The sequence below is a fragment of the Thalia democratica genome, chromosome 6 (genome assembly GCF_965202585.1).
Source record: "Thalia democratica chromosome 6, ktThaDemo2.hap1.1, whole genome shotgun sequence".
NCBI classification, from domain to species: Eukaryota; Metazoa; Chordata; class Thaliacea; order Salpida; family Salpidae; genus Thalia; species Thalia democratica.
In genome coordinates, this window is record NC_139170.1 from 43753010 (window position 1) to 43825098 (window position 72089).

Here is a 72089-nt window from a genome sequence, read left to right on the forward strand (position 1 = left end):
TAACATTAGATTGCTAATATTAAGACAGGGTTTCCCAGCAGGTTCTGTATTGTCCATTTTTGAATAAGAAATATTGATTCATAACCAAGTTCTCAAACAAAATCAATTGGTTTTTTAAAGAATAAAATTGCTCTTTACAATCTACAGGAATAGAATTTGTCAGTGTTTTTAAAAAATCTTGAATCTTTGAAAAACCTGGAATTTGTTAAGGTTGAATAAAAAAAAAACCTAAAGTTTTAAACAAATCTGAAATTTTGAACAAAAATCACTAAAAATTTTAGAATTCAAAACAAATTTTACTAAAACATCTGAAATTCAAAACAAGCATTACTTTTAAACTAATTAAATTTCAATTTGACACAAAAATCTGTCATAAGATAAACTTTTTTTGTTATAATTAAAAGATTTAATTTAAAAAACACATTTAAATTAGTTTTAAAATATCTTTTTAGTGTTTTTAAACTATTTAAAGCAGTTTTTTTAGCTTTAACTTAGTTTTTATAATAAAATACCTTTTTAATTGACCAACATGTAAATTAGTTCTGGCTGAAGTTTGCAACAAGAAAAAATGGAAACAACCTGCTGTGATAATAGTTTCAGCTTACTATTTTACTTTATTTATGAAAAGGATGCAAGTTTTTGCCACTTAAACTTGCAGGGTTGCCACATGGTCAGGAAAAACTAAAAAAATGACAAAAGTCAGGAAAAATGGGGGTTTTTGAAAAAAGTCAGGAAATTTGACAAAATATTAAAAATAGGTCATATTTTGTCAGATTAATTTACGAAATTCCTTATTTTCCAAAGCCTTCAAATAGTAAATTAATTAAAAATCTTTTTAAGTTGGACTAAAATTGCAAAATTTTCCTAGAATTTACAAAATTGTTTAATTTCTAATGCTTTCATCTGGTATAAATTAATAAAATATCATTTGTAAAACTGCAAAATTTTTCTATTAACATATTGATTAACTACCATACTTGAACAAGCAGTTTTTTTATGCTTTTTATTATTGATGATCTGTGGCAAGGACACTTCCATAGTGAAACAGTGATATATACACAAAAATTTTCTTGCATTACTTTAGTTATATGATATCTATTATGCAGCCTTTTTTGACATTGTACCAGAGTACCCAGCCTTTTGTTGCCTTTATGCATGAGGACATTTTGTGCTTGGTAATTAAATTTCTGTGCATCATTATGAAAGACGTGATAGTTATGAACCTCAGCTTAACCAGTTATTTAAGGTTGGATTAAATGATCGAGTTTCCCTAAAACCTGCCCTCGATCTCGGTTGTTCTGCAACCAATTTGCTTGCAAATTTGAGGAAAAAAGACCTAGTTGAGGAACAAAGGGTCTTAAATTTCAACAAAAAATGTAGATTATTTGTTATAAAAGCGGTTGAAAATCTCCGGAGCACAACAGCTATTGGAAATACATTTTTAAAAAATATGTCATGCCTAAATTCGCATAGCCTTGAAATATTAGGAGTCACAATTGTTGTTTAGCGTTTTGCCAACATTTTGCACTCCTTAATGTAGTAAAAAATGTGCTCCAACTCTGAAGGTGATACTAGCATTGAACAATTTAGAACTGTAGTAAATTGTCCAATGAATGCATTAAAGTTCAAAAGCTTGAAGCAAAAGGAAGATTGCTTGGATCAGTTCTATTTTGAAACGTTAAAATTTCTAAAATCTTCTCTCCAAAAGTTGTTGCAACTGTTGTTTGTGTTGCACAATGATCAGGCTGAGGTCAAACTAGATTAAATATTAACAAAACTCTGCTTGAAAACATTGTGAAATGAGAAACTATTACATCCAGAAGAAGAGTTATATGTATGCATACAAACTAGAACTGTATCAAGTTAGTAAATACAAGTATTTTGCTGAAAGAGCTGTTTGTTGCAAATACATCTATCATACACAGTGTTTCAAGTGATGTAATGAAAGTTAGATGATTGAATTCATCAAAAAACTGTTGTTTTAACCTGTATAAAAATAAGATTGGAAGATTTATATAGTTTAAAGTGTTTGGTTATGTATTTTAGAATAAGTTTAACTTAAGAGTTTAGATTTAGAAAAGTCAGGAAAATTAAAATTAAAAGTCAGGAAATTTTTCTCAGCTTGATCTGTGGCAGCTCTGAAATTGGTTGTAAATGAAATATTTATTTTGCACATCTTTATTTGAAAAAAAAAACAAAAATTATACTTAAAAACTTATAACAACCCTGGTCTGTACACATAGAGAACATTATAGCTGTTTGCATTATTTTCATAGCTTTCATTTTGATGTCCTACAAGTATATAGTTTGTATGATTATAAGTTTTTTTCTAACAAAATTTCTATAAACTAAACATAATATTGTAGCTAACTCCTTTGATAACTCTTATTGTATTCAGATTTTAAAGAAATAATATATTTATAGTATATAGTATCATAAAATTTTCTTAAATAGTCATTATTGGTATATCTGTTTTTTTTTTATTTATTCATTAAACAATTTTAATTTGTTAAATTTATTATGTCTTTAAAGTTAAAGTAAACTGTGCTTTCAACATTTTAATTAAATATTTCAAGTTCAGTAGTTGTAAAAGATATGTAACAAAAAGCATAACAAGTTAAAAAAGTTTCACACCTACAGACAGAGTTTATTTCCTTGTTTATAGTAGTCAGGACAGTTTTTGGTCACTCAGGGTAGTTTTTTTAAACTAAATGTTAAAAATTTAACTTAAAATCTTAAAAACTGTTTAAAGCAACCAATAAAGATGTAAACAAAAATAAGAATTTAAAAATGTTTTCAAACTCCCCCTAGGGCCTTAATAATGTTGTAAGCTACTTACTATAGGATTCTGTATATATTTACTATGGATCAATTTTTTTTTGTTTTTTAGAATTAAAAGCTAAATGAAAAGAGCAGCTGAGATGGCAGAAACAAACATAATGAAAATTTTTAAGGAAATAGAATCAAAGAATGACTGGGGGAAACTTTTCCTCAAAATAAACCGAACATCTTTCAGTTACCCATACAAGTGCATAGATGCAAATGAAAATTTGGGGAGGAATAGGTACAGTGATGTGAAACCTTACGACTACTGTAGAGTGAAGCTGAAAAACTGCAGTAATGGTACCTTTATATTTGTCTTTGTTTATTTTCCAACAAAGTTGTAAAAAGGATAAAATTTCTAATTTGCATAAGTTATAACTATATTTTTTTGAAAATCAGCACCTAATCAGACTTTTCAATTTCCTGGATAGTTGCAGTTTTACAAAATAAGTACTTAATATTTTTGTTCCTACTCACCATTTTTTAATTAATATACAATTGTTTGTGATATATATTATTTTTTTAGTGGCTAAAAATTAGCTTAAGCTGTTTAGAAGCAAAGAAGGTATTAGTATCTTATTCTATAATATTGGTGGTTACTTTAATGTTACTATTGCAAATGCTTTTTATTGAGATATCATCATACATTCTGTTAACTATGTACAGTGCTCATTTGAACTGTTTAAAAGGAAACTTTTATCTATAAGTAATAAAAGTATTTGATTAAAAAATACAAAAACAAGAATTGATAATCTGCTTAAAAAATTAAAATTAGTAAGAAGAGCAGTGTTTATCTCATTTTTAAAAAAATTTTGAGCAGTAGATAAGTTAAGCATAGTTTTGCGCACACCAGACAAATTTTTAAGTTAAAATTTTATTATATATCAAAAATAAATAATGAAAATAAATTCAAGTAATAAATTTATTCTAAAGAATACAGAGTCTCCTAGCCTATGAAATTTGATTCAAAAAATAATCCTGGGATTTCAATTACTTACCCTTCTTTTATTTGTTGTAACTTGGTGTAAACCCTGGAGAATAGTAATAGTTTGAGTTTAAGTTAAAATTGCTCAATTAAATAGAATTTATACAGGGTTACCACACACTTAGAGTAACCCAGGGTAGTTTAAAATTTATAAAAAACTTAGTTTACTCATCCCAACTGAGGCTAGTTTAAAGTTTTTTGAAAAACTCAGGCTTTTTTGGTTTTTATTTTTGCAAATCACAGGGTAATTTTTATATTTTTCTAAAATCTCAGTCTAGTTTTTATGACCATAAAGCATTCTCTGTCTAAAATTTTTCTTTTTATTTAATCTGTTTTATATTATTTTGATATTATTAGGTATTTAAGTCTTTACTTTTTCTTCAATTTTTGGCTTATACTGCTTTTTTTATTTATTAATGAACTCAGTCTAGTTAAAGGTTTACCATACTTATTTTCATAATCTCCCCTTTTTCATAAAATTAAAAAAATGATTGGCCACACTAACTCCAAACCGCAGAATGTTTAATTTAAGTTTCAAACTACTAGTAAATTGTACCTAAGACCTTTTTGTTGTTTTACACTTAAATATAAACCCTAAAACATCTAGCTTATGTTTTAATTCTTCTGTAAACTGTAGTAAATGCATTTTCTCTCTTCACTTCAAACTTTAAAAAATCCAGTGTAAGCTAGTTGATACCCCCTAATTGCCCAAAATTTAATAGTTGTCCACTTACGTTTTGCTCTTTCTAGATATTGCATCCAATAAATTGACTTCTGTGGAAAAGCCTGGTCCAGTTTGAAGTAATTCAGGCTGAGTTTTTTTTGCCTTGAACCAGTTTATAATGTTTACAAATTATTTTTTTTTTTTTTTCAATTAAACACAAGTTCCCTTGCTCCTTCTGTTTTTGTTGGTTCATAGTTACTTTAAACCATATGACCTTCTAAAGAATATTTCTAAAACAAGAGCGGTCAACATTCAGCAACTAATGTTTTTTGTTTGTCATAAAAACCACTTGATTAACTTCACAGACTACATCAACAGCAGCTTGCTGACTTCGGACAAGGCGGGCAGGAAGTACATTCTGACGCAGGGGCCGCTGGAGGAGACGTGCGGCCACTTCTGGCAGATGGTGTGGCAGCAGAAGTGCAAGGGAGTGGTCATGCTGAACAGGGTGGTGGAGAAGGGAAGGGTGAAGTGCAGTCACTACTGGCCCGAAAGCGTTGGTGAGGTGAACAGTTCACATTTATTTAAAGCACTAGTTTAACATTCAGCTACAAAGCTAAACATTTCTTCAACTTGAGGCTATAAGACAATGGTAAATCATATTTTTTAGTCAGTATTTTTTACACAAAAAAACTAAGCTACCAGTTTTTCTGTATTTTTTAAATGTTCAAATTAGTTTTTGAGGTATAAGCGATCAGAGTTAGATAACTTATTAGGTTCTTTATGAGAGGTACAAACTAAAAAGGCAAATAAAAACTCTTAAGTTAAAAATATACCTCATTTATGAATTTTTGAATTATTTTTTTAAGACTTTTTCAATCAAATCTTGAAAAATTTTGAACAAATTCCAAAAAAATGAATTTAATATTTTTGTAATTTTTTTATTTAATAAGTCCTTAAAAAGATTTTCTTAGTTGTAATTGTAATTTATTTCTCATAAATCTGCCTACTATAAATAAGTTATTGGTAGTACTAAAAAGTTAAAGTGAATTGCTTAAAAAATAAAGAGTTATTAGGGGCATAGGGGGTTAAACACTTTTTTTAAATATGTTCTTGTTTTTTTACATAATTAAATAAACTACCAGTTATTTTTCACCACTTGTTAAAACTAAAAATTACTTTTGAGATACAAGCTATCAAAGTTAGGGGGTACAATAGGTTCTTTATGGCGCAAACTAAAAAGGCGAAATTAGACTACTCACTAAAAATCTGCTTCTTCAGTTTTTGAGCAATTGTTTAAAAACTTTTTAATAATAATCTTTAATAAATTTTGAAAAACTTCTGAAAAACAGGTTTTTAAATTTTTTATTAACTTTTTTTTAACTTAAAAAAAACGGTTTTTTAGGATGTTTTTGTTTTGTTTTTTTTACTTAAAAATGCACTTCCTAGAATTTGTTTGTAATATTTATAAGTACTTTTCCTAAAAATTTGAAGTGAATCACTTTAAAATGAAGGATATAGATTTTTAGTTAATTTTTCAAAATTCTGAGAAAATTGGTCTTAAAAAATTTTTGATTCCATACAGTTATATCAGATTTTTTTTTTACCAAATAGGTTATATATTAAAAGTCATTTGATATGTTTTTTCTTTAAAAAGTATCTTATAGTTTATACTCTAGCTTTCAAATAGAAGCCTATGTTAATTTTAGTAAAGTAAAGTGTTGGACCTCCCTCCCCTATGCCCTTAAAAACTTTTATTACAAACATTTGTATCAAAATAATTTCACAAAACTGACTATGCCTTAGAAGTTAAGTGTATTTTTTTATTAAAAAAAACATTTTTTAAAATATACTCTAAGCTTTCAAAATAGTACCAATAATAATATTTGTAAAAGAAAATTACTTTTCTCTATGATCTTAATATTGTAAATGGTTTGAAATTATAATTATTATCAGGTCATACTTTTTTGTTTTTAGTTTTTAATAGTTTATAATACTACTGGTTAACAGTTGAGACAATTTTGTTTAATAAGTTATGTTGTCAAAATTGTTCCACATAATAACTAGCTGCTAGTAAAATTGATTAGTTAAAGAGGTATGCATGTTTCTTTTAGTTGTTATAGTTTTTGTTGATTCTACAATTTTGTTTAATTTTATGGATTGCTTTTTAATGGCCATCTGGGATCTTACTTATTTTCTACTTGTTGATAAAATTTTATAGGTTTTTTTTTCAACTCCCAAATACACTCTATGCCTATGGCAAACAAAATTCAAAATTACTTAAAGTATTAAGTATAAACGTTAGTGAGTACAATATGTTCTGTATGAAGGTATAACTTTTAAAGGTGAAATATATGTATCAATAAAAAATGTTTTTATTCTAGAATTTTGAACCAATCTTTTTAAAATTTATAAAGTTTATTCTTTATTATTTAAAAAAAAAAAAAAAGAACTTTTAATTTAAATTTTTAATTTCAAAACCAATCATGCAGCAGTTCTAAAATGTTTAAAAAATATTCTTTGAAGATTTAGATCCCTAACTCAAAAAAGTAGATTTACTCTTTTACACTTTGAAATTTTAAAGCAAGCTGAAAGTTAAAAAAATTCTGTCTCTTTATCTTTAAAAAAGGCAAGACACTTTTTGAAAGTTCGACTATAAAGTTAAACATTCTTCAACGTTCTGTGTTTAGCAACTTTCAGTTTGTACATAAAGCAATCATTTTAAAGAATGCCATGACCCCTTATGAGATCACTTTAATTTTTATCATTTCAATAAAAACTTGTAGTTATATTGAATTTTATTTTAAAGGACTTCGAGTTTCTTGATGTTGGCTTGTCGGTTTGCTTGAAAAAACAAGAAGAGCACTCAAACTTTGTAATCAGGTATTTGAATATGTTTTTTCATTCATTATTTTTTTTTTCCATAGATTTAGGCTTGAAAGTCTTCTGTAATGTATTACCCTAAAATAAAAAAGTTTTAGATAAAATAAATAACTTTCATAATAAATAATCCATTTCAAAAGTCAACTACCCTTTAAGAACGGGTCAAATATGCACAAACGGTCATTTTTGCACAAAGTTGAAAAAAATAAAAATAAGTACCGACCGAGGGTAAGGGTTATGGGTAACAGTGATAGTAAAAATACTGATAAACAAATAAAAACTATTATTATAAAAAAAAAACAAGAAAAATAAGTAAATCAATTAAAAAAAAAAGCTACCGACTGAGGGTTAGGGTAACAGTGGTAGTAAAAATAAACAAAAAATTAAATTTAATAATATTTTTTTTCAATTTATAATTAAACTCAATCCGTGCAAAAGTGACCCTTCGCGCATGTTTGACTCCTAACCCAAAAAACGGCCACTGCTTTCCAAACGTTGCTAATCCCAAGTTGTTCTGCAGGGAGCTCGTGGTGAAGCGGACGGACGACAAGCAGGCGGCGAGGACGGTGCACCAGTTCCACTACACCTCGTGGCCGGACCACGGCGTGCCGAAGAGCCCCGACTCCTTCATCAGGTTCATGGTGTGCGTGCAGGAGAGCGGCGTGCTCGATTTGAGCTTCGGTCCCGCCGTCGTGCACTGCTCGGCAGGTGAGAACATAAGCTGATAATAGGTGTGCTCTAGTTGTAGAAAAAGTTCTTAACTTGACTGCTCGGAAATAAATACAAATATGGAATAGTTGTTTAAATGTGAGTATTCTATTTGATCAAGGATTAGATTGCAACTGAAGGTATCTGTTATAGCTAAAACATTGTTTTATAACATAATTTATGGAAACTTCATGATTACGTCTGTATGTAAAATTTCCCAAGTGTGAAATGAACTTATTTATCTCGCAGGCATCGGAAGAACGGGCACGTTCTCCCTGGTGGAGCTCTGCAGCCAGTACTTGAAGAGAAATCTGGATTTCGACGTTTGCGAGGAGCTGCTCGAAATGAGAAAGTACCGGATGGGGCTGATTCAGACTCCGGACCAGCTGAGGTTCAGCTACTTCGCCATTGCGAGGTACCAGGAGCTTATCAAGCAAGAGAGGTGCGTGCTGGTATTATAATTAAACTTTTTTGTGTAAGTGTGAATTTATTAAATGTAGCTTCTTATCTTTTAATTTAATCTTTTTAAGGTTTCAGTTACCTAATTTTTTACTGTGACGTTTATTTTATTTTCATAAATTACCTTGCTTCGTGTCTTTACGAACGAACATTAGATAATGTAATTAAAATGATACTTATGTAACTGAACTTTATTGGCTGGTTACTGAAGCTGATTTTCTATAAAAAAAACTATGTCTTAAATCACACGAGAAGTTGTGCGTTTCAGGAAAAAATCAGAAGGTCAAAGCTCGCCCGGTGCTCACCAGCAGCCGAGTCCGGAAAACGACCATCAGACCAAAAAACAAAAGTTGTCCAAGCTGCTTCCTGGCACCTCCAAAGGTCCGCAAAGTGACGGTGACCCGACAGAAACCAACGGAAAGTTAGTTTGTTGATGTAGTTTTTTAATTGGGTTTTTTTTCTATTGTTGAAAGTTTGTTTTTACGGAGAAAAGCCTGAGCTTAACACTTAGATAGTTTCAAATATATATAAGTCTCTTTAATTTTCTTTGTTACATCCATGATTTATGTATATATATATATATATATTAAAGGTTTTATACAAAGTTCTGATCGATAGTGCTCGACAAATCAAATTGGAGCTTAATATTTCGAAAAGTCATAATTACCATAAAAAATTCTAAAATCGAAATTTCTGTTTACTATTATAATAAACTACAACTCACTGAAGATCACATGAAATTTTACATTTCAATGTGTGAAACAGCTGTTTGAATTATAGTTTTTATATAATTAAATAAATAAATATATATATATATATATATATATCAATAAAACACTTAGTTTTCAATTACAATTGTTTCACTATTCTAGTAAACAGAACAGATATTCAGTTTGTTTATTGTGATGATATCTTGAAACATAAGTCAAAGTGTACATCAAATTAAGCAAAAACTTAAAGGATTGTTATGTCACTAAGTAAATCAGTAAAAGATATAAGAGACATTAAGTTTGCATAGATGTTCAAAATTATTTAAAGCCATATTTGAGTTTAGTTTTGAGATCGAGTGTTTTTCCATATTGCAGAGAGTGTAGCCATGTTTTAAATTGAGTTTGTTTTTTGTTCGTGCTAAAACTTCCCAATTAATGCTAAAATGTTTATTTCTATCCTTTAAATCCCAGATATATTTCGAAAGCGTAGTTTTTAGCCTGTATTTACTGTTGTTTTGAGAACATTTATGCCGTGTGTACCTACTTTTAAAGGATAAACCTGATGAGCCAACATACTGCTTACTTTTTCAGCATCAACTTTCTAGCATTTAATTTTTGTTTAATATTTATTTTTAGGTTTATTTAGCATGCTGTCCACAAGCACAACATTTTTATTAACTTCGTAGTTTTTGAAAGGTGAGTGGTTATTAGTACAAAAATTATTTATTTAAGTTTATACATTTTGTAATTTAACAACGGTCCTGTAAGTATCTAATTTCATCTTTAATTTTTATAGAATTTGTTTAACCTTAATAAATAACATTTTGAGAGTACAAAATATAACTTTATTGTATTAAAATGTACTCTTACTCTAATATTTATTACTTTGAATTATGTTCATTAGCTTGTTTAAATAATTTACTATTGTATGGTTCAAAGCATCAAATCCATAATGCAAAATGACCTTGAGAAAATTTATAAAAACACATGTAACTTGTATTGCTGTTAGATGTGTCATATAATCATGCTCATCATGTTCTCCTATATTTTAAATGAAGAATAATATCATACTTTTGAAAGGTGTTTTAAGCTGTTTTACAAATTTATGTGAACGTATTTTCCAGTATGATAAGTAATCAAAAAAAAATTTTGAAAAAGTGACCAAGAAAAATTATGTGAGTTTTCTCAAGTATTTAATTAGTTCACATTTTTCCGTTGTTGTGCTTGATAATAAGGAAGCTCTGATTTGCTAGCTTCAATTACACATCAATTAAGTTTGATTTTTGAAGTATTGAAATTATCTGCTTGCTAAAATTTTATGACTGAAGTGATACAGAGGTTGTTACAAAATTTTTAAGATGTTATTACAATGCCTTCTTGTATTTGAAGGTCTAATTTTTTCCCACGAAACCATGAATAGATAGTTAGTTTGCAGATTTTTAAATATTCATAAATGCAATCACAAAGCTTAGCATGCAATGCTACATTCTTACAAAGCTTTATCAATTTTCAGCAGCGAAGAAGTGGAAGCGGCGTGCAGTTTGAAGGAAAGGTTCCTGTCAAACGACGAAATGTTGAGTTTGCGGGTGACTCACATCAGGAAGGACGTCAACATGTACAAGAAGAAGCAGCTAGAGAGCGCCGACGGAGAAAAGTTTGTTTTTAATCGTGTTGTTTTCATGAAAGTATGAATTGCAAGTGTTGAAGTTGGTCAAATTGAAACCTAGCTTATAGTTTTCATCGAAGTTTAGATTGTGTAATGTTTGAAACTTATCATCTTTAATCTAATTTGTTTTACAACTTTAATTAGTATTGAGCATAAAATTATTATTTGAATTAAATTTATACCAGTTGATAAAATTTATTAAAGATCTTTAAAAAAAATACCTTAAAGCTAAGCCTCTTGTAGTTCAATTATAAAGTTCTCAAAAAGTATATTTGTCTACGAAGACTCCTTAACGTTTATAAATACTTAAGCAGTGATAATTTGATTTATTTCTGGCATGGTTTAACATATGTATACTTTATTGGTGACATTTTTGCACTGCGACCTTTGAAGTTAACAACGTTGTAAAAAGCTAGAGGTTAACAGTAAAGTCTTAACACCAAAACAAATAATCAATATCTCTTTTTTATTGAATATCTATTGATTTTCGCCACCCGAGTTATCTAAATTGTTTTTGATAAATTTAATAAGACAACATGTTCTTGTCCTAACAATTTTAAACATATGGCGCATTAGTGAAAAATTTCGTTTATTTTGTAGAATAATTTATCTTAAAAGTGTTTTTATTCTTGTTTTATTGCTACTCAGTTAGTTTTATAGTGTTAGATAATGACAACGCTTTAAAGATGCTGAAACTTTTACCGAACTAAAACTTATCTGACAACTTTAAATAGAGCTTGTTTTACTTTTTTATATATGTAGTGTCACAACAACTAAAAGTGTTTTTTTTAAGTGCAATCTCTAATAATATTTATGTGTTGACTTACCTTAAAAGAAAAGTTTACTTGAACAATATAGTTCAAGTTTTGTGCGTTAATATTTATTACAATTAATACAGCTTTTACAATTTTTAAGCACATTTAAAAAAAAAAAAAAAAAGTAACTTTCAAACTAAATACACACTAATAAACAGTAAAACTACGACGAACTAACCATCAAGTAACGAGAAATGTTTTCTCCGCGAACGCAGCGTCTGGCGGTCAAAGTGACGTAATAATAGTAAATACCTGAGAACCGACTGACCTGATGCTATAAGGTTGGCGTTGATCGCTTGCCCATCGCTTAGTTATGAAAAGTTATAATTCTGTAAAGTTAATTTTGCAAGCTGCCTGAGGTGGCTGACATTCGAAAACAATTTAGTCTTTAATTGTTTGAAATATATATATATATATGTATAATGAAACAAATATTAACTCGTTATGTTTTTTACAGTGTATTTTTAGTAATTTTTTTTGATTGAAGTTTAAATTTAGAAAGCTTGGAATTATTATTTTTATTAAAATTTTCATAGCTTACATTTCAGTTCAAATTTGTTTCAAGTGTTTCTCAAACAAAATTCCCACTGACTTTTTCCCCGAATTCTCTTCAGCGAGCATCTGAAAGCTGTAATGACGTAACAGTTGAAAATTCCTGAAAATATCCTAAACTATTTAGTTTAATTAATTTGGTTTTACTACATGTAACAACACAGTGTAAATCAAATACCAGTTTTTTCTATGTTAAATTTTGCAAGTCACTAATGGTGGCTGTAAAGTGTATTTTTTTCATAAAGGTTTGTTAAATTCTGAGATATGTAGCTTAATTTTTAGCCTTAAGAGACAAATTTAAACAATATTCAATAATTTACTGCTAGATTTTATTTCAGACCAGATTTTCAAGTTTAAAAAAGATATTTCTTAAAAAAAAACCTCTACCAATAAAATTATAGTTATTTTGTTATATTTTGGTTTACTAGTTTACTAATGCAAACTATAAACTGTATTACAATAACATAAAAATAGTTGAAAAATGAGTTTTAAATGCTAATGTTTGAGTTGCTGTTCATTTAAGATGTTTAATAAAAAGTAATAATATAAATTTCAAACAGTACTCTTTCTTTATTACACTGTTTAAATTAAGAGTACTGTATAAATTTTTTATAATTATATATTCCACTAAACTTCTTTCGCTAGAATCTTTATTAGCAAACACTTAAATTTATATTTTGAATAGTTTTTTAATAACAAGTAGTTCTATATGTTAATAAAAAAAACTACGCAGAGAAACAAAGAAAAGTTCAAAAAGGCCATCTTCGAAAATGAGCTAATCTAAAGCAACTTGTCAACTATAGTGAAATCCATTCTATTTACATTTAACAATTCATCCTCACACAAAATAGTTCCTCTGCTACACATATCTACTGGGTGCTTACAAAAGTTTTGTTCAACTTGAAAATTGCTCAGAAAACAGGTTTTGCCAAAGTAATTGATTAGTTGTAATTCGTCTAGATGTTATTTTGTTTACTGCTGTATTTTTTACAACATTCTACGTTATACGTTCTAAGTGGAATACTAAAATGTTGCTGTATTTTCAAATAAAAGCATTTTAGCCTTTAAAAAGTGAACTTAAATAATATCTAATTTTGAAAATAATCTTGTATTGAGTTTTATTATAGGTAAAAAGTTGATTATTTATATAAGCTTGGTTTAAATTTTAAAAGTATATGAAACCTTAAGATGAGTTTTATTCTAACTGAAAGTTCTGCTAAAATTAAGTAAACTGTTGCCTACACTATAACATAGCTGATTGCGCTTATTTACATAGCTTGAATATATTTATCCAGTTACGTTGTAAAATGCTATAAATATAAAAATTTATTTTAAAAATTAAACATAAATGGTATACTTGTTATTCCATATGTTTAAACTTTTATGTAATTTAGCAACTTTAAGAAAAGGTTTTTGAGCACATTTCAGGTTTTAGGCGGGCTTTTTAAATAGTGTTCTTAAAAATTTTGTTAGTATCAGCTTTTATAAACATAAATATTATTCTAATTCTAAAAATTTTCTAACCAAATGGATGTATTTTATCTGATTTTTAAAGAAATTTTATGTACTAGATATAATTGAAAACATGTTAGTTGTAGTTTAATATACTTGATATTTTTTTCCTATTTTTTCATTTCAATAGTTTGATAAGTTGATAAAATCTCTGTCATATACGTATTCCTAAATACTGGTTTATTTAGGGTTTTATCAGTGAAACAATAAAAGTTTTTACAATATATTTTAAAATTAACACGTTTGGTTTGATACTAAATTAAAAATTTTATTACCAGTTTTATAAAACATTTAGATATCAAGCTTTTTTTTTCTGTTGATAAAGTTGTTGAACAACTTATAAAACCTGATGTTTTGAATTAAATAATTTAATTTTTAGAATTTTTAATAAAATGAAAGCTATTTTTTAAGTTAATTTTGTTTAAGAATACTAGTGTAAATCTGGTAAGGTTTTTATAAAATGTATTTTTTTGTAATTTTTTTTCTGTGAATTGTTTTTATTTACTGCTTACATTCCATGTTTAGTGTTTCGTATGTTTTAATTTTATTGTTTTTTATATTAAAAACATATATAGTGTTGATTTTCAAGAATACTATTTTGCTGTTGCATTTAATTTTATATATAGTAAACAAAGTTTAAAATTTATAATTTTTTTTAAATACGTCTCTATACTGCATAACTAAAATATTTTGAAGTTAAAAATTTAATTTAACTGAGCAGGTCTTAAATTTTAGCAGTGTATTTTTTAATTATTGCTTAAAAAGTATTCTAAGACTAGTTAATTTTTTTATTCTTGTTCGATCAAGTTTAATTTACTTAAACTAAAACAGGTAAGCAGTGTTCGAGTGTTTATTAGCTTATAGTTTTGTAATTAAAATTTATAAGGTATTGAAATACTTTATTAAGCAGAATTTTTAATGAGTTTTCTTAACATTTTCAATTTAACCTAGAGTTGAAAATTTTAAGTTGATCGATTTAAAACAAAGACATTTATTTCTTAATTAATTGAATAACAATTGTTTTTGTATTTAAGTTTCACTTTAGAATTTTTATTAAAAATCTACCAAACATTTTTTAATCTAACACTAAAAAGTTGTAAAGCTTTATTAGTTTAGTTTATTATACTTAAAAATTAGTCAAACTAAAAAACAATCATTACGTAATAAACAATTGCAAAAACTCTATGTACATCACATAATTTACTTCAAATTTTTGCTAAAACAAAATTTCACATAATTTCGCTTTTAAGGGAAATTTTTTGATGAATAATTTATCAGCAGACATCATTGAGTAATTAGTTCAATTTTACAGTAAGGAGGTAAAAAAATATTTGTTTTTCTGTAAAAATATTAATTAGTTTACTATGATAAACACATAATGATAAATTATATGTTTCTAAAAAGGTTTTTTACGTGGCTTAAAAGTTAAATTATTTTAACTAAAACAAGTTTTAAAGAATAAATTACCTTATTAAAAACATCATTTAAACCTATATAAAGTCTTTAACAGTTTTTAGATAATTTTTTTTAGTTTCTCATAGAAATTCAGTGATAATTCATTTATAAAAATTTATTTTGAAATTAACATAATTATATTTTGTCTTATGACTTCAATGTAAGCTTATATGTGCTAATAACTTTGATTATTATATTAATAATACTAAAAAAAATAGAACAGTATTTAACTTAATCGTTTTAAAATTTATTTTTAAACGAAGTTATTTACTTAAAGGATTAGTTTTGCGCAAATTAAAAAAAAAAAAGGTTTCTACGTTTGTTTTGTATAAATACTTTTCTCGAACTACATGAGAATAACTTAGACAGTTCAGCAGTAAACAGTTTATTTTTAATATTTATTTTCGTTCTTACTGACAGTTTTACCTAAAAGAAACTAATTCTCTGTTTTGAAATAAATGTCTTCAACCGACAACGTGTAATAAAGTTTTTTTACCATGTGACAACACATCATACCAAAAGTTTTTCTGATAACTGATACCAATAAAATTTGTCGAACAATACGATTATTATTATTTTTCTTTAAAAATAAAATACCAAACCACAGTTTGACTATCCTTAAGAAAGAATAACAAAGTTTTTAAAAGAAACAACTTGAATAGTTGTGTTAAGTTCTCATGACGTTCTTTTCACCACTAGTATTGGATTGTAACAGCAGTGTTACAATCCATGTATGCCATAATATGGTTCCAAGAATCGAGTAAAATATTATTTGTTACTATTATACTTAAAAACGTTTCTTAAACTTTGCCATACAATATTAGAATTTTTTAACTAACTATTTTGTAAATGTTTTAAGAGTGTCTGCTACAAAATAACTTGTCATCATCCAAAAGTACTACTTGCATTAAAGTGTGGTTACCATATTTTTTATCAATAAAATTATTTTGTTTTCACTAAAACTAAGTAAATTTTAACCACTAAAGTTTTTTTTAACGAGAAAAACTTTATCACAAATTAGCTCCGTTATGCTCCGACAGAATCCGAGTCTTCTGAAGAAGATGAGGTTGTTGAGTCGGCGGGAGAAACTGCCGATGAAGAATGTTGCGACGCGGAGGGAGAAATTTTGAACATTGTTGTCAATGGCAACCACCATAAGACAGCTGGCGATGATGAAAACTGATACATGTAAACTCTACATGAATAGGTGTTTCTCTACACCGGGTCATTTGACCATAATCTTAAGCCTTGATTTCTTCATCGTGTTTAAAACTCTTTATAAATAGCATGTTTAAAAAACTAGAAAATTTGAACCTTTAATGAAACAATCATACTAATTACAAATACAAAACTGTACAAGATAAGTATCACCTACTAAAAAAGGAAGTACTTATAAACTGGTCGTTAAAAGTATTTTTTATTTGTGTATGTGCGGTGCATTTAAGCTGGACCTAACACTAAAGTTTTGTCCCTCTAACAAAATGCTATTAAAAAAGCAAATCAAAAAAAAAATTTACACGTTTAATAGGAAAACAACAGACGTTGTACGCAAGTACTTAATCAATTTACGGCTTTTCGCTGCTCATAAAACATAAACAGCTCTACGGAGTTGTAAAAGATAAATATACTTTAAAAAGATTGCAAAGTTATCTTCTTATTTCTTATATATATCATTATTAGCATATATTTGAAAGATGAAACAAGCTAAGAGATTTCAAATAAAATAAAATAAAAATATTTTTATATGTAATCTTTGAAACATCCCTAATAAATCACGTCAAGAAATACTGGCTAAACTTTACTTAAAATATCTAAGATACAAAGTTTGGTATTTAATTTGATAACTTTTTCCAAACTTATAAATAAAGTACTCTAAGTCATTTTGATCAAAATGATAAATATTGCTAAAAAAAATAAATGTTAAAAGAAAACAAAAAAGTACAAACATGATTTGGAAAACAGCTCTTTTACCAAATAGCAACAATTTTTTGGAGTAAATTTCTCAAATGAACAGTTTAGTGTTGGAGAGTAGAGCATCTTGTTCAAAACCTGAAAAGTTTTAATTTAGAATTGGTAGTAGTTGTAAGTAAAACTTCATATGTCACAAAACAAAAGTAAATTTAGAAATATTATAAACAATTTAATCTAATTCTAACTATTTTTTTCTTATACTTCACTTATTATCAATAATAATATACATATACTGTTCATTGAACAATAAAAAAAAACGCTCAAAAAGTTTGGTCTAAGGACCTGGTGTACAAAGGAATCTTTCGGTTATCGAATCCGTACACTACAACATAATACTTTCAATATAATTTTTAATCTTGAAAATAACTAGCTTGTATTTATTTACTGATTTTGTAGTTTTCAAGTTAACGTTAAATATTCCTTAACTGGGTATAAAATTTAAATTACTTTTACTTCTTATGAGTACTATTAGCTTTAGAATCATATGCTTTTCTACATGCTAAGTTTTAGTTTATAAAATCCTGTAACTCTCCTATTTTAATAAAAAACATATATTTTTTCATAAATAATCCATTTATGTGTTTATTATCTTATTATTAAACTTTCAACATTTTTCATTTTTATTGTGTCTACTGTGAAAAAGATTAGATTTAAATGATGCTTAATAAACTATACAATGATAAAAATAAACAAAAAATATAAAGACTTAAAATACTGTCAACTTGTTTTTAAAATGTATTGTTTATTGAACGACAAAAAAAAGTTCAAGATATTTTGTCCTAAGAGCTGGTGTACGAAAATCATTTCGGTTGGCGAGTTGTTATATAAGTTATAAATGTTGTTATCGAAACTAGCACTTAACTTTTTTTTTTTTTAATTTAAAATTTATTTTAACTAATACTCATACAGAACACAAACTTTAATCACAAAAAACAAAAACTGCCATTTAAAAGTTTCTAACAGTGTAAATTATTAAAAAAAGTTATCTTAATTAAGGAGACAAGTTATTTTACTTAAATTGAGAAATAAAAAAACAGTAAAGTTAAAATGAATTTTTAATAAAATAAGTTATTTCTCAACAAACAAAGTTAAAAACGTTTACTCGAGTCTTTAAAAAGTCATAAGTAGACTGCGAAAATATTAAATAAATATATATATATATATATTAAAAAAAATTAATAAAATTTTTTAGCTTGACGTTTAAAAATACGTTTAACACCGAAAATATATGTATAGAAATTTCAAGCACAAAAATGAATTAAGTTTATAAAAACTAAAGTTTGTAAGTATAAAAATTAAGTAGTAATCTTAATCATGATAATTCATGTAAAAAGTATATGAAGATTCTTTTTTAACAACTTTGATTAAATTAATTTTCAGAACTTAACAAACAGTTAACACCTCATTATATACAATTTTATTAAACAATATGCAACCAACTAATCTAAAAGTATGTTTTGACGATGTTTCAAAAAAATATAATTTGTTTCATCTTGAAAAACTTTAAACCAAAAATGTCCTATATTTACTATATAAAATATATTAAGTACTTTAATTTCTGTACTTTAAGCCCTTTTTTTTAAATAATATTAAATTTTGGGTTTTAAGTTTTAACTAACAGCTAGTAATTAATGACTCAATTAACAATTTAACCTCCATGACTTTTATTTTGCTATTTTTTTTCTTATTCACTAACGAGATTTTCGATATAAACTTAATTTTGAGAAAATAAAATTATATGTTTTTAAAATACAATCCAAAAAATACCGCTGAGAGTTTATCACATCGAAATAGGTTGTTTATGACTATTATATGCCGTGAGCAATCTCTGGTTAACATAAAGTTGAGACCATATCAATCATCAAAACACAAGCTTTCGGTAGAACGAGACCCGGGTCCAAGTAGTCAAAGCGGTATGATCTAAATTTTATGTTAAAAAATGAAATAACTGTTAATATTATATTACAGCTAGTTCTTGGTTACAGTACGATAATTTTATGTTTAACACGTTTAAATTCTTTACTTTAAAGTAACTGATTTTTTTCTATGGTTTTCTGTTTCACTGCAGTATAATATATTTATCCATAAGTTTAAGTGCACAACCATAAAAGTTTTGACAATTCAAATTTCAAAATTTGGAGTTCTGATTACTCCGGGTTAGTATGAATTGTCTTTATATATTAGTTTTTTGTTTTTTTTTTGTTACCGTCATGTTCTTATTTAGTAGACCTTCGTGTAAATTTTACATAAAATTTTTGATTAAATTATTTTTTGAAATATAACTAAAATATAACTTAAAAACTTATTTAACATTGCTATTATTAAATACTACCAGTATAGGTTTGTACTATCATAATCTTATTTATTTGATCTTTAAGTATTTTTTGTGATTAGTACTTTGAGATATGGATAAATGTTAAGAAGAGTTTGAATATCCATGTACTCTATCGCTAACATTAATTTTAGATGTCAAATATACTTTAGTAAAAGTCTTTTAATATTTAGTGAACTTTTAAAAGTCTCTAAATGTTTATAAAACCAATTCATATAATGCTAAGTTAAAATTAATTTCTTTTTTTTTGAAGGTTGCTCATTTCACATAGACATTTAAAATTTACTATATTTTTTTATCACTTAACCTCTTTTTATCAAAGCCTAAAGTTATAAATAAGATGTTTAAAGAAAAACTAAAAATAATATGTGTCATTAGACCAATTAAAGAAGTATAACAGCCTAGTTTTAAATGTGGTTTACAGTTTTTGTGGTAAGTAAAAATGTAAAATTTGTGAAAGTAATAGGCGAAAGATAATAAAAAACGGTTTGTGGTGTGTTTTAATGTTTAGCCATCATTAATTATGGTTTGCAAATAAAAATATAGTTAATATCTTTAAAAACTTTCCATTTACAATTAACTTTTGTTTTAAAACTAAGCTACTTTTTTAAACTTTAAAACTCTTTTTTGTTTTTATAATTTAAAATTAACTTAATGTTTTCAACTTTAGTATAGACATTAAATGTTTCTTTATGTTAAAATGAGTTTTACAAACAGGAACATGTTTAAAACATTTGACAAATTTAAGCATAAGAAAGTAGCTCTACTTATGTTTCATTACAAAACTTTTATATTTACGAACTTCTTACACTTTTTTGCTTGCTACTTAAGGAGACGATAAATTATTACAAAAACAAATTAAACTTATAGTGTTATTGTATTTTAATCTAAAATTTTAATTGAATTTAATAGAACTCGTATTTGTATATAGTAAAATAAAGTCATTTAATTTGTCATTGAACAACCTTCACTTATAAAACCAACTAACATCGCTAATAAACATCCTTCACACTTGGCTTTATGTTTTGTATTGGTTAATATTTAAATTACCATTTGCCTCACATTTCAGGTTTTACAATCGATCTTTTTGTTTCAGCGACACTTTTTATTGTGCGCTTCAGAAAAAGTTGAAATAGCCGTTGAAGCCTAGAGGGCATAATATTAACAAACGTTTAAACTCATTGCGAAAGCTTATGTTGGTGTTCAAGCATCAGCTGTAGTAAAATTTGTTTTTGTGAATTAAAAGGTTTGTTAAGCTTAGAAAGGTTCAGTTTTGTAGTATTCAAATATAAAACTTTACTACATACGACAGTTAAAATGACTTTGAATATGTGTTTGTTTTAAGTAGTGAAAAATCTGTTTTAAGCTTTTTGAGTACTCAATTCAAATAACTTTTGATTCAAAACTTACTTAAGCCTTAAAGTAATACAACTATAATTTTATTTTTAAATTAACTTAAATTAAGAGAGTGGTTTTTTAATTAATACTTAAACGTGATTAAATTAATGTTTACAGAAAATATATATACAGTGCAACCAACTTTCTTTTATTTTTTGTTATAGATTTTATAATAAAACTTTCATATAGTTTTAGATTAATAAAAAAATAATTCTATCAATTTTGATAAATAACCTATGAAATTTTGATCACACATCACTTTTAGTTTAATTCATTATACTCAGTTTGTTTGTATACAATGAAAAACATAAAACTTGAAAACTTATCTAAAGACGAACTTTTATATAAAAAGAATTTACAAATGACAAATACGTTTTAAAATTTATTCCAAAAGTAATACGTTTAAGAGTTATTTATTTCTTAAAATTTTTTTTTTAGTTTTTTCAGAAACTTTTTCTTCTTTTAAATCGTTAAACTAAATGTTTGGATTGAGTTTTTTTATAATTTAACATTCATTTTCTATATTATAAACTCTTTTATCCTTAATTTTCATTACAAAAAAGTTGTAAAAGTTTACCAGAAAGTCCAATCATCAACTTCGTAGAGAAGTTTAATTGATTTTGAGAACTATATTAGTAATTTTGATAACAAGTTTTTAAAAATAATATTTATTTTAAGTATCAAGTTATTTGTATAGCTCAAGTAAAATATTTCAGTAAAAAATTGATTATTCTAAATAAAAAAAATTATTTTAATTTAACAAAAATAGATAAAATTAAACATATTTATTTATTTTTTTTCACAGTTAATTAGTTTCATGCTAAGCTAACATGGGCTGGAGGCGGAAAAAGAAGTCGAAGAAGAGTGATGACGTCAGCGAGAAAACCGATGACGTCAGCGAGATCACGGTGGTGGAAGTAAATGATGACGTAACAAAGCACCCGATAGTGAACAGTTGTTGCGGATGCTGTAGCCTCGGTGCTGGCAGCTTGCTCATAGCCGTCATATACATGGTAAGTTGCATACATGGTAAATAAATCGTTTGTTTCAAGTTATAGTACTTTGGTATACAATTTTTTTTTTAAGTTTTTTAACATTGAAAAAAACATTAGTGAAACGTATAACAGCCTTTTGAAAATTTCTGTAAGATTCGGGGTATTATAAAAAGGTATACCTTCATAGTATATAGATTTCATTCTGAATAAGTTTTACATACTGTACCAAAACTACTTTTATAGCTGTTATAACTAGTGTTTTATATTGTTTTATTTTTAATTTATAGATTATAATTTTTTTATTTGATTATTTTTATTGTTCATAACTTGTTTTAACTCAATGTAAACTAAAATAAACTAATTAAAAAAATTTCAGAATCCGCAGTTAATTTTTACAAAAAATATTTCTTGAAGTTTTTTAAAGATTACCTCATTTTAAAGAAAGATATTTGGCATTACAGTAAAAGTTATTATATCGGCAATTTAATGATCATTCTGTTATTTAAATACTTAATTACCTTTAATGACTCACAAGCTTAAAATTGGCGATTAGTGCTGATATTATAACTTTCTTAAAGTTCAAATCTTATGACAAGAGGGTTTTTATTAATTATATTTAATAACAACTAAGCTATGAAGAGAGGAAAACATCAGCAAACCATTATCCACAGTACTTAAAGTCTGTTTATATTTTGATTGTTTGCTTTATTCTTTGTACGTTTAAGTTTTATTCAGACGTTTAGTAAACTTTGAAAAAAAATCATTAAAGTTTCTAACATGATTAATTTGGTTACACTTCAGGGGTTAGGCATAGCGTTCGTGGTGACGCGTGTGAACGAGCTCAACTCGTTCCTCGGAAGCAAGAACAAGGTTTGGGACACTGAAGCCAAGTGGCAGCTCAATTGTTACAGGCTACTGCTCATCGGCGCCATCTTGTGTTCGGTTTGCTCGCTACTGGCTTGCGTTTTCCTGGCAGCAGCATCTTGCATGTGGGGACACAAGGTGCGTGGTTTGCACATAAAATTTACAAATTGATTTACAAACAAAAAATATGATAAATGTTTCTTTTTGGTAAGTTACTGTTTTTTTTATACATCTTATTGTTGTAATTTTTCTAGTTTCTTCAATTATAAAGGTTTTTTGTCAGCACCCTTACAGAAACTAAACAAAACATCACCAACTAACTAAAATGTTAATTTACATTTGTTTTAAAATATTATTCTTAACTTTTGGACATTTTTTTCGAAAAAAATAAACTATAGTTTTTGATTTAAAAAACCAAGATTAGCTTAAAACCTGCTGAATATTTTGTGACGTCACAAACACAGGAAAGCTACCTGAAGATCCGCAAGTCGATTGTGACGTGGTGCGCGGTGACGTCATCGCTCATCGTGGTGAACGTGGGCGAGATAGTCTACGTCACGGTGGTCGACGACAACATGATGCGGGTGGTGGGCAAGCTCGCCATGGTAACGAAGGCGGCGCAGACCCCAATTGACAACCTGATAAAAATGATCGCCATCGCTGCTGTGCACGCCGTCTTCTTTGTCAGTTTCAGTTTGATTTTTAACTCTAACTAGTCTTATAAAAAAATATACCTAGATTGTTACTACTACCTAATTATTAAATTAAATGGTATTAATGACTAAAATAGTTTTAATCTCTAATTTAAGAACTTTTTTCAGTTTAACTGAGTTTTATATAAATGTAAAAATGTTTACATTTTTTGATTAATCGTGATTGACAGTGTTTGACTGGGTGACAGATAAAACTGAGATTGCATATTTTAAGGTTTTAGGTATTTGTTTAGACAAGTTTAATATGTGAAACGTATATATTCTCACAGTTAGAATGAATAAAAAAACATTTCAGATATATTTTACAATTGTGCTGGTTTCTTACTTGAGATTGCTGAAGTATAAGAAAATAACGAAACTTGGTGGTAGTGATTACCAGGATAAGAAGAAAACATCTGCTGCCGTCATTGAAGAAAAATGTATGTTTGAGTAAAGTTATTTTTTACTTATTAGTTAGTTAAATCTTATGTAGTTTTACTTTTACAATTACTTAGTAGCTATAAATCAAAAAATTCGTTTGAAATGTTTTTTTAAGTTTAGTCGATTTTTTTAATGTTTTAAATTACAAGTTTTAAATTTCTATCTTTTAGCTTTATGTTTAATGTTGATAACATAGAGACCTTTTATTAAAAAAAAACAATATTTAAAGTTTTATTTAATTTTCAGTTTTAAACTAGTTTGTCTTACCATAACTGTTGTCTGTAGTTTTCATTTTGCACTTGTATTATAATTTAGTTTTAAAAGCTTTTTTTAAGTTCAGTATTAACAAACTTAATTAGGTCTGGCAAACGAACTAACAAGAACAAAATCAACTTTAACAATAAAATCGACAAACACAAGTCCCGTGACAGAACAAAGTTATGTTTCTGAAAACGACAACGCGTGAGTTTCATAAAAATATCATTAAAAATCTATTATACTGCAAAAAACGGTCATGACGATTAGCTAATTTATAACCTTTTTTGAAGTTATATTTCAATGTACTTAAATTCAAATAAAACATTTTAATAGTCTTTAAAGTTCGTTTTTTTAAGCAATTTCAGAAAACACTTTGAATTTTTATTAGAACTTTTATTGAATTTGTATTAAAACGTTACTATGTTGCAATACAGTTTTTTGTGACCCGAATGGTATGCCGAGATAATTATAATTATTACAGTAAATTTTTGATGAGTAAACATTGATAAATTCGATACCTGGTTTGATGCATTGTAATGATTACACAATGTTTGCACCGCTAACAGGTTTAATGGCATTGTAATGTCAAAATAAAAATTCAATAAAGCATGAAGAAAGTACGTTTGTAATAAACGTAAACTAAGTTTAAATTAATTTTGTATGGCCTAACCCTTTTTTTTGTGGTAAAAATTGAACTTTAGATTATTATACTTAAATGGATTTTTCGTAGTTAAACTAATTTGAAAACTTCTTTAATTGAAAATTTTATCGGTCTAATCAGCTTACAAACTACAGAACAAAGTGTTTTGGCTGATCCCAAAAGCTTTAAAACAATTCTAAGATGCTCAAAACTTAACTAGTTTAGTTTTATTTTATTTAAGTTTTATTTTGATGTATTTATTAAAGCCGTTAAGCTATTGACCAATTAGAAACCTATTAAGTTTAAATTTAATTAGTATAACTTTTAATATGCTTTTTTTTTTTTACTTTTAGATCTAGCAACGAAACGATAAGTTCAGTAAACAAAACGAAAACAAAAGCGACCATTGAAACCGGCAGCAGCAGCAGCAACAAAGATCTGAAAGATGCCGAAGATGAGAAGAAGATGTCCGACAGATCTCAGATGTTCTTGTCTCTCATATACGATCTTCCACCCACGGACGACGAAGACGACAACAGTAAGCTGTTTTGTTTGAAATAAAAATCAAGAAAGCAAGTTTTTATTCGTGCCACCCGTAGACTTTTATTATGTTTTTATTAAAAGTTAGCCGAAAATGCGAAACTTAATGAAAAGTATTTGCAATTTGTTTTGTGGATATTTTTTTACATTTTGTTTAAAATTTTCACTAAAACCTTTGAAGAGATATAGGTTAAAAAAAATCATACTTAGAAAATTATTTAAGACCTTAGAGTTAAAAATATTTTAAACTTGTTTTTAAGTTTTCACTTAAAAAAATATACTTGCTATTTTTTTACTTTAATACGTATTATGTTTTCGTTTGGTAAGATTTTAAAGCATTTTCCTTCAGAAAAAAGTCAAAAGCATGTGAAATAGTTTAACTTGTTTTGTTAGTAAACAACCATGTATTTATTTTACTTAAGATTATCGGTTTTCCTTGTTTATGAAAATATCAAAATTTGTAAACCAACTTATGAACAGTGTGTAAAAACAAACTCTTTTTTGGAAAAAATAGTTTTGGTTTAGTTATGTACCTCATTTTTTAATTTCACTACTATATATACCTCTATTAAACTTTATTAAATGTTTTTTTGATGACATGCTGTTTTAATATTCAATGTAATTGCAACTTAATATTTTAAAGCTTTGTAGAATGTTAAGAAAACAAAATTTAATTATATTTTAATTGTACATTTTTTCAAAAATTTACTTTATCAAAGCTTAAAAAGTAAAAAAAAAACATGATTAAACTAGTTAATTATTCATAAATTTAAATCACCGCTTGTGTCAAAACAATTATAACAGCAATAAACTTTTTTGTACAGATGAAGCTGAAGTTAAAGACTTAGAAAAAGTAATAAGTCTGTCAAAAAAACCTGATGTCATTCCGCTAACACCTGAAAATGAAAAGATACAAGTAAAAACAAAAGAAAACAAATCAGTTGAGGTTTAAAACGTTTGTAGTAAACTACCATTTAATTAATCAAATAGTTTTATTTTCTTACAAACTAGTTTAATTAAGTCAAACTATTTGATGTTAGAGGCTATCTCTTTTGATAATATTGAAAAATTCTCAATTAGACGCCATTAACTCGGGAAAAAGAAGAAAATATTGAAAAATTGTTGTCGTCGAAGTTCAACGAAACAGGTTTGGCACGTTTAATGTAATTTTGCAACACTTAACTTTATTTGAGTTTCTGGGTAAAAGTTTTTAACAATTTTATTGTTTAAGTGCACGTAAAAACTTTGAAATTGTTATTACATATTGAATTTCAATTTTAAATGTAACTGTATTTGAAATTATGTTATATTTTAAGCATTTTAAAATTTCTTTCATAAACAATTGTTCATTGTTTGGCTTTAAATGTATAAAGTATCTTAAATCACGTATATTTATTGAAATTAGTTTTGTTTTGCAGAAAAGACACAGTATTTAAAATGTTGTTTTTAGCCTACATTTAAAATTAAAAATCTTAAGAACTTCCTTACTTTAAATATTTTAACTTTACATTTTTTATGTTTATTTATCGGAGAAAAAAGTCAAGCTTATCATAAATAGTAGATAGTAGTCAGAAGTAGTTTAAAATGCTCGTATTTATAAAGCTATTACAGTTCTAAAGCTATAATCAGCTGTGATTGTACTTTAGACTCTTCAGTTTTGGACGAAACAACTTCGGTGCCTGAAACAGTTGAGGTGCCAACAAACTTTGAGGAACTTCCGAACAGACCTTTTAGAAGAGCTGCTTCGTCGAGGTTAATTTGTGCTTTAACGTGCAAAGTTTGTATGACTAATATGATCTGTATTGCTCGGAAAACTAAATTATTTTTGGTTTGACGACCGCTTTCACACATAATTAAAGTGATGTTAGGCAATTATTCCTGGGTTAATTTTTTTTGTGCAAACTGTTATAAGAAAACACAGTTTTTAAAATTTATAAGATTATTGTCGATTTTAAAGTATTCTACTTAAGATCTGGTGGTAAAGAGTAAGTTGAATAGTTTAGAACTAGATAACATGCTGTCATTTATCATAGTTCAGAATACTAAATTAAATTTCAATAGCGTAAACTAAACGTTTTGAAAACACATAAACTTTAAAACGACTTTCAAAGTTAAAGTTATTTTCAAAACTCACACAAAATAATTTTCACAGGAACCCGCCGCACCTCCCACCCGCATTACAAAACGACAACAGGAACGTGGAGGTGAGGAGGATGTCGGAGGAGGAGGTTGAGGCGAGGAACAGGGAAATCGAGGAGGAGGAGGAAGTGACTGCCGAGGAAATTCAGGAGTTCTTCCATCTCCTGTGCAGCCGGCCTCCCGATCTCAACGTTCACAGTGGTAAATGTTTGTGATTATTTCGCATTAGTTTTCGTATGTTTAACCGTTGATGATTCTTATTAGTTGAATTTAGTCCTTGAGAAATTATTTTATTGAATATTTGAACATGTTTTGTATAACACAATGAGCATAATGAATTTAGCTACTAAGTTATAGTAGTTTTTTTTTTAAGGTTTTTTTGCACGCGTGCTTTTTTTATAAAGCTGTTGCAATATAAATAACTAATTTTCTTTATAAACTCGAGCATCTACTGATTTAAAACTAGGTAAAAGTGAAAAAGAAGGAGCAATTGAAACAATGTTTAGAATGTTCGGAAAAGAACTCATACAAAAGAACCCACAAATGTGCAAGAAATACTTCAAGGCTTATAAAAATGCTGGTCAGTTGAGTTTGAAACTAAGTATTTAAAAATAATAATTCTGTAAAACTTAATGTCAATTTGTTGCAACTTTATTTTTTATATATGATAAAAAAAATTCTCAACAAAAAGTTATTCGTTAAGTTAATTAATATTATTTGACTATAAGTTCAGTTTCGGTTAATTCATGAAAACATAAGCAAACCTTCATATGATTAATAAGTTTTTAACCAAATATTTGCATACATTTTTTAATTGACTTATAGATAAAAACGTGTTTTGTGTTGTCAATATCAAACCAAGATTTATATTTTGCGTTCACGTCGTTACATGACTTTTTTTAGGTCAAGTTATAAAAATTAAGTCGAAGTTTACATTATAAACTAAAGAACATACAGTAAATTTCTGATATTTTGAAAGTTGATTATAAGGATAGTTTAACCCATTTAACAAACCTACTTTTAAGTTAATAAGTTAAATGACTTACACAACTTTAAAACCTCAAGTGTAAGATACACTAAGACTTAACAAAAAATCTTACTTAGTGAATAAAAGTCTTCTTAGATTATGTTAGTTAACTTTTTGTAACTAAATATGTAAAAAGTCTTTTTAAACTTAAAGTAAACTAATAAAGTATATCACTTTTATAAATAAATGTAAATATTGTTCAAACTAATATAGATTTGTATACTAAAGCTCTATGTTGTATTTTTTCAAAGGAGTTAATGTGCTGAATACAAAAAAAAATATTAACACCATTAAAAGGTGAAATAAGGAAAGAAATAGAAAGAATGCGATCAGCAAATGACAGAGAAAATAAAATAAATAGTGTCAATAAAATTGTAAAGTACGAACAAAATTACTACGGTATTGATTCGGAAAACATGTCAGAAAGTAGAGGTGTTTATTTTAATTACTTTGCTTAATATCAAAACATTTGTTAATTTGTTAGCATTTTAAAAGCATGAACTTTTACGTTTATTATCTGTATTAAATCTTACTATCGTAATATAAAAGAGAACAACTACTCAATTATATTGTCATTAGCAAGAAATTATATTTACGTTATGAACAGTTAACTTGCAATGCTTACTTACTAACTTTGTATTTAAAGTAAAGCAATAAAACCAATATATAGAAAACTTTAATAAAAGTTCTTCTGTATTTCATGCACCTTTTACTTGTTGTAAATTTATTAAATTAACTGTAACTTAATCTTATCTTATGTCAACCAATAGACGAAAAACCGCGGGAAATTTCATACGAAAACCTCCTGATGGACTCCAGCAAAATTCGTAGGGGCTACCAACAACCCCCAGGTAACCTTGACGACGACCCAACACACGGGTTCCACCCACCCAGCAGGGCTCCCTCAACTTTCTTTCAGCCCCCAATCTTCTACGACCCTTATGACGGGTCTTGTTCAACCTGCAGCGGACCTGGTTTCTATGACGACATCTACAGTGTTTACGGAGGGTTTTACGAAGGCGGGTTACCGGAAAGCTTTATTCCAAACACTAGATGGCAGCCCCAATACGAAAAAGGTTTAAATAAAAACTAAAAAATATTTGAGTTTCACGAAAATTAGCGCTAACTTTTTACTTAGGTATCATACTATTAACTGTTTATGTTTGCTTTATTTAAAAATAAAAGGTATTTATTTGTATCTCAAATTCAAAGTTATAAATTGACTTTAAACTTTTTATACTAAGAATATTTTAGTTTAAAAAAGTACAATTAAATCAACGTTGTTATCAACAGATCATCATAGACCAGCACCAAACATGGATTATCACCATAACAACCACCACGTCCGTAGAAACATGGATCCCCACGGTAACGTGAACCCCCACAATAGTGTGGATCACGAAGAAGTTTACGATCCGGGGATGCCCTCCCGCTACAACCCCCGCCTCCCGGGAACCCATCCCTCTGACGTAACAATGAAGAATGAGGAAGATCACAGCGGGATCCAACAAATCATGCTGCCGGAGTTTCACCACGAAGAAGTTCCTACTGAGTTCCGAAGCGAACACAGGTTCGTAATATATATGTAATTGGCAGTTTGTTTATATGCGTCTATAAATGATAAGTATCAGAAAAAATAAAGTTTGTTTTTAAGTGAAATTACATTAAATATGATATTTAAAGCTTTGAAGCTTTTTAATGTTTGGGATAGATTCTAGATTAGATGTTAAAATATGTTTTAAAGTTTCAAAATTGTACCGCTTTAAAAGAACAAAACGGTATTACCTTTTATAAAAATTTTATGACTTTTCAAAGGTGTTTTATAACGTTATGGTGTTTATAAAGTTGTACTTATGAAATAATGAGCTAAACCCAAAAGTCTGTATGTTTAGATTTTTTTTGCAAAAGATTTCATTTTAACTTATGTAAGAAAATTAAATAAAAACTGGATTTCTACAGATTTTAGCATGCTTTTAATCTATATTAATTTTTATTTATAATTTATTTTTTTTAGTTATATATTACTTACACTTTACAGTTTTAAAACCAAACCTAAATAGTTATAAAAAAACAAGTAAAATTTGTGTAACTTTTCGTTAATCAATTTTTACTTTGGATTAACCGCGGTTGTTATGTAACTCTCAAAAAGTTTTTTTTTTTTTAATTGCTAATTTACTTTAATATTTACTTTGTTTTAGTTTTATTATCTATCTTTAATTTTTCAATGCTTTATAGAACTTTTAAATCAAATAATATATTTTTCAATATTGTATATTTTACATAAATAATGGGCTTTTTTAGAGTTTTTTTTTTAAAGCATTTACAAGTTTTTTTACTGTTATGTTTTTAATTGTTTCTTATACAATTCAATTTTATTTCAAAAAATATTTGTCGAAAGCTTAAGAATTAGGTACAAAAGCAAAAACGTTTTTGTTATCAATAAACAAATTGTAATTTCTAGAAAGTATTTAAGCAATTTTAGCTTTCACTTTATTTTTCAAAAGTTTTTTTCAGCAAGCAAAAAAAAGCATTTTTTCAAATCAATTAGGATCACTCACAAGTCAAAGAAACTGTTGCACTATTTTTTTCAGTTTCTACCACGACAACTACCATGATGACCACGGAATGGGGTCATCGCGAAGAAACAGCCGCAGACCGTCACGTGATGACGTGTTTTCAACTACTTCATCAATGCATCCCGGTGACGTAATGAGACCGCGTCACGGTGGATACCACAGGTAAACTTGTTTTGTATGACGTGTTTGCTTAGCTTTGAAACGTCATGACTTGTAGGAGGAAAATTTATATTTGTTTTCAGTTTATAAAACTGTTTTGAGTGTTTTTTATTATTTAAATTTTCATAACACCTTTATTTGGAAAAAAACAATATACTTCGTACAATTAGTTTTAAGCTGTTAACTTTGTGACTTTAGTTTTTAATTGATAATATAAGCGGATCAATAATTGTTTTAAAATTAGTAGGGATGGAATATCAAATCGAAGTTTTACACTTGACGAAAGAAGCACCCACAGTTCAAGCAGACCTCATCAGGTTAAATTGACTAAACAAACTTTAACCCCATTTAAAAACAATAACACTTTGTTCTTTGTTGGTACTTAATTTCATCTATAAATATGTTATTTGTATTTTATCTACTTATGTGAGTAAAATGGTGCTTTAGTTTCAAAACTATTTTAGTAAATTTTTCTAATTTTTAAAATATTAACTTTCATCATAAAAGACTTGTGTAAAAATTAAATAAACACAATTTAAAACTATTTGTTTATACAAGCACGTTATTTTAAAACAAAGTGTTTAACAAAAGCAGTTAACAACTTATTTATTATATCTAAACTCTAAAATATCATATTTTTAGCCTTATGGAAGAGACTTTTCTTCTTCAAGAAGATCATCATTTCACGTCAATAGAAGAGTAAGATAACTTGTTGTATATTTGCTCTTAATGCAACGTAGAATATTTCATTTTTAATTAAAAGTTACACTGCTTTTAGACTTTTTTTTTTCATTATTTAAGTTATTATTACTACTTTGAAAACAAACATTTTTTAAATTTTTTAATACTTATGTTTATGAAGTTTTTTTCTAATTTAAGTATTTATACTTAAAATTGTTAATTTATTTCAGTGATAACAAACGAAGTACTTCAAAAAGAGTCGAAGCCGTCAAAATTGTTGTCAGAAAAGGATTTGTGATGAAAAACCCTACAAACTAACACTAACTCATTAATATGCTTTTCAAGGTTTAAAATCTGTCTAAGATAAAGCTTATTTAATAAATGCTTGTTCAGTAAAAAATGTTTAGAAACTATTGGCCGCAATTTATGTAAAACTTTTTTGAAATTCTCTAGAATAAAAAAATATTCTTTAATGCTTTAACTTGCCTTACTTCTAGATTTGTTAGTAAAATATGCAAAAATAACAATAAACAGTCTGTTTAAAGTTGTTAGTAAATTTTTTTTAGAGGTTTTTTTGTAATATAATTGTATTAAGTTTTTATTGTTATAACTTTGTCAGTATTATTATAAACTATAAATGAACTTTTTTTTAAAGTTTCTTAGACATTACGACTTAATCAGTCAAACAAATTTTAAACTAATACTATTATACACGTCTGACATTTTATGTTTTGAGTTTTATATTTTTAAATTACAATTTAGTTTTTTAAGTACGAGTAAACAAAAATTTCTACATTTCTAAGCGTTTGTTTTATTGTTCAGCTCCGTTAATGTTTTGTGATAAGATTGAAAAAATAATGAATAATTAACTTGTTTTAATTAACTAGATTTAGATCTTTTATTTGAATGTTACGATGAAAAAACCTTTAATTGTTGTAAAATACTATTTTAAAGTATAATATTTACTTTTTTAGCTATTTAGTTTAATTAAAAACAAGAAAACAAGAAACATAGCTGTAAAAAGCAAAGTTTAGTATAAAAGTACACGTTTTTGCTTATGAGCTGTTTATCCAATATGTTAAAGAATATTTTGTAGAAACACATTCTAATTTTGTAATTAAATTCAGCAGAATAAAAACTCTTAAAATTGTATATATAAACTAAATTTGTATTTAAAAGTCTGTATATAGTTAATAAAAATAGCTTACAAAAACAATTTTGCAAATTTTTTGTAATAATGAAACTATCTAAGTTGAATAAAAGTAAGTCAAAGAGAACAGCAACACGCATTTTTGTTCTTTCGCACTAATAATTTGCTAATATCTATAAAACTAATTTAAGTGGCAACAAAATTCACTATTGTAAGTTTTAGCAATACTTTTTTCAGCAGTTTTTGTTTAAGTAAAAAAAAATTGCTTATTCTAAAAAAAAAAACAATACTAGATTGTATAAAAAAAAATTCAAAGTAAGTCAAATACAGTTATAAATTTCAAAACAGAAAATATATTTAGGTTTTAAACTTAACATCAGTTATAAAATCTTTTATAGGTTTTTTTGTTACCTGTAAGAAATTAACTATATTTTAAATTAATAATAGAAACTTACTGTAAAGTATTTTTTAGTTTTGTTTAAATTTCTCTCATTATATGATACTTATTATGTTGATCTGTATTTTTTCTTTTTTACAAACACTTCTAACTTTACTTTTTAAATTGCCTAAAGACTGTAAAATTAATGCTAAGATTAGAACTTCAACCATTTAAAATGTTTGATATTTAACTTACACCTTATAGGTCTTTGTTTACTATTAAAGGTTGATGATAAACTTGTTTAACTTTTAAATAAAGTAAAACTATAAACAAAAATGTTTTTTTTTTCATTAACAAACTTTATGTTATAGCATTGCGTTTTATTTTTGAAAAAGTTTGTCTGTGTTAAGCAACTAATGTGGGAGAAAAACTGTTGGCACTTTTGACGACAAATCAATACAAACCTGTAAATTACGTTAATAAAAGTTATGTAAGTTGGAACAAGACAAACATAGCAGAATTAATTAATAATCTAAAATCAATAGTTAAATTTCATTATAATAATCAAAAATTTTCTAATTTTGACCAAGGAGAGTACAAAATTAATAACTCTTTCTCATATAATTAATTCCAGGCATTTAGTGAACAAGTTAAAAAAAATATTTCAAACATTTAATTAACAATTCATTAATATACGGTTTATCAGACATTGGCAAAATAAAACTCCTAAAAACCTACAAAGTACTGCTAAAATACCTGGTAGCAGGAAAAGAATTAGGGCAACACGCATTTTTTTCAAAAACATAACTTTTTTGTTATGCATTAGTTCAAAAAAATTATAAGGTGCAGTTAGTTAAACTCATATAATAAATACGCCAGTAAGCTACATTTTATAAAATTAGTTGATAGATAACCTATTATATTAGTGTCATTTTTTTTTTGTAAAAGAAAAATGTGTGCTTAAGGTCATTGTTTTTATTAGATTGAATTACAGTAACCTCTCGCTTATTTACGCACATTGTGTCAACAGAAAAAGTGCGTAAAGATACGAGAGATCGTAAAGATACGAGAGGTATCAAATACAGTAACCTCTCACATCTTTACGCACTCGTGACGTTACGCACTCTCGTTTAGTTACGCATTTTAGAATTCTAAAAATTCAAACAATGAAAATTTTAGTTTTCTATAATATTGCACAAATAAGGTTTATTGTATATTTTAGATGTAAAATATGTTATTAAATACAAACTCGCCTCTCTATATCTTTATACTTTGTATATTTATATTCCTTGACTAATTTATAAACATTTAATTATACCTCAGTATATCAGAAATTTTTTAAGCAATAAGAGATTAGATTAAAGTTTTGAAATAAAAATGACTATGTTAAATAATGAAAGTATAATGACATAATGAGAGTTTGTAACACAAATAAATAATACAGTAGTCTTGCTCTATATATGAATAAACATCTAAAAAAGAAATTTAATGAAACTTTCTAGCGAAAAGTAGCAGTGATACTTATTAAATATAGAGCTCACACTTAAAACAGATCTCAATTGTTTTTTTTAGTAAACATATCACTAATTTTCATTCGACGTTTTTTTTTTTAAAGTTTAAGTTCTTCTTCTGTAACATTTGCTTTACACAGCAATTTGCTAAGTAGTATAGAATATAAATGTTAAGTATCAAATAAGTCGGACATAAGTAAAGATAAATATAAAATCTACTTATTATTAAAATTTGTAATTTTTTTACAAGTATCATTATTTTATATAAAATTAAATCTATTTTTTATATGTATAGTTTTAACTTTTGTTTTCATATTTGTAAACTAAGTAAACAAATTGTTAAAAGTGGGAAAGTCCACAGTCTGCTTTTAACTAGAAGCAATATCAAAAAACAGCCGTTATAGTATATTAGGTACCTCTCGTATCTTTACGATCTCTCACATCTTTACGCAGTTTTTCTGTGGACACAAAGTGCGTAAATAAGCGAGAGGTTACTGTATACTTACTATAATGGCTGTTTTTTAATATTGCTTCTAGTTAAAAGCAGTCTGGAGGCTTTGCCACTTTTAACAAATTGTTTACTTAGTTTATAAATATAAAAATAAAGGACTTAAAACTATATAAAACAAAAAAAATTGTAGAAAAATTTTACTAATTTTAATAATAATAACAAAAAATTGGGATTTGTGTTAATTGTAAGCTCTATATTTATTAAGTATCACTGCTAATTTTTGCTAGGTTTCATTAGATTTCTTTTTTAGATGTTTATTTATATATAGGGTAACCGTGCTGTTTTTTTATTTATTTACTCTCATTATTTCATTATACTTTTATTATTTAACACAGTCATATTTCTTTCAGAATTTTAATTTAATATCTTATTGTTAAGACAATCTCTTATATACTTAAATATAACTAAATGTTTATAAATTAGTCAAGGAACATAAATTTACAAAGTCTAAAGATATAGATAGGTGAGTTAGCATGTAAAAACATATTTTAAATTAAAAAAAAACAATAAACCTACTTTGTGCAATATTAAAAAAATTTAAAATTTTTGTTTTTTTTAGAATTCTCAAATGCGTAACTAAACGAGAGTGCGTAACGTCACGAGTGCGTAAAGATGCGAGAGGTTACTGTATATTGAATAAATTTTATTTAAAATTAAGCCTGAATTTTTTTTTAGTTATGTAATAAGTGCTTATTTATAATAAACAAGAAACCCGTTACAAATTTATTATTATATATTAGTTTCATTGTTGCTTTTTATTTAACAATTTATTGTACCCATAATTCTTTGATTACTTCCGCATAGTTCAAAGTTGAAAAAATAGAGGAATTTCTGAAAAATTAAAAAGGATGATAATCTGAATTCATTCACAGAAATATGGAGCTTGTAGATTTTCTGATCCTCAGTTTTATTTACTTTCAAATCCGTGTTTTGGACCTAGATTAAGTATGATGATAAAAATATGGAACTAGAAGTGATTTAATTTTAGCTGAAAAAATGTTTCTAAGCTTCACATATGTGATATCATTCTGTTTTTTTTAGAAACTCCTCTCTTATCATATTGTTATTAGTTATGTGGAGGTAATCAAAAACACTATGTGATAAATATTTGAAATTAACTGAATGTAACTATGTTTCATACTAATCGCCTAAAAATCTATCCATTAAATTAAAACAAAGTATTGAACACAAATCAAAAGTTGTCATAATTAAAACTCAAAACTAATTCATTAATAAATAGTTTTTTGTTGACAATTTTTAATGAATAAACATACAATAAGTCAAGCTAGTTTTATTTTTGTATGTACAGAACTCTTTTATATGTACTAACCCGTAATAAATATATTAGGCCAAGCCACTATTGTAAGTTTACAAGTATAAACTTTTTTATAAATCAAACAATTTGTTTATGTGTATTCAAGTTTTTTTGTTTATAAAATCTCAAATACAAAAAACTAACATAACGTTTATAATAGGCCTAGCCACTACTTTAGCTTGTTTACACAATCTTAATTACAAAAATCTACCCCTTAATTTAAAAAACATGATGTCATCAAAATTATATATTTTTGCATCAGGGTTGCCAAAGGTTTTTTGCAAACTTCTTCCGGGCTTAAAAAAAAGTTTTTTGGTTCATTTCTAATATAAAGTTCAAATTAAGGTAAAAGACTGTATTATGGTATAAAAAGTTTATAAGAATACTGTAAAGCTACTTTAAATGTGTTTTCTTTTTAATTTTAACTGATACAAAAAAATTTATCTTCAAGATAAATTTTTCATGTTAAAGTAATTTAAATTTCAGGTATTTAAGTGATTTTCGTTTTAAATTTCAGGTTTTTTTTTTTCTTAAATTGTCTAATTCCAAATTTTTGAAAATTTAATCTATTTGAAATTGTTATTGCTCTTTGTTTGTAAATTTATTTTTTACTCCCTTGTACATAAGTAATTTTATAAGTAGCGCGGAGTTTAAAGTTTAGTAGAAGTACATAAGCTTACCAACAGAGTTTAACTGTTTTGAAAGTTGAATTAGAAAACATTTGTTCTGCACAAAACATAGATAGTAGCTCTTATGTTAAAATTTAACCTAAAACTTATTTAAAGAAAGTTTTTTAACGGATAGATTATTTCAAAACTTTATATTAAGAAAAAATTTATTTTCCATTAATAATCATTAACTACTTGTCTTACCCAGCCATAGTTATTTTAAGTTGTAAAATTATCTTTTTAAATACATTTTTAGTACTGATGTGTTTAAAACAAGAAACTTAAATTTAAAAAACAGTAAGTTATATTTGCTTTTGGTAAATAGTCATTTAAAATTACCCAAGTTATTTTATAATAATACCGAGGAAATCTATAGCGGATATTTTAAATTAAACATCAAAATCAACGAAATCGTAAAACAAAAATATATTTGTGTAATATATAAAATTTAAGAAATTCCGAAAATTTTAACTTTTACATAGATTTTTGACATTAAAAAAGTTTGGTATTAGGTGATAAAGCAACAAAAAAAAAACTATAACATCAAAAAATATTTAACTTATTTTTAGAACTACACATTAATTTCAATAAGCTTTCAAACTATTTGTATATACAATATCATAATTGATTTTATGCTTTCAATATTTGTTTCATAAAGTGTTTTAATACCTAAAATTGTAAAAACTAAATTTTATTCAAAATAAAGCGATTAAAAAACACGAACAAAATGAATTTTTCTTTAAACTTGACATAAATTATAGACAATTATGAAATTAAAAATAACTTGATTTATTAGTTTTAACTAGAAACTAAATTATTTCTTATCAAATTCATTTCCTATAATATACTTTACAAGTAAACTACTCTTTAACAGACATTTTATTTTTCATTAACATACCTACTAGTTTCAAAAAGTTCAAGCACCATTTTGTGGGTTTAAAAACATAAAAATTATCTACAAGATTGTGCAGTAAAAATCAACAATCAAAGACACTTAAGAAATAAGATAGTTCCACAATTATTGTAAAAAAAGTATTTCTAATTTTTTTATTGTTAAAATTTTGAACAATTTCATCAAAATCTTATAAAAATTAACTAATCTTGTAAAATGTCAGAAGACCTCAATGACAAAGCACATACTTGTTGAAAATCTGAAGCTTAATTAGCCCGTAGAATCAATGATGTAGAATCAATGATGAAGTCTAATTACCCGATGGAATCAGACAAGGAAGACCGTGTTCTCGGCCACCATGACCTGATTGTCGTCTTGCATTTGAGAGAGGCACTGGTCGATCTCGCCACGCGTGAACGATTCCGTTACCATGGCGTTCGCACGCGCCATTATCTGAAGAGTGAAAAAAAATAAGTTTAGCATTAATATTAAGACATATACAGTGATTTAATATATTTAAAATTTAGTATCAAGACATAAGACTGTACCTAGTAGCTTAGTTTAGAAAACAATAATATTATTAAAACAATGAACACTAAGAACTTAGCTTACTATAGCAAATTACGCTTACTTTAAACATAAGTAGTATAATTTTTTATTACTGATATACATAAATTACTTTTTTAAATAACAAGTAAAAAAATGTTTCTTAGTGGTATATCATTTTCAAGTATAGCAGAGCCAAAAATGTTTTCAAAAAATAAATATTTTTTATTCATTACTTGAATGAAAAATTAGATGCATATACGTTTTATTATACTAAAAGGTATTTTTTACAACACTAATGAGCAAATAACTTTTAACTGTTTTAAATAATAATAATTTTCACATTTTTTTATAAGCAATAGTTCAATTGTAATTTAAACAGTTTTATTATTAAATAAGCTGCAAGCTTAACTATGACAGTAAAAAAAATTAATTAAAATAACACATTACAACTAATTATCCTTTAAATATAACACAATACGACTATAACTTTTTTTTGTTTATAAGGCAGCTTTACCAACGCAAAATTTATTTTTACAAAATCAATTTAAATTAAGCTTGTTATAAGTCTAACACCTCAACTATTTTTTCTTTAATTTATAATTAAATTTAACAATACAAACTACACATTTTAAATAAATAAAACAAACATCAGGAATTTCCATGTGGCTGGCCTCCCTGTTTTCCCTGAAAATGTCGTGAAGAGCCTTCTTGAAGGATTCCAGCTTTGCCGGTGTCATGGTAACGTTACTAGCATTATCACTCGATGGGGCTGTTGTGTCACCCCCTAGTGACGATGTTGACGGTTGGGTTCCTCCGGTGGTTGTTTCGCTGTCTGTTGTCATGGTGATACGATACACAGTGTTGTCAATAAAATTTATTGAAAAAATTATAAAACTACAACGACTAATTATATAAAAATATAGAAAAAAAAACAAATATTAAATATTTATCAAATACTTATAAAATAAAATAATTCACTTCTTACACTATTGAAACAATAAAAATCATTACATGCTTTCAGAATAAAATGTAATAATCTACAATAATGTTAGTGTCTAAAATTATTGAAAACCCTAAAATATACAATGTTTAAGCATATATTACTTCGTTAACAATCATAACAATGTAAAATTTGAAGATGATGCAAAATAATTTATAAATGTTATGAAGAGACCTAGTTTATAATATTAAGTAATACTTTTTACAACAATAAATTACCTTTATTGAAGTTATACGGGTCTTCAGAGTCTCCATCGGCTCTTCTGGACTTTCTGTTAGTTTTTATTGTTGTTGTAAGCAGTAATAAATTACTTTAGGGAGTTTAAAAGGATTTAGCAACTAATTACAATTTTGATTTAAAACTTTAAAACTTTTTTACATTTTCAAGAATAATGAATGATAAAGAAGAGAAAACTCAAACAAGATAAATACAAACCAGTAAATAATAATTATGTTGTAGGAAGTTCTGATGAGAATGGATAAATATACTAAACATTTATCAGAATTTTTTTAACTTTTAATTATATATCAACACATTATGACGTCGTACCTGGGTCTCTTAGGAGCGGTGGCTTCATCATCATCATTGTCGTCATCGTCATTATCGCTTGCGTCAGCATTAGTGACGTCATCACGCTTCCTCTTACGCACTTTCTCCTCCACCTATAAAAATTTTTAAATTTTTAGATAAATAAGAGTTTGCAAAACCTTCACAAGCTCTTAGTTAAATAAATATACTTAACAAATTCAAGTTTAAATAACTCTTAGAAAATTGTCTTCCGAAAAAAAAACAGGATTCATAGTTTATTAACTTCTTTAAGAGTAAATTTTATCATAATATACAGAAGTTAGGTTGGTTTTTTAAAAGCAATGACTTAAGAAACTTAATATCTTAAAAACTTACTGTTTTAAATTTGAATATAAACTCTGGAATTACGATATTTTTCGAGTTTTAAAATTTCTTAAAAACTAAAGTTTTCATTTAAAAGAAAAAAATTTAAAAAACAATTAGCATGGGATAAGTTTAAACTCTAGCTAGATGCTATAGACTTTAAGTTGGACAATCAGTTAACTTTGATTTAATTAAACTTTAATATCAACAATTATATTCAGATGTTGAAAAACTAAGTACATAAAACAATTAACAGTTCTAAATACATTAACACAAACTAATATTCTAATTTGAGCGAACCTTATGGAAGTAGGCGAATTGAACGAGCTCTATGGCGGCTTCGGCGTCGACCTCCTTTATCTGCTGGCTGAACCTCGATTTTGCGTGCGCGGTCGCCAGACGGATCAGTGTTTCCAGTGTACGCGCCGTCACCGGCGTCGTCTGTTGATGTAATGAAATTTAATAACAACTTATTAATTTTATTATGTTAATATTTTCTTTGGTGTTGGAATAGATACCATTCGAGTAAAGTGACTTTGAAACTCTACAACAAACTACTATTACTGTTTTCTGGGAGCACACTCAAGGGAAGACATAACTCTTTTTTTTTATATAAAATTAACTTTTACCAAAATTATCATTTAAATTAAACTTTTAATTGTAACTCATGGCTCAAAACAGTATTTCTTGTAAACTTGTTCAGCTTACTTTACTAAACTCGTAAAAGATTCAATAAAGTCGCAAATGTTTAAAAGAAACGCAATCATTGTACATGAAACAAGTCTCACCCTCGCAATGTCGGTGTTCTCCTGATCCATGTTCCTCAGCCTGGCGTACTCGTCGGAAATCCTCTCGCACGCCTTCTTGGTCAATTGCGGTTGAATCGACTTGGCCAGGTGGATGTACTTCTTCAGAAAGTCCATTGTCACCGTTCTGTTAAGAACAATGACACGTGTAACAAGGTTTTTCCTTGAAAGAAAATGTTAACGGTTTAAAACTTGAACAAAATGTGTATAGAATTTATTGAAAATTTAAGCCTTAATTAGTAAAAACTTTTACTAATTAAGGCTGTTTTCTTTTTAGAAAATTGGACAGTTTTTGTTTTGATAAATTTACTGATTCAAAAATATGTACCTGATGATGTGAACATGTCAAACATTAAAGCAAAATGTCTTACTTTGCAAATTAAAATCAATAAATATTATACAATTTAAAAAAATTCTTTAAAATAAAATGTAGAAACTTTAGTATACTTATTTTTACTTTACAACACTAAACTTAATATTGCGTTTTGCAGCTTACTTTTTTATAAATCTCTAAAAAAGTGACAAGAGTACAATCAAAATGCTTATTGAAAAATATATTCAGCAAAAACTCGACAAGAAAATGCTCAGCCAATGCAATTCAGAGATTAATATTCAAAACTATCATGTAGTAAACAATTCAACATCTTTCAAACAATCAAACTTTTTCCTGCTGTTTTCTCCGTGCAACAGGTCGTTGTGCTTCTCGTAAACCTGCGTTTCCTTCTCCTCCTCTTCCTCTTCCTTCTCCAGATCCACCGTCGACAAGATCTCGGCTCCGACGTTGATCGGAAGAGCTGTGGATAGAAACATAGTGATGAACACTTATTGCTGAAAGGTGTGTATTTTTACAGATAAATATCGTTTTGGTATACCTGGCTACTGTTAACGCTGGCAATAAAAGAGTTTTTTTTTTAAGTTATCGCTGGTAAAAATTAAAATTAAAAATAATCATTAAACTTTTTTTTTTAATTGTTTAATACATTTATAGTTTTTTTATATTTATGATTTTATAATTTTTCACAAAAACATCAAACAAACTAACGGTCTCCGTCTTGCTCATTCGGATTTCTGTATCTGTGAATCCTGAGCACATGCTCTGAAATTCTCCTGTTAGATTAGCACATATACATATAAGACATTAAGGTATTTGTTCTTTTAAAAATACATTTAGACATGTTTTAACATTAATTGGGTCAAAAATAAGACATGAAAAAATGCTAACAATATTTTTCGGCTTTTCAACATTTTTTTATTATTAAAATACATATTAAATAACTTGCATAATATAAAAACAAATATAAACATAAACAAAATAAATGTTTTTAAGTAAATTAACCTGTCATTGTCCGCTTCCATTTCATCTAAAACTATGAACAATAAATCAAATCTGTGAAAAAAATATAGTTTACCAAATTTTTAAATAACCTATTTGATAGTTAAAGAAAAAAATATAAATATAAAAATTTAGAGAATGCAAAAAGAAACATATTTTTGAGGTGATATGTTAACAAAATAAACATAAATTCAAACTATATGTTTTAAAAATATTTAGCTAAACAAAAAAAATTGCATATAAAAATAGTAAAAACGGGATAAACCTAATATAAAAGTTTAACATAAAACTAAATAAATTAACAAGAACAGTAAATGTTAGAAAGATTGAAAACACAATTTTTTTACTCAAATAAAAAAATTTCACAAATGAAACCTGGAAAGCAGCGAATCCTGCATGCCGATGTTGTCCATTGGAGGGCGGTACTGATCGTACCTTCCGTACACCGGATTGGCCGCGGCCAGCACCGAGCATCTGGCGTTCAGCTTGGCGTGGATGCCGGCCTTCGCCACCGTCACACGCCCTTGTTCCATCACCTTGAATGTTGTTTTGTATTGGAGGAAAATTTAAATTAACGATCAAACATTTTTCGCTTTTTATATAGCATGTCAACGTGGAAATGTTTTGTATACAATGGATGATTTTTTATTTTGCAATATAAAAGACCAAAACTGTAAAAAATTAACCAAACTAAACAGACACGAGCTTTCACACTGTGTTACAAATACTTGAAAGCCATAATTCAAAACACTTTCATTCAATGGCAACTTCTTATAACAAACTTCTAACCTCGTGAATGGCGGTTCTGTCGATGTCGGACATCTTGTCGAACTCGTCAATGCACACGATGCCCCGGTCCGCCAGCACCATCGCCCCCGCCTCAAGCCGTCTGTCCCCCGACTCCTCGTCCTTAGTCACCGCCGCCGTCAGTCCCACCTGTGCGGGAAAGTACCCGGTATGAGAACGTTTTAAACGTTAATAGACGTATTTTAATTGAGAGAAAGTTTTCAGTTCAACACAGTTTGGAGCGTAAACTTGTTTTGATTTTGAAGGTTTTTGATTTGTTTAAATTTCGTCAATCTTGAGTTTCTTAATTTTTTTATTCTTTTGCATCACTTTTGAATAAAAAGAGCTTTATTTGTATTCAAACACTAATACTCACAACCGAATCTGAACATCACAAACTAACGCCGGTGGTACCACGTCCAGTGGTGTTTACGGCCCTGGGCGCGGTGCAGAGGACGTACCTCAGCATCTGCGATTTGGCGGTCGAAGGGTCTCCTATCAACAGGATGTTGATGTCACCACGAAGCCTCGACCCGTTTGCAAGAATCTGTTAGAAATTGTTAGTGAATAGAGCTTTTATGCCATACAAAACGCCAAGTGCTTTAAACAAAAAACTAAATTGTTTAACTTCATACATTATTAATTATTTGAAATGATGACATATTAAACACTAAACAAATAGTACTAATTGCTTAAACATTGCCAAGAATATACCTAAAATATATATGTTTACAAGATTAGAAACGATCATACCCGCAACTTAGTGCTGAACATACTAATTTACCCAATTACGATTGCTAATCACCAAAACTAGCCGTTTTAATTGGGTCCGATTGTAACATCTAGGCTTTTCCCCTAATATTTGATCTATCAGATAATTTTTAAAATCTTTTTTTTTATTTATTTATTCTCTTATTCCTAACCCACCTTACCTAAACATATAAAAAATAATCAAAAACTTTTTTTTTCTGATAACTAAAATTAAAATTATGAAAAAAAAAAAACCTTTTTTATTTTGATGACTCGGCAAATATTAGGAAAAACACCTTAACGTTTCAAAAAGACTCGTTTTAATTTCAACCACTCAGTTAATTTTCATTAAAAACCTTTTCCCTGCCGCCGAGCAGCATGCACAGCACCGCCTTCTTGATGTACTCGTGGCCGTGGATGGTGGGCGCCAGCGAGTTGGCCAGCTGCTCGAACGAGTTCTTCCTCTTGGCGAACTTCCTGATCTTGTCGATGTCCTTCGCCTGGAACTGCGGCTCCTCGTCCTTGGAGAGCTGCTTCACGTTGTTCGCCACCAGCACCGTCCTGTTTTTATTAGATAAAATATTTTTAACACCACTGCGTTTGTTGATTGCTGACGGGGTGCGGTGAATGAAAATATTCCTTTGGTGTTTTCAGACATGTTGGTTTAAGTACTGCATACAAAAAGTAATCTGGTGCATAAAGTTAAAAGTTTTGGCCGCAGTAAGGAGTAAAGGTCTGAATGAATGCAATTTAAGTAGTATAATCTGCAACACTGGATCATTTCAACTGTCATTTTTGGTAAACTCTTTTAAAAATCTGAGTTTTAATTAAATTGTCTGTGTAACTATTCTAGTTTTCTTTAGAGTATTTTTGGTTCGGCTAAAAAAAATAATTAAAAAATGTAATATTCACCACTGTTTCTCATAAAATTAAAAACTACACTACACAAGACCAAAAAATATTCCCCAAACCTGAAAACGGCGGAGGTGAACCCGTTCTTCTTTCCGGGGAGGCACCTGTAACTGCCCACTATCTGGACCCTGTCCCCGGGCTTGCACAGGTCCACCAGGTCGTCATTGGTCACGATGTCGATGGACCTGGGGAGCTGACCTGCCGGCGCCTTCTCCGGCATTTCCTGTTTGGGGAATTTTATTTTAAGATTTTTTAATCAAAATAGCAATTTTCAAGGGAGAAGAAAAAACTCACATTTCCACTTCAGATAATTTCAAATATAGAGAATTCCACAGGGCTCATTTTTAACGTTGTAAAACAATTAACTATCCAAAAATTACTAGATATTTAATAAAAAAACTTAATGATTTTTTTGAATCTTCCGTAGTTTACAAGTTAATGGACCAATTTAAATGCGTAGTATCATACTCCAAAGTAAAGAAGTAAACCTTTATAAGAAAAAATACAGTCTACTCTTTGAAAAATTATGATTAAAATATTTCTCATAACTTTAAAAATTTTATACGAGTAGACCATTTAACAATGGGTAAATTTAATTTATTCATCAAACCTGTATGGTCAGCGTCTGGTGGTCCTTGTACACCGACATGCCGAACTCCGTCTCGAGGGGGTTCCCGTTTTCGTCCTTGGTAGGGTACGCGTTGCTTGTTGGCAGGATGGCGTATGACGTCATGTCCGCGTAACGACGGCTGATCGTCTTCTGCGTTGCCGGGCAAAAATGAAACGTTTTCACCACCTGTGTGAAGTAATAAAGAAAATTAAAGATAAACAAAAACTTTTATTTTCGTTTTGTTTTATGTTTTTCTTTGAAGACTTAGAGTGAAAATAAGGCAAAGAGTTTAAACCTTTATAAACTTGAATTATTAATCAACTTCTAGATACAAAATTTTTATTCTAATATTAAGTGCACACATACTCATTCAAATGATACTATAGTTAAAAAAGTTACTGATTGTTGAAAATTACTAAATCTTAAAAACAGTCACAAATTTTTTATAAAAATGCTGTATATAAATTAGTAGTAAATTACTTAAACTAAACTTTTAATGAAAATTAAAACATGATTAAAAAAATTGAATTTGTACAGATATAATTTACATTTTAATTTTTATAATAAAATAAAAAACCTTTCAAGAAATTCTAAACTTGTAGTTAAACTTAGTTAATAATAAAAACAAAGCTTAATAACTTTCAAAAAAAAAATATATATATATACATAAAATTATCAAATCATTAAAAATTCAACTTATTAACTATAGAACAAAGCAATTTTCTAATAAACTTCAAAAAAGGCAAACTTTTTGTTTCATCAACGAGCACTTGGTAACAATTCCCTCCAAACAAACGAGTCCTCCCAAGTGCCTGGCAGTCAGTGTTCTCGGGGTGACGTGCTTTGCACCGAAACTGCAGTTATATTGTAAACTTAATTTTAATACCAACTTTTAAAAAACAAAATAATTATATACATAATTTTACACAACTCAAACAACAGGTAACGTTTTGGTTGAGATGTTAATTTTTATTGCTTCAATGATACTTAAATATATATATAAATAATGATGTATGGAGAATTTAAAAAAATAGGTAGCTTTTAATATCAATATAAACTTTTATATTGTACAAATATTTTTTCATACTAATAAATAGGTTATCATTTTAAATGCTATCAAATATAAACTAATACCACGTTAATTTAATCAACACTTTGAAATTACCTTCCTTCAAATCCGATATGAAAATCTTCGTATTTTTTGGCATATTCAATTGAATTTGTGGTAACACAAGTCTTGAGTGCATTCTGGAAAGCTATTATTTCTCCAAAACCACGGCCTAACAACCTTGGAAAACATTTGTACACATTATTAGAGGGATTTGTCAATTCAAAACATTTTTTTTTGTTTTACTGTACATTATTAAAAGTTATTTAGCTATAAACATAAAAGCTTATCTGAATAAGTTTAACATAAATTTTTAATTGTATAAAATGTTATGTTAGGAATTTATAGCCTTACTTTCTTTGATTTAAAACGAATTGTAAATATTGTCATCTAGAAATCTTAACTTAAATGATTGCATTTCTTGTAAAAAACTTTAAATTTATTCAAATGTTTTTGGCAAACTTTCTCCAGGTTTTCAAAATTACACTTTCAGGGTCTATTTTTAGCTTAAAATTAAGTTTAAGGTAAAATAAACTGTGTTAAGTAGTTTAGAAGCATTAAAAAGATATCTTAAAAAGCTTCTTTAAATGTGTTTTTTAATTAAAAAGTTTTGATGATGACAATAATTTTATCTATATGATGGATTTTTGTGTCAAATCGAAATTTTACTACTTAACATGTAAAAGTTGTTTAAAACTTTAGGTTTTTCCAGGTTTTTTTAGCCTAAATTTTTAAATTCCAAGATTTTTGGCAACCATGTTTAAATTCTAATTCTAAATTTGTTTCAAAAAATAATAAACAATATAGCAATTTTTTAAAACAATAAAATGCACACACTTTTTATTGAAACAAAAAAACTAAAACTGCAACATTTATAAGTAAATACATAAGAAATAATATTACAAATAAACAATAAATATACCTGCTTGCTCTAACTGGGTTCCTTTTTCTCAGGTCATTAATGTTGACAATAAGCCTTGACTTTTCCTCTTCCATCATAGCTTGCACTAATTGCGAGTATTTTCCATCCGATACAACCTGAAATACACTTGTTTTGTTCAAAACAAAAGAAATTACAACTCTTAAAAATTTATCAGTGTAACAATGAATATGGAGAAATAGTAATATATTGATAAAAGTTTCATTTCTTTTGAATGTTTGAAGCTTGTAAAACTTTCACGCTTTTTTTTTTCTAAAACACTGTCATACACAGCATTAGACTTAACACAATAAAAGTAAAGCCATTAAAAGAAGACCATTCTCTTTTTCTTTTTTTGTGATTTAAAACTTTTCTTAATATTTATGATGTATTTTTAAGGCCATAGGGGGGTCCAACACATTTTTACAAAAATTAACTTTGGCTTTTATATGAAAGCTTTGAGTACAAACTACATGCCAGTTTTTATAGAATTCAAAAATAACATTTAACTTTTGAGATATTTTATTTTTGTAAAAAGTTTCTGATACAAATGTATAGACCACAAATTTCTCAAGATAAATTTTAAAATTCACTAAAAATGTATCTCCTCCTTCATTTTTTAAGCAATTTTCTTCAAATTTTTAGGAAATGTTCCTAATATTAAAAGAAAAAAAAAAGTTACTCATGTACTTAAAAAATTTGAAATAATAAAAATTTTAAGACAAAAATTCAAAAAAAAAAATTCAAGTTTTTTCAAGTCCAAAGTAATGTTTATAAGTTATTGTATAAAGATTAGACGGCGAAATTTTGAAGATTGCTTGAAAAATGTGGGAGGAGATAGATTTTAAATAAAATAGTTGTTTTTTGCTGTTTTAGTTTTCCCTTCCCATAGGAAACCCATTATGCGGCCCAACTTTGACTAGTCATATCTCAAAAAAATAATTCGAATTTTTCTAAACAATAAAAAGCATTTTGAAGCTTAAAAGAATCTCTATAAAATAAGTTCAACTTGTAAAAAATATGGGCAACCCCCCTCCACCATGGCCTTAGTTCAATTAAGTATGTGCATATTGAATATGAAATAAACAGATCACTATTAAATCACAATAATAATATTATTTTATTGTTACTTAAAAAGCTCTGAAGATCCTTTTAGGTGAAGCAGTGTCAGCTAAAGTAACAATTGTTGAATAAAATTCTAATTATCAAGCTTTTGTCTATTGAGCACTGTAGTTCATACAGTTGTCTATCTGATGTATCAGTAATAGTGTTAAAAATATTAAAACTCAAACAAAGCATAGATCTTAAATCATAAGCTAAAATATTATCTAATGAATATCTATATCTATAACACTCAACTACTATTGTTAGTAATGTTTAAATAAGCTCTTTTTATTGATATTCAAAAAATAAGTATAGTACTAACAGCATCATCGAGAAACTGAAGATATTGTTTTTCTGCCTCTTTCATTTCAACCTCATTTTCTGTTTCTGGAATTGCTGCAGTATCCATGTTGTTTTATTATATTAACTAATTAAATATAAATAAAAGAACTGTGTTTTATTATTCTACTTGTACCTACTAATCACAAAAGACAAACTTTTAGGATATGAATCAAAATAATTTCAGCCTAATGAATGTTGTAAAACATAATTATAAATCAATTCACAAAATAAAATTTATCAGTTCTATCTGTTAAAAAATTTAAAAAATTAATAATTCAAATAGTTTTATTAACATTGCCACATTGCCTCGTAAGTTTAATTTATTTTCAGAAACTGAAAAACACATATGCAAAATAACTTTGGTAGAAATAATGACTACCTAAATTGTAAAAAAAATATTTAGTTTTTACTTTGTACTGACATTATTATGAAGAAATTTATTAAATTACAAAAAAAGAAGTAAAACACTAAAAAGAAGTTTAACACTAAAAAGATGTCTTACAACAAAGAAGATAAATTCAAAAAATATGATTCAAAATTAATTTAGCACAAAACTACATAAGCTTGGGGGGCTCATTTGAATTTGCATGCTTCAAAAAGTAGTTTGCAAACCACAGAATGGGGTTCTCCGGCTTCTCCAGCCACAGCTCGTGCATGCCACAAGTCACATAGGACACCACAGTCGCGTCCAAGTAAGCCCTGGTGGACATGGAGGACAGCTTGGTGTGCTTTTCAACATCGTTTCCCCTTGACTCCCCATCAACGCTGATCTCCAGGCAGGGCGGTTCGCTGTCCTCCTTGTGCTGCAGGAGGAAGTTGTGGAACCACACCAGCGGCTTGTCCGGTCTCTCCTTGGACAGGTGGTAGAAGCCCCAGGTGAGCCACGGCTCTATCTTCTCCTGCAGGTAGGCCTTGTGGTCCTCCTCGTTGTTTTCGTCCAAGTTTTCTGTTTTGATTGTGTTTGAGCTCACGTAGGAGCTGAACGATGAACTTCTGTGGGCCATTTGTTTTTTTTTAATATCTGAAAAAAAATCAATGACATTATTATCTAAAGTTAGAAAAGTCTAATGTTACTTTTTAAGTGTTAAATTTCATTATTTTCTAAGTGGCATAGTTTAACTAGTGATAACTTTTAAAACCAAATAAGTAAATTTAAAATAAGAAATATATACACTTACTTAGTGTTTGATATTTGCAATTTAAGATTATATAAATTTAATAATTAATAACTTTTAACAGTAAGTATGTTAAAATAAATAGTTTACTTAACTTGACAAGATATGTTTCACATTCATTTCAAGTAAAGTAGGAGTAAAATTGATTTATACAAATAGTTGATAAAACTTTTAATTTAGCTTTTTTAATGCTTCTTAAAGCTACTTGCTTACAAAAATAACATCTAGATATACGAGTTTAATAGAGGCTAATCAATTAATAAATAAAAGAAAGCAAAAATAATATTTTTTTAAGATCTCCCTAAATAAGTTTAAAGCAAATTCTATAGATTGTAAACTTATAACTGTGAAATTTCATTAAATTAGAAAGTGTCCTTTTTCATTTTAAGTTTAAATCTATTAACTCTTGTTTTCAGTTAATTTGTGAGTTTTAAGCATTTAAGAAACTTTCTTTCTAACTTGGTATCCAAAGTTTCAAAACTTATAGCTCTAAAATATATACTAGCTTCAAAACTAAAATATATACTTTTTGTGTAGTTTATGTTGTCAAAAGAACTATAAATAAGTACAGGGTTGCCAAATTTATTTTGAGAAACTTCTTCCAGGTTTTTAAAATACAAGTTTTGGGTCACTTTTAGTATAAAATAAGTACAAGGTAAATGACTCTCTTAATTTGTATTACAACATTGAAAGGATAATTTAAAGCCACTTTAAATGTGTTTTTCAAGATAAAAAAAATAATATCTTTAGCATAGAATTTTTTTTAGATCAAAAATTAACTTTTGTACATGTAAAAATTGTTAAAAGACTGAAGGTTTTCAATGATTATTGTCCAAAATTCCTATTTTTATTCACAAATTAGAGGTTTTCTAATACTTAATTGTAAATTCCAGGTTTTTTTTAGGATTTTAGGCATTCTGTAAGTAAAGAGAAAAAATTTTAATCAAATTTCCATCAAGGTACCATATATTAATAAATATATAAAATTTTGGGGTATTTAAAAGTTCATTTATAATAATTCATTACAATATTGCTTCAAAAAGCTTATTTTTGTTGTTCAAAGTCAGTATTATAAAACAAACCTGCATCACAAAAATTTAATACTAAATTAAATTTGAATTAACTTATCCATGATCTCAGCTGTAACATATATGTAATGATTAATAGTTTTTTTGATGCAATGAAATAATAGTTAATTGGATTTTTTTCTAGTTTTTTTTTAAAAGTATAAAAATTTAATAGTTGGTAACATACAACTTAGTTTAGTATCACATAACTTATTTTTAGGATGGAACTATTTGAGTTTTTTTTTGCTGTAAACTCATAACATGTACTAAGATCAACTTCAAATTTTAGTATGTATAATTTAAAATTGTCAATATAGAAGATAAAAATGTCAAAGCTTTTAAGGGCATCAGGGGGTTAAACACTTTTTTTGAATATTGTTTAAAGAAGCAAAAAACTGTGTTTTTTTTTTTTTGGCCGTAATTTTTTTTTTTGCTTTTTACAATTTTTTTTTATATCAAAAACAACATTTCCTGAAAATTTTGTGTAATTTCCTAAAAAACTAACAAGATAGATTTTTAGATTTATTTTCAAAATTCCGAGAAAATTGGCCTTAAAAATTTTTGATTTCATATGGTTGCATCAGATTTTTTTTATATCAATTGGTTAAATCTTGAAGCAAAATGATCATTTTTTATTCTAAAAAAAGTATCTTATAGCTTATACTACCAAGTTTTTGAATAAGAGCCAATGATAACTTTTGTAAAAAATTATGTGTTTTACAAAAGATAAAAATTTGAAAAATATTTTCCTATGTGATTTATATCTTATCTCAATTCAATATATTATGTGTAAAGTTACTCAAAACTACAATTGTTAAATGATTTTAGTTTAAAACTCTTAAAAATTTTTTAATAAGTATCAAATTCCTTTTATCAGTTTTTCAGTTTATTTTTTCTTTTTATTCAAATTCAAGGTTTATCTAGGATTCCATTTTAAATGGTCACCCTATTATAAATGAAAGCTTCTAATTCAAATTAACCTCTAATACAGGTTGGCTAAGGTCTTTTTGTAAAATTTAAAAAACAAGTTATTGGTACATTTCTAGTATAAAAAATTAAGTTTAATTAGTTTAAAAACATTAGTTTTAAAACATACAAAAATACTAAAAAGTTAATTTACTTTAAATGTATTATTTAATAAATTTTTCAATGCTATGGTAGATTTTTTATAACTACTCACAATTTTGTTACCTTACCTTTAAAAAAATAAAAATTACTGGATTTTCCTTTTTTTTTTGTTAAAATTAAATTTTTCTAGGTTTTTTACCAAAATTTCTTTAAATTCTAGGTTTTTCCAGGCTTTTTTTGCTAAAATATCAAACTCCATGCTTTTACAGGATTTAAGGTTTTTGGCAAACCTGTAAATGTTCATATATAAGGCCATAGGGGGTTCCAACATTTTATTTACAAAAGTAAACTTTGGTTTTATATGAAAGCATAAAGTACAAACTACAAGCCAGTTTTTACAGAATTCAAAAACATCATTTAACTTTTGAGATATTTTATTTTTTGATAAAAAGTTTCCAATACAAACGTATGGACCCCAAATTTTTTGGGGTCAATTTTCTTTGAAATTTCAAAGATCACTAAAAATCTATCTTCTCCTTCACTTTTCAAGTAATCTTCTTTAAATTTTCAGGAAATGTTCCTTATTTTAAAAGAAAAAAAAATTACTTATGAATTTTAATAAATTATAAAAATAAAATTTTATCACAAAAATTAAAAAAAGTCTTTTTTTCAAAGTACAAAAATTTTAAAAAAAAAATTAAAGTCCAAAGCAACGCTTTTTGTTATTATATAAAGATTAGATTGTAAAAGTTTGAAGAAGAATACTAAAAATGTAAGAGGAGTTAGATTTTAAACAAAATAGTCTTTTTTTTTGTTTCAGTTTTCCCTTCCCATAGGGAAACTATTATGCAGCCTGACTTCAACTGGTCATATCTCAAAAAATAGTTTGAATTTTCTTAAACGATAAAAAGCATCTTGAAGCTTAGAAAAACTCAATTAAGACATACTCCTTTTTCAGTTAAGAGTTTTTAAAATATAAATTTTTAAGAAAATTAATATATCAAAATCAACTTGTATAAAGTGAAGTTGTGTTATTGGAAAACCTAACTTTTCAGCTTAAATAATCAAATTCCAGGTTTATTGCAAATATGTTTAAATTGAAAATTAATTAATAACAACATATTTAATTTTGCTATACAACAAGTTTTATGTTGTGGCAAACAGAACTAAACTTAGTTTATGCTCTTTTCCAAAATTTTGTTTTTAAGATTTTGTTTTGATACTAAAATTTTAAGAAAGTAGACTAAAGCCAATATTAACTCTTAAGCATTTTTAGAACAAGAAAAAAAAACTTGTAAATAAACATGGATAATGAATGTTATACATTTTTATGTTTATATTATTATTTTCAATCTAGAAAACTTTTTTGTAACAATTCTAAATAACTATATTAATTAAATTTGTATCAAACAAAGACTGAAAATATAGAGAAATTTTGATTTTTTATAAACCATAAAAACATGTGTTTTGTTAAAACTTTTCCTAAATTAAAAATTTGAAATATTAAAATGACAACAAGTAGAACTTACAGACTTATATTAAATCTTTATAATTTTTTATGGCATTTTATGCATCACCTTAAATATTAAAAAGCTAACATTAAAAATTACAATTACAGCAACAAGTAGGTATAGCTGACTGGCGCGAAAATGTTACTTTGTTTCAAAATGTACTTAGCTGAAAATGAAACATAAAACCAAAGACTGTTATTCTATGTTTCTTTAACAGTAACCTAATAACATTTCAATTTTTAGTTTCAATCAACTTACTTGCTAAGGATGAATTTGAAAGTACTTAAAGAAATATAATGAACTTGAAATAAAAACTTTGTTGATTTTTTGAAGCATAATAAATTATATGTTTTACGCTTATGAAATAAACTTTATCTCTTAATTAAAAAAAGTTCTTTGTTTTATAAGAATACTACTAAATAAAATTAGTACTATACTTTTTTTTTAATTTTAACTGTATACATTACTATTTTCTGATTTTATCACTTAAACTTTTTTTTTCTTAATTATTGTTAGTTAGTTTTTAACTTATTTTGTTTGGCCTGAATGCGCAAGAGTCCTGCGCCTGCCTGACTCTTGAGTCCTGACGTCTGCTTTAGAAATTCTCTGAGTTTAATGTTGAAAAATCAAAACTCATTGGATGACACGTACGCTGAAAAAAATATATAAACCGCTACAGATTTTTTTTATAAAGAGTGTACAAGATAAAAGATAATTATTTTTTAATGCCTTTTTACTTTTTTAAAACTGTTATAAACTTAAAAACATTTTAAATGTATGATTTTCATAAAATAAATTAACAATCATAAGTTTTCACGTCAGGTGAGCTGAGCAAATACCATTCACAAATTTAAAGTTGTAACATAAACAATAATACTTTAGTAACGAATATTTTAGTAGATTCATTTATACAGAATAATATGGCAATACGTCAAAATCAAAGAAGTTCTAATAAAACTAAAACTTTGCTAAATTTAAAGCTAATTAATAACTATACACTATTTTAATTAAACTATACCTTTTTTTTGAGCTTAAAGCTACTAGCTTAATAAATTACTTAACGATTTTATTTTTGGAATAATATTGATTAAATTTAAAAATTATAAGTTTGTTTTAGTTAAAATAAAATACTTTAATTTTAAACAACACAGTTACATTTTATACTGATCTTAGATAGTTTTTATGCTTTTCAGTCTATTTTTTTAACTATAGTCACAATTACGAAGAAGTTAAATAAATAGAGTTTTTACATACTTTAATTAAATAAAAATACTTTTTTACAAAATCTCTAAAGCGGATGTCGAAAAACTGTGGCCTAAAAAGCATATATTTCTTGCCAGCGACATGGTTTTTAACTTTCAACGATTAAGGTAAAAGAAACAAATAAATGTCTATTATCAGTGTTAAAACACATTTTAATTTACTAAAATGCTTAAAGTAAGTTGTTAGTTTGATATTATAAATGATTTCACAATAAGAAAATACAATTTGCACATATTGATACTTCTTTAAACTCGATTTTAAAGTTTATATTCCGTTCTTAAAAAGCCAGTAAATTGTATTTGGTTTCAAACCAAAATTTCAAAAACTTTAAGTTAGTAATAGTAAAGGTATAAATTAAAAACTTTTTGTAATAACTTACTTGCAAAAACAATAAATAGTTTCACCTACACATATTTAATTTTCATCGAACTCAAACACGAAACCTTAGACAGATTTATTTAATACAGAGTGAACACTATATGTACTAAAATATCTTAAGTTAGTATTAACACTAGTAGTATTATTTTACGATTCGTTTCTATAAATAATTATTCAAACTAAAAGTAATAAAACAAAAGCAAAATTATTATTTAAAAAAAACAAATTTGTTCTTTTAAGCATAAAATTAATGTTGTTAAATTACATTAGTTAAATTGACAGTTAAAATTTTATTTGTAGTTTAAAATTGTGTTTTTTTTCTTCTAAAACTATACTCTATTTAAAATTGCTATTTAAACATTACAACTAAGAAATACAAAACATGCATTACTATTTCTTATTAGTAAATATTTACCAGTCACCACTAGTAATCTAAATTATGTAGAAACCTTCAAGTTAGTCATGATCTTCATTAAAAAAAACTCAGATCTTTGTAAACATGCTTACTTTTTTACTGTATTCTTAAAAACTTTAATGGAGTATTTTAATAAAAATTAAAAATGTGCTTAAAATTACTATTTACTAAGTCTCAAGTTATAAATATCAGAACAGTTTATGTTACATACATTTTAACTTATTTTTTTCTTCAAAAGCTTATTTGAAAAGCTGAATTTCCCTCAGAAACCTCTTCGATGCATTAAACTATCTCTTTCAATGAAAAAACCTCTAGACACAAATTTTGGCAAAATTATTTTTAGCTTAGTTCTATTTTTACTCAAAGCTAAAACGAGTGAACATTTCGAGCCGATTATTTTATATATCTTAAAGTTTTTACACGTTTGAACATGTCGATTTCAAGCTAAAAATCATGCCATTGCGCAGGGCAGCACCATTGTTGGGTTTGTTCCTTAGATGCAAATTTTCCACCCTTGTTTTTGTTAAGTAAAAATCGGTTGTAAAACATCATTTATTGATGTATTGATAAATTTCTTGTTTTTAGGTTTTATTGGTTACTGTAGTTTAGGCATACTTAGATTTTAGGCGCGTGTATTAAATTTAGTAGGGTAGTTTAGATTTGTAAAGATATTTGAAAGTATAAAATTCATAAAATAAAACAAAAAATTTTAGACAAAAAAATCAAAATTTAATTATTTTTTTATTTCTAAACATAAATTAAACACTTTCCAATAATCTATACAAACTTTTTTACTTCGAAAAAGTACTACTGCAATAAGTAAACTATTTATGTTTATCAATGAAAACTAAAAATACTTTTTACACAAAAATTTGAGATATTTTATCTGTAAAAAATATATGAACTTTAGTTATGTTACCTTACTTTTAAAATCTTTAACTCAAAACTCGCGAATACTTTTACATATAATTTATTTAAGTACAATTTGCGTTAGTAAATGTTTAGGTTAAAAGCTTTAAAGTGGAACAAAAGTTATCTTGAACAAATTTTATTACTAATAGTGTCTTAAATACGAAAATAAAGTAAACATTAAAATGATTTCAACAGAAAACATCGGCGAAAGTTTGCAGAGCAGAAGCCTGGACTTTCGTTTGCCGTGAGGCAAACTCAAGTTTAACATAAGGGTTGATCACGTTAATTTGATCATCAGACCACAAGTTTCGGTAGACTGAGACCGGTTTCGTCCTTATTAGGACTCATCAGTCAGTCACAACCAAAAAACTTGCAGTCGTCAATCTACAAACGGTTTATCATGCTTTCACATGGAGCAACCATTAGCTGTCAATGATCAGTGACGTCAGCATTGTCTTTGCCGTGCAACGTTTAAAACATTGTCCACTAGGCGAGACATCTGGTACGCTCGTTTTAGTACGATCAACAGAAAACATCGGCAAAAGTCTGCAGAGCAGAAACCTGGACTTTCGTTAGCCGTGAGACAAGCTCAAGTTTAACAAAAGGGTTGATCATGCCAATTCTATCATCAGAACACAGGTTTCGGTAGACTGAGATCGACACTGCATGATCGACCCTTTTGTTAAAATGATTTTAGGTGCTTTAAAGTATCATAAAAACTAAGTTTTTTAAACAATAAAACTTACAAGACATTAAGTTGTAATACGTTTATTATATAGTATACATTTAAGCTCGTAAGTTTAGCTAGAATAACATTAAATACTCAAGCTTGGTAGTTTTGTTGATGTATTCTACTACTTGTTAATGATCGAGCTTCTTTCTGGCCCTTTGAAAGCATCTACACACAAAGAAGTCCATTCATCTGTGGATGTGTTGTAAATGAAGACATTTTCTTCTTCTGCATCTTTTATCTTGCAAAATTTGACAACTTTTTCGTTTTTGATGCGAAACGTTTCAACCCCCATACCAAATGGAATATTTTTTGGAAACTGCTTTATCGCAGTGAATTTGTTTGAAAAATTGTCAAATACTTCACAAGTTTGCAGTTTAGATCCTCCAATTACATACAATTTATTACCCATTGCTACTGACCCATGATAACATCTTCTTTGGGTCAAATCAGGCATGTATGTCCATCTGTCCAAATAGTGGTCGTACGCCTCAACTGAATTCCTTGTACCATCAATTCCTCCAGTGACGACAATCTTCCCATTAAAAACAACGCACGAGGTACCGAGCCTTTCCTCTAGCATTCTTCCTTTTTCAACAAATGTGTCTTTTTCTGGTTCATAGACCCAGCAGTTGTAAACAAATATATAACCTCGCGCATAATAGTTAACCACCCACACGCCTCCTAGAATGCAAAGTTTTCCCATGAATAGACATGAAGCAAAGTTATCTAGATCAGCGTCAGGAGATACTTTTTTCCAACCTTTTGAGTTTCTAGACAACCATAGGTGGGACCTATTATTAAAAGGTCTCACGCGCATCTGTGCGTAGTAATTGATACTGTGAAACTCTAATAATCTTCCTGATTTTCTATTAATTCAAAATTAAGTCCGTGTTTTGTTCTTTTGCAAAGTTTTGCTTCTCTGACAATCTCACCAGACGGCTTGTCCACGTGAAACATACAAGCAACGCTTTCGTGCATGCCGCAACGGCTTTCATTTTGAACGCTTCCCAAAGACGATTCGGTGCTTTTACTTTTGTGAAACAGTATATGATCAATGTAACTGCAGCACTTTTGGCTTTGAGAGCACAATGGGTTCTTTCTGATAACGTTTTTGATGATTTCAGCAGAAAGCAATGGTAACCGAACCATCTGCAAAAAATCCAACATAAACTTTTCTCTAGTGTTTTCATCATGCTCTATCCAACTAACTATCGCATCAAATACTTCAAGTTCAGAACTTACGTTAAGATCTGATCTTGAAATAAGAAACTTAAAAAGGCTATAGTCAATCAACTTCATTTCTTTTGCTTTTGATAGGCTTACAAAGCTATGTTTTATGAGAGGTATAACGTGTTTTCTTAACATTTTATCGAAAAAATCTTGGAAAGATGCAATAAACAAAAAATATTCTTTTTATCAACCAATGTTTTTAAAAATGTGGAGCAAGTTTTTCTTTTATCCAACTGAATCTTTTCAATTTTGAAACATTGAATGAAGTTTTCGTTGTTCAAACCTGTTTTTGAAAAGATTTCTTAAGCCAATTTTTGAAGTTAAAAGGGTTTATTCCAGATTAATTTTCAAGTAACAAAGTGTATTAAGTTAGTTAATACTATGCTAAATCATTATAAAATTATCAAAAACTATACAAATAAGAGAGACGATCATTTCTAACCCGATCATATTTTGCTCGATCATTTCTACCCTGATCATATCTACCATGATCATTTTTAACCTGATAGTTTCTTATACGATAATTTCTAATCCGATCACTTCAAACCCAATCTAAGCCAATTATTTTCAACCCGAATCTTCTGACCTGAACATATCTAACCCAATCAGAAAGTTTTGTATATTTTCAGACTCTTTTTATTAGGACTTATTAAGAATACTAAAAAAAGTTAATACTTTGTTCTTTTATTAAAATTTGGTTTATATTGTCACAAAAAAGATTTCATACTTGTTGACAATTTTATCTTTTCCATTTACTTTATTGAAAACATTTCAAACAAAAAAGCAAAAACAAAACAGCAGCAATTTAACTTTAATAAAACTTTTAAAAAGAGTATAAATATTTTACTTTTTATCAAAATAAATACAACTACGAGCAATAGCTCGTAAAAAATTCATTGCAGGTCTGTTTTCCCTTTACGAATTATTTCTTTAACGATTGTTTAAGTCAAAAACTTTTTTTTACGGAAAAGTCAGCTGTTTTGACTTTTTTAGTGGTTTGTAAATTGCTTCTACAAATTTCTTGTTAATTTTTTTATACAAGGTTTTACAAGGGTCCTGTTAATTATTCCTAAAATACACTAGTTTACACAAGTAATTTTAAACTATTTTATCAAAGACAAAAACTTCAAATGTAGTTGTTTACTAATCTGGCAATAACTAATACAATAATCCAAAAAAAAAAAAAAAAATTTCATAAGCCAACAAGTTCGTTCGTTAATCTATTTCCGTTTTACTTTGTTATTACTGTTAAAGCGCAAAATTTCTTTATTTACATTTTTTGTTGTTGTTATTATTATTGTTTGTTATAAACTGAATTCTTAGTATCATTTTATTTTAGATATCATGTTTTTTATTATTTTATGTTAATTCATTACTCGAAGAATGACAAACATAGCAAATTCTAGTAAACATTTATACATAAAGTTTTCGTTCCTTATTTTGATACTAATTTAGTTATTATTTGAAATTATGGCAAATATGGCAAATTTTAGTAAAAATCTTCATTTGAAGTTTTTGTTTCGGATAGGATAGTTAAAACTTACAAGTTAACTTAAGAGCTTTTATGAAAAACCATAATATGACTCGACTCAAACGTTGGGCGACAATTATTTTCAATAAAGTTTTGAAATATGAATGAAAGTACGAGAAGTAATGAGCATAGAACTAAAGATTAAGTTAAAAAGTGGCACAGGAGATTAAAGTATGGTAATCATGCGGTAATCCTTTTTTACTTGTGTTTAAGCATTGAAAATAGAACAGTTAAACAAAGTTGAACAATATCAAAGTCAGCAGACTTAAAGCTGACTTTTCGGTAGAAAAATAAAAGTAAATATACTGGTTGTAAAAACCGATAAAAATACTCGACAAAAGGGAAGGAGGAACAGTGATAGAACTTTTACGAGCTGTTGTTTCTAATTTTAATTAGTTTATAAATAGGAACTTTTTTTTTCAAATGTTCTTTTTTCCTTGTAATTTCGTTAGTAGTTTCCTTTTTTTATTCTATCAATAAAGTAAACGTATAAAAAATAAGTATTTCAAAGAAATTACCAGTTTAGTCGTAAATAAAAGAAAAAAAGCAAATCAATTAAATTACAATTCGGATACTATATAAACTTAAGTAAAAGTTTATTTTGAAGAAGATTATCAAGACGAGATTTAATCACCTCGGACTCGTTATATCAATCAACAAGTCTGATTAGGTGTCAGTGACTTTTTGTGCTCTAGATGTAAGTAGAAGTTTAATAATGAAATAAAAACTAGACGGTCAGCCGACATTAAATGATTTTTCAGTTTGATAAATGACATACAACCGTTTTATAAATTTTATTTAGATATGTCATAGACAAAATTTATAGTTTTTCACTAAATAAAAAAGTATTCAAGTTCTACTAATGTTACCTAAAACTTTTTATCTGAGCAGATCTGTGCAAGTTATATAATAGTTTGTATAAGTTTCAAAGTTAAAGTTATGAATTAACCAACTATAAAGTAGTGTTACACTAGGTAACAACTATGCAAAGTTTGAGCTAGATTTACAGCGTAGCTTATAGACTGTAAATTGAAGATTGATCTAAAGTTATAATCTATTTCTATAAGCTACGTTTGAAACAGTTTGTATCTGAAAATTTTAGTTTTAAACATTAGTTTATTTTGTTTACTTACGCTAAAAACATTTAAATTAGATAAATGATAAAAAGATGTGAGTTAAGTATAGTTTTAGCAGTTTACTTTATGAAGTCAAGCAAATTTTAGAAATAATTTGAATATATTGAAAAATTGTTTAGTAGATCTTATGTAATCAAACTAAAAGAAGTTCGGTTTAGGTAGATTGATTAAAAGAATAAAGTAAAAATAATGAAATAAATTGAAATAATATAGCTTAAACTTAATAAAGTAAACTTAAATTGTATATAAAACAACCTAATAAATTAATATGAAAAATGTATATTAAGTAAAATTATTTAAAAACTATGTTTTTTTAACAAAAAATAAATTACTTTTTATTATAAGTACAATTTTTTAATCAGTTTATTGTTTTTTTAAACTCAGTTAAAAGTTATACAGTAAATAAATTTTCATTTATCGGGTTAGAAATAACTGGATTAGAAGTGATCAGGTTACAAATTATCTGGTTAAGTATGACCTGGTTATATTGGATTAAAAATGATCAGGTTAGAAGTGATCGGGTTAGACTGATTTTGAAATGATCGGGTTAGAAATGATCAGGTTAGAAACAAACGGGTTAGATATGATCGGGTTAGAAGTGGTCTGGTTATAAATGATAAGATTAGAAGTGATCACGTTAGAAACTATCAGCTTAAAAATGATCGGGTTAGATTAATCAGTTTAGAAGTGATTAGGTTAGATATGATCGCGGGTTTAAACTTTTGTTTAATTAAATAATATTTATTTCTAATATTGAAAAATCTATAGCATGATTAAAACGGTATATAGTCTAAAACATTGTTTTTAAAAGTTATTATTTCAACCCCTTCTACATTGATAGTATTTTTAAAAGTTTAAAAATTTAAAATTTAAGATTAAATTGCAAGCATCTTTTAAATAAAATAAAGTTAAACATCTACAGTGGACACAAACATCAACAAAAGTTTGCGAGACACCACCAAATTTTGACCTAATTAGGACTAATTAGCCAGACATATTCTAAAAACGCACTTTTAGTCTAATCAAACAGGCTTGAGTGCATTGGCACTGTTTTTATTTTGTAAATACTTGTTATATATAAAACAATGTATAACCTGAGAGTGTTGAATAATTTGAATTGGTGTCGTTAACCACCTTCAATGCATTTTCTTTGAAAATCTCAATTTTTCACAAAAACTTGCCAAATATTGGTGAGTTTCATCTTTTTTGTTTGGTTGGGCTTCTAACGAAACTAATCGATGAGTTTTATGGGAACTTAGGTTCATTATATGTAATATAATGTATCTTAAAAATTTAATGTTGAAATTAAAATGATAAAAAAAATTCTAAATCAGTAGTTAAAAGTTTTCTTAAATCCTGTGCACAATTACTCTAAAAATATTAAAACTTGTTTACAATATCAAAAAACAGACTTGGATAATGTAACTATATAAAAATTTTGAAACACTTTCACAATATATATAAAGATATATACAAATAAATAACTTTCGGAAATTTTATTTAGAAAAGGCTTGTATTTAACATAATGCATATTACAATATTTTCGTGTTTTTATCTTTTCAGATGTCAAGTATAAAAACAAGAGTTTTTAAGAATATAAAATCAAAGTAAATTGCTTTACTTAATCTAATATTAAAATAAATTGTATAAATTTAAGTGACATATAGTATTAAAACTATCTACTAAAGCAAATTTAAGAAGCAAAACTTTGAAAAGGAATTTTATAAAATTCTTTAAAAACAAACTAAAGTTTTGTAAATTGTAATGAATAAATTACATTTATTTTTCTTTGTATAATAAGTAAGAAATATATATAAGCAAAAAATATTGTGGTTATAACAAGTATTTAATAAAAATTAAACAAAACTGAAAAAAAAAACACGTAGTTTAATTAAAATTACATTAATTAAACAACTAATATAAAACACCCTGTTTTAGAAAAAAAGTTGTATATCTCGAAAATAAATTATTGTTTTGCAATACTGCATTAGGTTTTAGAAATATTTTAGTTTTAGTTTTGAAACTACATTGTTTAATGTTTTAAACTAAGGAACAACTAATAAATATTAAAAAATCAAACTGATTTATTTTTATATACTTGTATTATAACATTTTTGAATCTTTATTCTTTATATTCCCTTAATTCCTTTTACTTATATAAATCTTTGAAAATAATCATAACAATAAAAATAAAATCACAAAGTAATGTATATTAACATGTAGGCTAAAACAAATACTTTACCTTTCCAGTAATTACTTAATTTAATAGTTCTAAACACTAACTTTATGCTAAAATACATTATAAAAAAAAGAAAAAAATACATCCATATAATCTATCAATGTTTTTTTTTTTGATTAGTAAGTATTTGTAAACTTTTTTTTTAATACCTATGGTTGCCACTGATCAAGCTGAGAAAAATTTCCTGACTTTTCTTGACTTTTTACCAAAATTTTTCCTACTTTTCTAATTTAAACTCTTAAATTAAACTTATTCTAAAATACATAATGTAACACTTGAAACTATATAAAGCTTTCAATCCAATTTTAATACAGGTTAAAAACAACAGTTTTTTGCTGAATTTTATCATCAAACTTCCAGTACATCACTTAAACCATCTGTGTATGATTGATGTTTGTAATAAACAGCTCCATCAGCAAAATACTTGTATTATTACCTTATAAACACAGCTTGTCTTAAAAAAGACACATTTTTTTAGCATTTCCTAGCACAAATGTATCTAGCTAGATAAACAAACGACATATAAGGAACATTTACAATTAAAACCTTAAATTAACTTTCACAACTAAAATCTTAAAACAATAACAAATTTTTACAGTTGAACCTTAAAACAATAAAGAACACAATTTTTTAGAATTTCATAGCATAAATGTATCTAAATCAGGGTTTCCCAAACTCATTTACTAAATCGCCCCCTTTTCAGTAACTTGAAAAAAAAATCGCCCCCCACGATTTTACAAAGTTGTTTTTCTTTTAAGTACAAATTTTTGAGCTAAAAAAAGTTGTGTTCGAAATGTAATTTAGTCTTGTACTTCTTACGCACGCACTTTTGTGTTCAAAGTAGTTTACAGGGCTTGAGAAAATAATTTACCGTTATTTTCTTAGAAGCCCAGTAAAGTGTATTAAATTACTTAATTATTAAAAAGTTTTGAGTAATCTGTAATCAATCCTGTTTAAATATGATCTGTTTTGAAACTATTGAAACTTTTAGGTCAGTGGTGGACAACTTTTGTAGTCAGCAACTCATATTTACTAAAAAATATTTACTATTTTCAACTCGTTAGAAAATGTAATTGCGGGCTGCATGATTTAGAAAAATTACAAATAAGAAAATTAAAAAACTAGAGCAAAATTGTAATAAAATTATTTAGTATTATTGTGATCTAGGAAATACTTTTGTGAACTGAAAACGAAATGAAGGCGTATATCAAAATATTAAATATCAAAAAACTAAATTTTATTTATTTTGCACAAGTATTTTTCAATTTACTTAGCGGGTCGAAATTCGACTGGATCTGCGACTGGATCTGAGCCGTACGTTACCCACCTGAAATCTTAACTTAAAGCTGACATTTTAATAACATCTCATATAACAAATTTCGGACATTTAGAAGTTAATACTAAGTAACTTATTTAAGCCGCACAAAATACTTAAATTACTTTATAAATAGGCTTTTTTAAAATATCTATACCAGATATATAAAACTATAAAAGAATTAATAGTTTATTTTACACTTAATGAAAAAAATATTAAAACATTATTTCTGATCTAGTTAAAGGAAGTTTGACCGACTGGTTGATTATATCACATGAAAAGTGGTTTCATAAACAGCTTCAGTTAATGCAGTAAATTTACTAATTTCAATGCTAAGATATATTGTAAGCAAGTTAGTTGTAAAATTAAAAATTTAATTTTTAACTTTTTAAACTATTTGTTTCGTAGTAGAATACCATTAAATAGTATTTGACTCGGAATAATCTTTAGGGAACTAAACCTTAATTCTAACAATTTTTTTTCTTTATTTAAATTCAAAAAAAAAATCCAATGTTTTACAGTTAATTCTGTGATCAGAAAGTAATCAATTAAAAAAAACTTTTAATTAGGTTTTACTTTTGTTTGGTAACTGTAGCAGTCTTTTTGATGGCTTATTTAATTCTGTTTAAAAAGTTTTTTTTTTTAGCTGTTAGCCGACAATAATTTAACAGAGGAAAATAGTGAAACACTAAAATCTAGTGTTGAAGTATTAAAATAAACTAAGTATATTCTAATTGCTAATATATATTGAATTAAGATAAAACAAAAAACAGTTGTATTGATAGTTTAAAACTCCTTATATTATAATAAACTTTTGATCAATAATAAATAAAGTTAGAAAATAAAATTGTGTTTAAGAAACTTTTATATGAAAAAGTAGAAGTCATTTCAAATAGAGACCTCAAATTTATACTCTTTTAAAACCAAAAAAATCTTTTTAGAAATAAAAACTTTATTGGTTGTCAAAATATTACAATCAGATAACAGTTTTATAGTGATATAAGTTGTATACAGATTAAACTAGCAATAACAAAAACCTGTCAAATAAAGGTCTTTCAAACAAATATTCTAATCACTATGCTATAAAAACTTTTAGTGTAATGTAAAACAACGAATATCAACTACAAAATTAACCAGGTCAAAATAAAATTATTAAAATCTTTAAAACATAAACCATTTAATAAATATAGTAGACTTCCGCTTGAGTTCGCACTTAGAAAAAAATCAAAAACTGCAAACTCAAAAAACTATTACCATATTTTTTTTTACAAAACGACAAATTTCAATATGTTATATGCAATGATGTTATGAATAAACATGAAATCCACTAAAACATAAAACAAACTTTTATAAAAAAAAGATCTATATAAGCTATTAAATATTATATATATATTTTGTTTTATTAACATTTAGTTAGTAATAGACTTTACTTTAGTTAAACTTAAGAAAATATAAATTTGCACTTTTTTCTGGGTAAAAAGTGCGAACTTAACAGGAAGTCTACCGTAAATAATATTTATTAGGCATTATGCAAACCTGTTGTAGACAAAATAGCTTAATAAAGTTGTTATTATAAAAAGACCTCTTAAATACAATACAAACCAGGTTAAATAAGAAATACTTCAAAAGATCAAATAAAATTAAAAAACTTTCATAAAATAATGTCTGCTACTGAAGTCTAATATAATGTGAAGGATGAGGAATATGACTGCTTGCAAGATTTTCTAATCTGATTCTTAATTAGTAAAATATAGCGTTAAGTCACCTGCTTTATAAATATATAGATTAGACCTTTTGCTCAAGATGTTGATAACTGAAATGAAAGCTTTCTCAACAACATAGCTAGAAGGAAAAGCTATAAACAACAATCTAAATTCCTCTAAAATGATTGGATACTTTTGCCTTAGTTTTTGTTGAGTCCAAAAGCTTTCATACCGTTCTTTGGAAGAATTTACTTTAAGTTCAAGGTCAGTTTGTAAGTCTGAGAAGGTTTCCTGTAAGTGGTTTACTTCAAAAGTATTTGCCTCGAAGGGATCCTTACTTTTATCTATATGATAGCTTTTTTGTGTCAAATCTAAATTTTACTACTTAATATGTTAAAATTGTTAAAAATTCCAGATTTTTTCCAGGTTTTTTTTTTGCTTAAATTGTCAAATTCTAGGTTTTTCCAGGTTTCTAGGTAAATTGGCAACCCTGTATAGTTTTATTTCTTAGTCTAACTTAGTGACTTTTCAAAAAGCAACTGGAAATATCATGAAGTGATAGTTAGTAATAAATAACATAGATTTTTACAAACCATTTATAATCCCAAATAACATATATGTCAGGTTATAAAATAGTGAGAGGGATTCCAATCGTCTATGATATATGCAATTGTCAAATATAGAAATATTTAAATGAAAATATAGTATTTACTTGAAAGTAGGAGTCATAAGCACTAGATTTTTTTCTTTTTTTTTTTATAAATAAAATAAACTTTTTTGTTTAAGTTTTACCTCAGGGTCAAATAACTAATAGCAAGCTAAAAATAGTAAAATAGCAAGAAAAAAAGGAAAATCTAATGACAACCCAAAATTTTAAAATCGCCCCCTTTTCGCCCCCTTACTAGTTATCGCCCACCCTTTCGCCCCCTTACTAATTATCGCCCCCCAAAATACTAAAATCGCCCCGAGGGGGGCGATATCGCCCACTTTGGGAAACCCTGATCTAAATAAACGAAACGACATATAAGGAACTTTAACAATTAAAACCTTAAATCAATAAGGAACTTTCACAACTCAAACCTTAAAACAATAACGAATTTTTACAGTTAAAACATTAAAACAATAAAGAACTTAATCAAATACAGTTTTTTTTTAATGTGTGTACTAAAATTTATTTTCTCCGTTTGTTTATTAGCATTTCAACCTCTTCAATATACACATTAACTTGTTACATAAAATACTAAACTAACTGCTTAGTTATAAAGAATTCAATTATTTACTTAAACAAAAAACACTTTGATTCTAAAATTATGCTAGATAAACTTTTGTGTATATATCACAGTTTCACTATGAAAGTGTCCTTGCTACAGATCATCAATACTAAAAACTTACAAAATCTGCTTATCTAAGTAGGGTACTTGTTCATTATGTTAATAGAAAATTTTAGCAGTTTTATAAAGGATATTTTACTAATTTATACCAGGTGAAGAAGGCATTGGAAATAAAATTAAATATTTTTGTAAATTTCTAGGAAAATTTTGGAATTTTTTTCTGACTTTTATAGATTTTTAATTAAATTTCACTATTTGAAGGCTTTGAAAAACAAGGAATTTTATAAATCTAAACTGACAAATCTGACTATTTAAAAAATTTCATCAAATTTCCCAACTTATCCTGACTTTTTTTCAAAACCCCCTATTTTTTCCTGACTTTTGTAATTTTTAAAAATCTATCCTGACTTTTCCTGATTTCCTGACCGAGTGGCAACCCTGTACTGGGCAGTTAGCACCTAGTAAAAACTTTACATAAAAAAATTATGATACCATATAACTTATCTAAACAAAGGTAATATATTGAATACTATTTTTTGTGAGTTTCTTAACTATTAAAAAAAAAAGTTATAGAGCCGTTTTGGATTTTATTTCTTTATCAGATTTAAGCCATTTTTTCTATTAATTGTACAAGTCAGGGACAAATTTTGTAACTTTAACCAGTGATCTTCACATGTGCGCACCATGATTAGTAGAGTGTCAGAAATGAATAAATCTGAATATAAAATAAGCATCTAGTTAATTAAATTGAAAACTATTTAATGACCTAATAGTTTTTGGACAACATATCTGCAATTTATGAATACAAAACTTCTAATTTAAACTATACTACATTTAGATTGGCTAAATTCTTGTACATTTACCGGACATTTTTTTACTTCGTTTACAAAAAAAAAAATAGCGGAAAATTTTGTCTTTTGATTGTTTTAGTCTTAGTCATAGATAATAAAATTCAACACTTTTAATAAAGTGAAAAAAAAATCGGTAACCTGGGATGGCTCTAGGCCGAAATAAAATAGAAATTAAATAAAAAATAAAAAAACTTATTGAATCAAAAGTCTCTGTATATGATAAAAAAATAACTTGTGTTTTTAAACTAGTTTCAAATGTTGAACTTACAAGTGTGAAAAAACTAGATAAAAATGATGTAAACACAATGGTAAACCAAATTTGCCATTCTTTAAAACAAAATTTGAACAATTTGATTTTTATTGTAATTAGTGTAAAAATATAAAATATATATCATCAACCAAGTTTGAATACTAACAAAAAAACTAATATTAAAACAAGCATGAGATCAATAAAATACTTTATAAAGTTTTGCATAAAAAATCAAATATCCTTTTAAATGCGGCACAAACAAACTCAAACTGACAATTGATTGCCTGCAAATTTTTACGTTAACCTTAACTTCAAACTAAAAATAGATCCAATAACGTGTACTTTAAAAACCTTGAGGAAATTTTTCAAAAACCAGTTGCAACCCTGAGTTAGGGGTAAAAATATGTTGTTTTAGATAATAAATTTGTTTTGTATGCGACAATGCACGATATTAGATTTGCTGAAACAGAAATGGCTTGCCTGTACATGTTCTATTTTTAATTAATTAAGTTACCCATATGCAGTTTACTTTACAAGTATTACAATTTTCATTCTTTATAAATATGTTGAGTTGACTTCAATTGTAAGGTTTTAAGATAAAAAAGATAACAATTGAGTATGTTTTACTAACTGTAAAAATGGTTACTAAAATATGCTTAATTAACTCTGTTTTTTGGTAAATTATCTATTTAAACCTAATTAAAAGATGAGTCAATTTTTTTTGAAGTTCTTTCTCTAAATCTTATAACAAGTAAATTCAATGTATGTATATATATATGTACATACAATAACTACAACTTTTATAAAAAAACCTTTTTTTTATGCACTTATGTTTAAAGTGCTATATGTCATAGTTTTTTTTTTTAATATTTGGCCAAAAAGTTAACAAAATTAATGCTGCCTGATTATAATTGAAAATTTTCAAAATAAATACATGCTACTTTTATAAGCAAGTTTATGACTTTCTGTTTAACTATGGTCGCTTTGTTTGTAATTTATATTATTATAAACAATAATATTAAAGTTAATAGTTCTTCAAGTTACATTATGTTTGTGAAAAAAATTAGTTTAAAAAACCTTAAAGTAATTAAGTTTTTATTCTTTTCAAAAGTTATGCTCGAAAATTTTTTTATTTAATTTCTTTAGCATAATATAATTACGAAAAGTTTTACAAAAGCTTTATAAAAAAATTAAACTAAAAATTTCTAATAAGTTTTATAATTATAAGATAAGTAGAAAACGTTTTTACAGTTCTAGTTTTAAGAAACACAAACAGTGAAATTCAAAAATATTTAAATTTAGTATTTTTAAAATTAAACACTTGTTGTAAATGTTGTTGATATACTTTTTTAAACAGTAAATTTTAATTTTAGAACTTATTTTAACTTTCTATTGTTTAAATTTGCTGCAACAAGAATTTTTTTTATCTCATGTAATACAAAATAGTTAATCAAAAACTCTAAAATTTCATTTACAGTTTACAGTAAAAACTTTTGTTTTTTTAAAGTTTAATGTCTACTTAAAATGTTATAGCACGGCGCGGATGTTTAAAACATACAATTTCTATGCTTAATCTTTAAAACCTAAATTAATGAAAACTGTCTCTTCTACTATTAATAAAGATACTATCGATTTATATTTAGTACAAGGACTTGATTTTTCTTTCAAAATTACGTAGCTAAAACTTCTTTGAAATAAAGACACAGAACTTTTTAACTGTTTTAATAACCCTGTTGATTGAATATTCATAAATTTTTTGAAACGAGTTTATAACTTTCACCGATGTTTATAATTCCGAAGTGCTTATATTAACATATGTTATAAATTTTTGTATTTTTTTGCAATCAATTAGTTTTTTATCAGACTCTAAACATCTTAAAAAACCCTTTATAAGGTTTAAACGTCCTTAAAATTATGATTTTAATTTACTTTTAATTAAGCAAATTTATATTCTTTACATTTATAATTATTTTCTTTGTTAGTGTTTGTTTAAGTGTCTTAGAATTTAATACTTTGGTTTAACTTTACACTGTAAAATATAAAAGTAAAATTTATAAACTTATTTTTAATTATCCGAAACTCTATTTGCTCAGTTTATTTTAGTGAAGAGCAGAACATAAATATCTCTTTCACTCTCTGAGAAAAGTTGTAATTATGAAATTGAAACATAAGTGTCTCTTTTATGTTACTTCATAAAGTATATAACATTTTCGTTATATGTTGATATTTTTTTTGCATTTAAAATTAAATACTTGATTTTTATGTTTTATTTATTGCTTATTTGCTTTGTAATTATAAAAAAATTAATTAAAGTAAACCTTCTCTTTTAATTTTTTCTAAAAATATTTTTGCATTAAATCTGAACTGCATAAAGGCTGTTGACTGTGTCTTTAATTATAAAAAATGTGTTTTAGTAAAAGTAATTGCAACCAATTGAAAGAAAACTATCTACTTAACAAGAAACAGAAAAAAGTAGACTTAACTATAATAGTTTCATAAC

At 26.7% G+C, this 72089-nt stretch overlaps 3 protein-coding genes across 5 annotated transcripts; 2 read left to right on the plus strand and 1 right to left on the minus strand.

Moving 5' to 3' along the window:
• The first annotated feature begins 2894 nt into the window (after positions 1-2894).
• LOC145837905 (tyrosine-protein phosphatase non-receptor type 2-like) lies at positions 2895-13782 on the plus strand. Of its 3 annotated transcripts, none has more exons than XM_082945390.1 (8): positions 2895-3123; positions 4838-5037; positions 7282-7355; positions 7876-8063; positions 8313-8505; positions 8791-8943; positions 10746-10886; positions 12999-13782. In XM_082945390.1, exons 1-8 carry the CDS (start codon positions 2904-2906, stop codon positions 13042-13044), a joined length of 1215 nt encoding a protein of 404 aa, XP_082801516.1. In that variant the 5' UTR covers positions 2895-2903; the 3' UTR covers positions 13045-13782. The 3 variants fall into 3 exon arrangements, with proteins under 3 accessions (XP_082801516.1, XP_082801517.1, XP_082801518.1); XM_082945391.1 differs by having other exon boundaries at positions 3083-3123; positions 4851-5037; XM_082945392.1 differs by having other exon boundaries at positions 3088-3123; positions 4854-5037.
• Positions 13783-21742: 7960 nt separating this feature from the next.
• Positions 21743-32361, plus strand: LOC145838333 (uncharacterized). Its single transcript, XM_082945907.1, has 18 exons — positions 21743-21946; positions 22730-22930; positions 23257-23475; positions 23801-23924; positions 24285-24387; positions 25177-25361; positions 26188-26309; positions 26444-26510; positions 27010-27115; positions 27516-27703; positions 27969-28082; positions 28827-28961; positions 29300-29605; positions 29823-30099; positions 31121-31267; positions 31512-31581; positions 31907-31963; positions 32176-32361. The coding sequence occupies exons 1-18, from the start codon at positions 21764-21766 to the stop codon at positions 32176-32178; spliced, it is 2607 nt and encodes an 868-aa protein (XP_082802033.1). The 5' UTR covers positions 21743-21763; the 3' UTR covers positions 32179-32361.
• Positions 32362-38668: 6307 nt separating this feature from the next.
• LOC145838231 (DNA replication licensing factor MCM3-like) lies at positions 38669-49568 on the minus strand. The gene is made up of 19 exons (XM_082945793.1): positions 49462-49568; positions 48039-48154; positions 47174-47296; positions 46757-46862; positions 46009-46194; positions 45458-45621; positions 44843-45047; positions 44140-44283; positions 43740-43886; positions 43326-43486; positions 42954-43004; positions 42660-42724; positions 42279-42411; positions 41600-41780; positions 41112-41252; positions 40470-40582; positions 40139-40191; positions 39568-39752; positions 38669-38824 (listed from the first exon to the last, which is right to left on the minus strand). Exons 1-19 carry the CDS (start codon positions 49546-49548, stop codon positions 38699-38701), a joined length of 2487 nt encoding a protein of 828 aa, XP_082801919.1. The 5' UTR covers positions 49549-49568; the 3' UTR covers positions 38669-38698.
• Between the last annotated feature and the right edge of the window lie 22521 nt (positions 49569-72089).

Coding starts and splice junctions, on each gene's coding strand:
- LOC145837905 (XM_082945390.1), top strand. CDS start 2,904: ATGAAAAGAGCAGCTGAGATGGCAGAAACAAACATAATGAAAATTTTT. Junction 3,124..4,837: donor GCTGAAAAACTGCAGTAATG/GTACCTTTATAT, acceptor TTAACTTCACAG/ACTACATCAACAGCAGCTTG. Junction 8,064..8,312: donor CGTCGTGCACTGCTCGGCAG/GTGAGAACATAA, acceptor TTTATCTCGCAG/GCATCGGAAGAACGGGCACG.
- LOC145838333 (XM_082945907.1), top strand. CDS start 21,764: ATGGGCTGGAGGCGGAAAAAGAAGTCGAAGAAGAGTGATGACGTCAGC. Junction 27,704..27,968: donor CGATCTCAACGTTCACAGTG/GTAAATGTTTGT, acceptor ATTTAAAACTAG/GTAAAAGTGAAAAAGAAGGA. Junction 28,962..29,299: donor AAACATGTCAGAAAGTAGAG/GTGTTTATTTTA, acceptor GTCAACCAATAG/ACGAAAAACCGCGGGAAATT.
- LOC145838231 (XM_082945793.1), bottom strand. CDS start 49,548: ATGGATACTGCAGCAATTCCAGAAACAGAAAATGAGGTTGAAATGAAA. Junction 43,887..44,139: donor CTGGACGTGGTACCACCGGC/GTTAGTTTGTGA, acceptor TTTCCCGCACAG/GTGGGACTGACGGCGGCGGT. Junction 41,253..41,599: donor AGAACACCGACATTGCGAGG/GTGAGACTTGTT, acceptor TTACATCAACAG/ACGACGCCGGTGACGGCGCG.